Source organism: Rutidosis leptorrhynchoides, chromosome 4 (assembly GCF_046630445.1).
Source record: "Rutidosis leptorrhynchoides isolate AG116_Rl617_1_P2 chromosome 4, CSIRO_AGI_Rlap_v1, whole genome shotgun sequence".
Classification (NCBI taxonomy): domain Eukaryota; kingdom Viridiplantae; phylum Streptophyta; class Magnoliopsida; order Asterales; family Asteraceae; genus Rutidosis; species Rutidosis leptorrhynchoides.
The window spans coordinates 516,475,510-516,547,598 of NC_092336.1; the positions used below are offsets into that span (position 1 = coordinate 516,475,510).

A 72,089-nucleotide genomic window follows, 5' to 3' on the forward strand; every position below is an offset into this window, starting at 1 on the left:
TATTAAGTCTGGTAATCTAAGAATTAGGGAACAGACACCCTAATTGACGCGAATCCTAAAGATAGATCTATTGGGCCTAACAAACCCCATCCAAAGTACCGGATGCTTTAGTACTTCGAAATTTATATCATATCCGAAGGGTGTCCCGGAATGATGGGGATATTCTTATATATGCATCTTGTTATTGTCGGTTACCAGGTGTTCACCATATGAATGATTTTTATCTCTATGTATGGGATGTGTATTGAAATATGAAATCTTGTGGTCTATTGTTACGATTTGATATATATAGGTTAAACCTATAACTCACCAACATTTTTGTTGACGTTTTAAGCATGTTTATTCTCAGGTGATTATTAAGAGCTTCCGCTGTCGCATACTTAAATAAGGACAAGATTTGGAGTCCATGCTTGTATGATATTGTGTAAAAACTGCATTCAAGAAACTTATTTTGTTGTAACATATTTGTATTGTAAACCATTATGTAATGGTCGTGTGTAAACAGGATATATTAGATTATCATTATTTGATAATCTACGTAAAGCTTTTTAAACCTTTATTGATGAAATAAAGGTTATGGTTTGTTTAAAAATGAATGCAGTCTTTGAAAAACGTCTCATATAGAGGTCAAAACCTCGCAACGAAATCAATTAATATGGAACGTTTTTAATCAATAAGAACGGGACATTTCAATAGTGATAATTACCTCATTCGTTTTAATACACGCAAACCAACATGTCTTAAACTCAAATAACATACGTCCGTTAAAAGGCTAGCGCTCTAGCTCGGACGGGGATGTCAAGCCCTATGGATCCATATACGATTATTCGCGCCCACCAGTCCACATCCTATGTACCAGCAGCTACTAGTTACCAAAGCTAAGGGATTTTCGGTTTAACTCAGTGTAGAATTAAGTATGTACTTGTATCCATTGAGTTTAAAATAAATTGCATGTATTCTCAGCCCAAAAATATTTAAAGCATTTAAAAAGGGATCTATAACTCACAGTTCAATATTGTAGGCAAATTGCGTAGACGTAATGATGGTAGACGACTGTATGGTTGGTCTTGGATTCAAGAACAATACCCCGAACAATACCCAATATTTCCTTATTTTAAAACGGTTTGAAACCCGAATTAAAAATACCCTCGAATATACTTTATTATTATTAAACTTAAAATTAAAATTATAATTATAATTATAAATATAAAATTTACGTACTTAAATTATTATGAAAATTCGTCGGGCAAAACTGACCTTTTATAGTACTTTTCGATTTACTGTAGCTCATGCGATCGCATGAGTTTTCAGTGTTTTTGCCATGCGATCGCATGGCCGCCTTTTCTGTTTTTGTTTGCTAGTTCGTCGACATCAAATAGTGTTACTGTAGCAAATAGTGTTTACTGTAGCAAATAGTGTTTTGCTGTAGCAAATCACTGTAGCAAAACTCGTTTTCACTGTAGCACTGTAGCAAAATACGGTTTCACTGTAGCAAATAGTGTTTTACTGTAGCAAAGTAATTTTTACTGTAGCAAATAGGGTTTTACTGTAGGAAAGTCGTTTTTACTTGTACATATATATATATACATACATATAATTGTTCATGAATCGTCGAGAGTAGTCAAAGATAATTGTATATATGAAACAGTTCTAATATTTTGAGACTCAATCTAACAGACTTTGTTTAACGTGTTAAAATAATAAATCGTATAGAGAATTGGTTTAAATAAGTCAAAAAAATTTCGGGTCATCACACTCGGACAATAGGAATTCTACTCTGCTTGAGAGTCTTAACCTCTCGATCCATAATTTCAACAGGTTCTTCAATAAAATAGAGTTGTTTATCAACATGAAGCTCCTCAAGAGGAATAGTTGTAGTGACCCGAACTTTTCCATGTTTATATATATTAATTGAGATTGATATTTACATGATTAAATGTTTCCAACATGTTAAGCAATCAAAATTGTTAAGACTTGATTAATTGAAATATGTTTCATATAGACAATTGACCACCCAAGTTGACCGGTGATTCACGAACGTTAAAACTTGTAAAAACTATATGATGACATATATATGGATATATATATAGTTAAAATGATACTATGATAAGTAAACATATCATTAAGTATATTAACAATGAACTACATATGTAAAAACAAGACTACTAACTTAATGATTTTTAAACGAGACATATATGTAACGATTATCGTTGTAAAGACATTTAATGTATATATATCATATTAAGAGATATTCATACATGATAATATCATGATAATATAATAATTTAAAATCTCATTTGATATTATAAACATTGGGTTAACAACATTTAACAAGATCGTTAACCTAAAACTTTCAAAACAACACTTACATGTAACGACTAACGATGACTTAACGACTCAGTTAAAATGTATATACATGTAGTGTTTTAATATGTATTTATACACTTTTGAAAGACTTCAATACACTTATGAAAATACTTCTACTTAACAAAAATTCTTACAATTACATCCTCGTTCAGTTTCATCAACAATTCTACTCGTATGCACCCGTATTCGTACTCGTACAATACACAGCTTTTAGATGTATGTACTATTGGTATATACACTCCAATGATCAGCTCTTAGCAGCCCATGTGAGTCACCTAACACATGTGGGAACCATCATTTGGCAACTAGCATGAAATATCTCATAAAATTACAAAAATATGAGTAATCATTCATGACTTATTTACATGAAAACAAAATAACATATCCTTTATATCTAATCCATACACCAACGACCAAAAACACCTACAAACACTTTCATTCTTCAATTTTCTTCATCTAATTGATCTCTCTCAAGTTCTATCTTCAAGTTCTAAGTGTTCTTCATAAATTCCAAAAGTTCTAGTTTCATAAAATCAAGAATACTTTCAAGTTTGCTAGCTCACTTCCAATCTTGTAAGGTGATCATCCAACCTCAAGAAATCTTTGTTTCTTACAGTAGGTTATCATTCTAATACAAGGTAATAATCATATTCAAACTTTGGTTCAATTTCTATAACTATAACAATCTTATTTTAAGTGATGATCTTACTTGAACTTGTTTTCGTGTCATGATTCTGCTTCAAGAACTTCGAGCCATCCAAGGATCCATTGAAGCTAGATCCATTTTTCTCTTTTCCAGTAGGTTTATCCAAGGAACTTAAGGTAGTAATGATGTTCATAACATCATTCGATTCATACATATAAAGCTATCTTATTCGAAGGTTTAAACTTGTAATCACTAGAACATAGTTTAGTTAATTCTAAACTTGTTCGCAAACAAAAGTTAATCCTTCTAACTTGACTTTTAAAATAAACTAAACACATGTTCTATATCTATATGATATGCTAACTTAATGATTTAAAACCTGGAAACACGAAAAACACCGTAAAACCGGATTTACGCCGTCGTAGTAACACCGCGGGCTGTTTTGGGTTAGTTAATTAAAAACTATGATAAACTTTGATTTAAAAGTTGTTATTCTGAGAAAATGATTTTTATTATGAACATGAAACTATATCCAAAAATTATGGTTAAACTCAAAGTGGAAATATGTTTTCTAAAATGGTCATCTAGACGTCGTTCTTTCGACTGAAATGACTACCTTTACAAAAACGACTTGTAACTTATTTTTCTGACTATAAACCTATACTTTTTCTGTTTAGATTCATAAAATAGAGTTCAATATGAAACCATAGCAATTTGATTCACTCAAAACGGATTTAAAATGAAGAAGTTATGGGTAAAACAAGATTGGATAATTTTTCTCATTTTAGCTACGTGAAAATTGGTAACAAATATATTCCAACCATAACTTAATCAACTTGTATTGTATATTATGTAATTTTGAGATACCATAGACACGTATACAATGTTTCGACCTATCATGTCGACACATCTATATATATTTCGGAACAACCATAGACACTCTATATGTGAATGTTGGAGTTAGCTATACAGGGTTGAGGTTGATTCCAAAATATGTATAGTTTGAGTTGTGATCAATACTGAGATACGTATACACTGGGTCGTGGATTGATTCAAGATAATATTTATCGATTTATTTCTGTATATCTAACTGTGGACAACCAGTTATAGGTTACTAACGAGGACAGCTGACTTAATAAACTTAAAACATCAAAATATATTAAAAGTGTTGTAAATATATTTTGAACATACTTTGATATATATGTATATATTGTTATAGGTTCGTGAATCAACCAGTGGCCAAGTCTTACTTCCCGACGAAGTAAAAATCTGTGAAAGTGAGTTATAGTCCCACTTTTAAAATCTAATATTTTTGGGATGAGAATACATGCAGGTTTTATAAATGATTTACAAAATAGACACAAGTACGTGAAACTACATTCTATGGTTGAATTATCGAAATCGAATATGCCCCTTTTTATTAAGTCTGGTAATCTAAGAATTAGGGAACAGACACCCTAATTGACGCGAATCCTAAAGATAGATCTATTGGGCCTAACAAACCCCATCCAAAGTACCGGATGCTTTAGTACTTCGAAATTTATATCATATCCGAAGGGTGTCCCGGAATGATGGGGATATTCTTATATATGCATCTTGTTATTGTCGGTTACCAGGTGTTCACCATATGAATGATTTTTATCTCTATGTATGGGATGTGTATTGAAATATGAAATCTTGTGGTCTATTGTTACGATTTGATATATATAGGTTAAACCTATAACTCACCAACATTTTTGTTGACGTTTAAAGCATGTTTATTCTCAGGTGAATATTAAGAGCTTCCGCTGTTGCATACTAAAATAAGGACAAGATTTGGAGTCCATGTTTGTATGATATTGTGTAAAAACTGCATTCAAGAAACTGATTTCGATGTAACATATTTGTATTGTAAACCATTATGTAATGGTCGTGTGTAAACAGGATATTTTAGATTATCATTATTTGATAATCTACGTAAAGCTTTTTAAACCTTTATTTATGAAATAAAGGTTATGGTTTGTTTTAAAAATGAATGCAGTCTTTTAAAAATGTCTCATATAGAGGTCAAAACCTCGCAACGAAATCAATTAATATGGAACGTTTTTAATCAATAAGAACGGGACATTTCAGTTGGTATCCGAGCATTGGTCTTAGAGAACCAGAAAATTTGCATTAGTGTGTCTTATCGAGTTTGTTAGGATGCATTAGTGAGTCTGGACTTCGACCGTGTTTTCTTTAAAAATGATTGCTTAACATTTTTGTTGGAAACTATATATTTTTAACATATGAATATTATGTGATATATTAATCTCTTAACGTGTTTGATATTATGTGATAGATGTCTACCTCTAGAACAAGTCCCATTGACTCACCTAATAATAATGAAGAGTCAAATGTAAATTGGAATGATTTGTGGACTGATTCACAAGTTCCCGAAGAGGAACCGGAAGAAGAGTCGGAACCGGAAGAAGAATCGGAACCGGATGAAGAAATAGAACCGGTGGGGGAAATAATAAAACGGTTAAGTAAAAGAAAATCCTCAACCAACCGACCAAAGTTAATTATGGTCAATGGTGTTTCCGCCAAGGAAGCAAAATATTGGGAGGATTACCAATTCTCCGATGAATCGGATTCCGACGAGAATTCCGATGATGTTATAGAAATTACCCCAACTGAATTTAAAAAGGCTAAAGAAAATAATAAGGGAAAGGGCATAAAAATAGAGAAATCTAATTCCAACCCCGATGAACTTTATATGTATCGTCAACCCCCGAAGTCCTTAAGTTGTAACAATGACCCGGGAACCTCTAAACCACCAGGTTTTTCTAAACCAATGTGGACAACGACGGCTCGTATTAGGGGAACATCATATATCCCTAGAAACTTGGAAAAACGAACCAAAACCGAAGAAGAAGAAACGAGCGAGTCGGAATAAGATAGTTGTATTCGTGTGGTGTAATATATGTAATATAGTGTTCTTATGCTTTATGATATATGTAAAAATTGCTTGTATTAATAAGTATTTTTTTTTATGAAACTAACTCTTGTCTATTTTACAGTTTAAAAACACAAAATGGATAGACAACCCAATATTTTAAGAGACCTACCCGGAGACATGATTGATGAAATCTTGTCTAGAGTCGGCCAGAATTCTTCGGCACAACTATTTAAGGCGAGATCAGTTTGTAAGACATTCGAAGAACGTTCCAAGAATGTCTTGGTTTATAAGAGACTTTCGTTTGAAAGATGGGGGATATCACATTGGGAAACCCATAAGTTACGATGTGTTTACTTTGACGCATATATTGCGGGGAACCCAAATGCTATTTTACGCAACGGGTTAAGAAATTATTTTGACTCAATATATCCGAATATTGGACTTCGTGATTTAGAAAAAGCGGCTAACATGCAACATAAAGAAGCATGTTATGCTTACGGATTAGTAATGTTCGCTTCTCACCAAAGTGAGAACAAGAACATCGGGCTACAACTATTAAACAAAACGTTTCCACAAGTGACGGAGTCGGTAATTGGGGTAAGAAATGAGGTTTTTAGATTATTACGGGACTGTTGGACATTACGTAACCCTCGTCCCTTTGATGACGTTACAACACACTGTCTTATCAACGGCCATAACGGTTATGTTGCACAAGACCAAGGATGGGAAGTAGTCCTAGTAAAACCAGAATGCATGACTTGTTTCTGGACGTATGAATTACGTGTCTTTATTGCCTTTGCCGAACGACTTGTGTACTAGCTAGAATTGTCTTCACAACTATCTTGTAACAAAGTTATTGTGTGCTATATTTCATGCTTTATGTAAAATAAGCGGTATTGTAAGTTTGTAAAATATTGTATAAAAGTTTGAACGCGAAATATTATTACAATCAGTTTTTCATATAGAATTGTAGTAGTTGAATTGTATATTAGCTACTAAGTATGAACTTAACGGGTAGGTACTACCCGAATTTAAACTTATAAAACGCTAATATGAAGAAAAAGCTTTTATAAATGAGTTCATATTATGCTACGAAATACTATTAACTACTCTTAATATTCTGTATGATTAACTTGTTCCATTTAACTATTTTGAAGGAAATGGCACCGACTACTCGACACACCGTGAATATGAATGAAGAGGAATTCCGTACTTTTCTAGCTTCAAACATAGCCGCAGTACAGGCTGCGCTACATACCAACAATAACCTTGGATCTAGCAGTACAGGAAATCGTGTAGGATGCACCTACAAAGAATTCACTGCCTGCAAACCTTTGGAATTTGATGGAACCGAAGGACCGATCGGATTGAAACGGTGGACTGAGAAGGTTGAATCGGTGTTTGCCATAAGTAAGTGTACTGAAGAGGACAAAGTGAAGTACGCTACGCATACCTTCACAGGTTCTGCGTTAACATGGTGGAATACCTATCTAGAGCAAGTGGGACAAGATGATGCGTACGCACTACCGTGGTCAGCATTCAAGCACTTGATGAACGAGAAGTACCGTCCCAGAACCGAGGTCAATAAGCTCAAGACAGAACTTAGAGGGTTACGAACCCAAGGATTTGATATTACCACGTACGAAAGACGATTCACAGAATTGTGCCTATTGTGTCCGGGAGCATTCGAAGATGAGGAAGAGAAGATCGACGCGTTTGTGAAAGGATTACCGGAAAGAATCCAAGAAGATATAAGTTCACACGAGCCCGCCTCCATACAACAGGCATGTAGAATGGCTCACAAACTAGTGAACCAGATTGAAGAAAGAATTAAAGAACAGACTGCTGAAGAGGCCAATGTGAAGCAAGTTAAAAGAAAGTGGGAGGAAAACGGTGATAAGAATCACCAATACAACAACAACAGCAATTACAACAATAATCGCAACAATTATCCCAACAATCGCAACATCAATCGCAACTACAACAAACGGCCCAACAACAACAACAACAACAACAACAACAACAACAGCAACTACAACAATCATCCCAACAACAATAATAACCGCAACAACAACAACAATCAGAAGCAGCTATGCCAAAGGTGTGAAAAGAATCACTCGGGGTTCTGCACCAAATTTTGCAACAAGTGTAAAAGAAATGGTCATAGCGCGGCGAAGTGTGAGGTCTACGGACCAGGGGTTAATAGAACGAAAGGAACAAATGGTGTCGGAACGAGTAATGGCGGAGCAAGTAGTGTCGGAGCAAGTTATGCCAATGTAGTTTGTTATAAATGTGGAAAACCAGGCCACATTATTAGAAATTGCCCGAACCAGGAGAACACGAATGGACAAGGCCGTGGAAGAGTTTTCAATATTAATGCGGTAGAGGCACAGGAAGACCCGGAGCTTGTTACGGGTACGTTTCTTATTGACAATAAATCTGCTTACGTTTTATTTGATTCGGGTGCGGATAGAAGCTATATGAGTAGAGATTTTTGTGCTAAATTAAGATGTCCATTGACGCCTTTGGATAGTAAATTTTTACTCGAATTAGCAAATGGTAAATTAATTTCAGCAGATAATATATGTCGGAATCGAGAAATTAAACTGGTTAGCGAAACATTTAAGATTGATTTGATACCAGTAGAGTTAGGGAGTTTTGATGTGATAATCGGTATGGACTGGTTGAAAGAAGTGAAAGCGGAGATCGTTTGTTACAAAAATGCAATTCGCATTATACGAGAAAAAGGAAAACCCTTAATGGTGTACGGAGAAAAGGGCAACACGAAGCTACATCTTATTAGTAATTTGAAGGCACAAAAACTAATAAGAAAAGGTTGCTATGCTGTTCTAGCACACGTCGAGAAAGTACAAACTGAAGAAAAGAGCATCAATGATGTTCCCATTGCAAAAGAATTTCCCGATGTATTTCCGAAAGAATTACCGGGATTACCCCCACATCGATCCGTTGAATTTCAAATAGATCTTGTACCAGGAGCTGCACCAATAGCTCGTGCTCCTTACAGACTCGCACCCAGCGAGATGAAAGAACTGCAAAGCCAATTACAAGAACTTTTAGAGCGTGGTTTCATTCGACCAAGCACATCACCGTGGGGAGCTCCTGTTTTGTTTGTCAAGAAGAAAGATGGTACATTCAGGTTGTGTATCGACTACCGAGAGTTGAACAAACTTACCATCAAGAACCGCTACCCACTACCGAGAATCGACGACTTATTTGATCAACTACAAGGCTCGTCTGTTTATTCAAAGATTGACTTACGTTCCGGGTATCATCAAATGCGGGTGAAAGAAGATGATATTCCAAAGACTGCTTTCAGAACACGTTACGGTCATTACGAGTTTATGGTCATGCCGTTTGGTTTAACTAATGCACCAGCTGTGTTCATGGACCTTATGAACCGAGTGTGTGGACCATACCTTGACAAGTTTGTCATTGTTTTCATTGATGACATACTTATTTACTCAAAGAATGACCAAGAACACGGTGAACATTTGAGAAAGGTGTTAGAAGTATTGAGGAAGGAAGAATTGTACGCTAAGTTTTCAAAGTGTGCATTTTGGTTGGAAGAAGTTCAATTCCTCGGTCACATAGTGAACAAAGAAGGTATTAAGGTGGATCCGGCAAAGATAGAAACTGTTGAAAAGTGGGAAACCCCGAAAACTCCGAAACACATACGCCAGTTTTTAGGACTAGCTGGTTACTACAGAAGGTTCATCCAAGACTTTTCCAGAATAGCAAAACCCTTGACTGCATTAACGCATAAAGGGAAGAAATTTGAATGGAATGATGAACAAGAGAAAGCGTTTCAGTTATTGAAGAAAAAGCTAACTACGGCACCTATATTGTCATTGCCTGAAGGGAATGATGATTTTGTGATTTATTGTGATGCATCAAAGCAAGGTCTCGGTTGTGTATTAATGCAACGAACGAAGGTGATTGCTTATGCGTCTAGACAATTGAAGATTCACGAACAAAATTATACGACGCATGATTTGGAATTAGGCGCGGTTGTTTTTGCATTAAAGACTTGGAGGCACTACTTATATGGGGTCAAAAGTATTATATATACCGACCACAAAAGTCTTCAACACATATTTAATCAGAAACAACTGAATATGAGGCAGCGTAGGTGGATTGAATTATTGAATGATTACGACTTTGAGATTCGTTACCACCCGGGGAAGGCAAATGTGGTAGACGATGCCTTGAGCAGGAAGGACAGAGAACCCATTCGAGTAAAATCTATGAATATAATGATTCATAATAACATTACTACTCAAATAAAGGAGGCGCAACAAGGAGTTTTAAAAGAGGGAAATTTAAAGGATGAAATACCCAAAGGATCGGAGAAGCATCTTAATATTCGGGAAGACGGAACCCGGTATAGGGCTGAAAGGATTTGGGTACCAAAATTTGGAGATATGAGAGAAATGGTACTTAGAGAAGCTCATAAAACCAGATACTCAATACATCCTGGAACGGGGAAGATGTACAAGGATCTCAAGAAACATTTTTGGTGGCCGGGTATGAAAGCCGATGTTGCTAAATACGTAGGAGAATGTTTGACATGTTCTAAGGTCAAAGCTGAGCATCAGAAACCATCAGGTCTACTTCAACAACCCGAAATCCCGGAATGGAAATGGGAAAACATTACCATGGATTTCATCACTAAATTGCCAAGGACTGCAAGTGGTTTTGATACTATTTGGGTAATAGTTGATCGTCTCACCAAATCAGCACACTTCCTACCAATAAGAGAAGATGACAAGATGGAGAAGTTAGCACGACTGTATTTGAAGGAAGTCGTCTCCAGACATGGAATACCAATCTCTATTATCTCTGATAGGGATGGCAGATTTATTTCAAGATTCTGGCAGACATTACAGCAAGCATTAGGAACTCGTCTAGACATGAGTACTGCCTATCATCCACAAACTGATGGGCAGAGTGAAAGGACGATACAAACGCTTGAAGACATGCTACGAGCATGTGTTATTGATTTCGGAAACAGTTGGGATCGACATCTACCGTTAGCAGAATTTTCCTACAACAACAGCTACCATTCAAGCATTGAGATGGCGCCGTTTGAAGCACTTTATGGTAGAAAGTGCAGGTCTCCGATTTGTTGGAGTGAAGTGGGGGATAGACAGATTACGGGTCCGGAGATTATACAAGAAACTACCGAGAAGATCATCCAAATTCAACAACGGTTGAAAACCGCCCAAAGTCGACAAAAGAGCTACGCTGACATTAAAAGAAAAGATATAGAATTTGAAATTGGAGAGATGGTCATGCTTAAAGTTGCACCTTGGAAAGGCGTTGTTCGATTTGGTAAACGAGGGAAATTAAATCCAAGGTATATTGGACCATTCAAGATTATTGATCGTGTCGGACCAGTAGCTTACCGACTTGAGTTACCTCAACAACTCGCGGCTGTACATAACACTTTCCACGTCTCGAATTTGAAGAAATGTTTTGCTAAAGAAGATCTCACTATTCCGTTAGATGAAATCCAAATCAACGAAAAACTTCAATTCATCGAAGAACCCGTCGAAATAATGGATCGTGAGGTTAAAAGACTTAAGCAAAACAAGATACCAATTGTTAAGGTTCGATGGAATGCTCGTAGAGGACCCGAGTTCACCTGGAAGCGTGAAGATCAGATGAAGAAGAAATACCCGCATCTATTTCCAGAAGATTCATCAACACCTTCAACAGCTTAAAATTTCGGGACGAAATTTATTTAACGGGTAGGTACTGTAGTGACCCGAACTTTTCCATGTTTATATATATTAATTGAGATTGATATTTACATGATTAAATGTTTCCAACATGTTAAGCAATCAAAATTGTTAAGACTTGATTAATTGAAATATGTTTCATATAGACAATTGACCACCCAAGTTGACCGGTGATTCACGAACGTTAAAACTTGTAAAAACTATATGATGACATATATATGGATATATATATAGTTAACATGATACTATGATAAGTAAACATATCATTAAGTATATTAACAATGAACTACATATGTAAAAACAAGACTACTAACTTAATGATTTTTAAACGAGACATATATGTAACGATTATCGTTGTAAAGACATTTAATGTATATATATCATATTAAGAGATATTCATACATGATAATATCATGATAATATAATAATTTAAAATCTCATTTGATATTATAAACATTGGGTTAACAACATTTAACAAGATCGTTAACCTAAAAGTTTCAAAACAACACTTACATGTAACGACTAACGATGACTTAACGACTCAGTTAAAATGTATATACATGTAGTGTTTTAATATGTATTTATACACTTTTGAAAGACTTCAATACACTTATGAAAATACTTCTACTTAACAAAAATGCTTACAATTACATCCTCGTTCAGTTTCATCAACAATTCTACTCGTATGCACCCGTATTCGTACTCGTACAATACACAGCTTTTAGATGTATGTACTATTGGTATATACACTCCAATGATCAGCTCTTAGCAGCCCATGTGAGTCACCTAACACATGTGGGAACCATCATTTGGCAACTAGCATGAAATATCTCATAAAATTACAAAAATATGAGTAATCATTCATGACTTATTTACATGAAAACAAAATAACATATCCTTTATATCTAATCCATACACCAACGACCAAAAACACCTACAAACACTTTCATTCTTCAATTTTCTTCATCTAATTGATCTCTCTCAAGTTCTATCTTCAAGTTCTAAGTGTTCTTCATAAATTCCAAAAGTTCTAGTTTCATAAAATCAAGAATACTTTCAAGTTTGCTAGCTCACTTCCAATCTTGTAAGGTGATCATCCAACCTCAAGAAATCTTTGTTTCTTACAGTAGGTTATCATTCTAATACAAGGTAATAATCATATTCAAACTTTGGTTCAATTTCTATAACTATAACAATCTTATTTTAAGTGATGATCTTACTTGAACTTGTTTTCGTGTCATGATTCTGCTTCAAGAACTTCGAGCCATCCAAGGATCCATTGAAGCTAGATCCATTTTTCTATTTTCCAGTAGGTTTATCCAAGGAACTTAAGGTAGTAATGATGTTCATAACATCATTCGATTCATACATATAAAGCTATCTTATTCGAAGGTTTAAACTTGTAATCACTAGAACATAGTTTAGTTAATTCTAAACTTGTTCGCAAACAAAAGTTAATCCTTCTAACTTGACTTTTAAAATAAACTAAACACATGTTCTATATCTATATGATATGCTAACTTAATGATTTAAAACCTGGAAACACGAAAAACACCGTAAAACCGGATTTACGCCGTCGTAGTAACACCGCGGGCTGTTTTGGGTTAGTTAATTAAAAACTATGATAAACTTTGATTTAAAAGTTGTTATTCTGAGAAAATGATTTTTATTATGAACATGAAACTATATCCAAAAATTATGGTTAAACTCAAAGTGGAAATATGTTTTCTAAAATGGTCATCTAGACGTCGTTCTTTCGACTGAAATGACTACCTTTACAAAAACGACTTGTAACTTATTTTTCTGACTATAAACCTATACTTTTTCTGTTTAGATTCATAAAATAGAGTTCAATATGAAACCATAGCAATTTGATTCACTCAAAACGGATTTAAAATGAAGAAGTTATGGGTAAAACAAGATTGGATAATTTTTCTCATTTTAGCTACGTGAAAATTGGTAACAAATATATTCCAACCATAACTTAATCAACTTGTATTGTATATTATGTAATTTTGAGATACCATAGACACGTATACAATGTTTCGACCTATCATGTCGACACATCTATATATATTTCGGAACAACCATAGACACTCTATATGTGAATGTTGGAGTTAGCTATACAGGGTTGAGGTTGATTCCAAAATATGTATAGTTTGAGTTGTGATCAATACTGAGATACGTATACACTGGGTCGTGGATTGATTCAAGATAATATTTATCGATTTATTTCTGTATATCTAACTGTGGACAACTAGTTATAGGTTACTAACGAGGACAGCTGACTTAATAAACTTAAAACATCAAAATATATTAAAAGTGTTGTAAATATATTTTGAACATACTTTGATATATATGTATATATTGTTATAGGTTCGTGAATCAACCAGTGGCCAAGTCTTACTTCCCGACGAAGTAAAAATCTGTGAAAGTGAGTTATAGTCCCACTTTTAAAATCTAATATTTTTGGGATGAGAATACATGCAGGTTTTATAAATGATTTACAAAATAGACACAAGTACGTGAAACTACATTCTATGGTTGAATTATCGAAATCGAATATGCCCCTTTTTATTAAGTCTGGTAATCTAAGAATTAGGGAACAGACACCCTAATTGACGCGAATCCTAAAGATAGATCTATTGGGCCTAACAAACCCCATCCAAAGTACCGGATGCTTTAGTACTTCGAAATTTATATCATATCCGAAGGGTGTCCCGGAATGATGGGGATATTCTTATATATGCATCTTGTTATTGTCGGTTACCAGGTGTTCACCATATGAATGATTTTTATCTCTATGTATGGGATGTGTATTGAAATATGAAATCTTGTGGTCTATTGTTACGATTTGATATATATAGGTTAAACCTATAACTCACCAACATTTTTGTTGACGTTTAAAGCATGTTTATTCTCAGGTGAATATTAAGAGCTTCCGCTGTTGCATACTAAAATAAGGACAAGATTTGGAGTCCATGTTTGTATGATATTGTGTAAAAACTGCATTCAAGAAACTGATTTCGATGTAACATATTTGTATTGTAAACCATTATGTAATGGTCGTGTGTAAACAGGATATTTTAGATTATCATTATTTGATAATCTACGTAAAGCTTTTTAAACCTTTATTTATGAAATAAAGGTTATGGTTTGTTTTAAAAATGAATGCAGTCTTTTAAAAACGTCTCATATAGAGGTCAAAACCTCGCAACGAAATCAATTAATATGGAACGTTTTTAATCAATAAGAACGGGACATTTCAATAGTTTCATCGGCCTCGGCCAAACACTTCTTAAAATTCGACACATGAAAAACGTCATGAACAGCACTGAGTTCTTGTGGCAATTTCAAACGATATGCCACGGGTCCAACTCTCTCTGTGATCTCAAATGGTCCAACAAAACGAGGATTCAACTTTCCCCTTTTACCAAATCGTACCACACCTTTTCAAGGTGATACCTTCAACATAACACGGTCACCAACTTAAAATTCTATGTCTTTCCTTCTCTTATCGGCATAACTCTTTTACCGACTCCTGGCGGTTCTCAATCTTTCCTTAATCTGTACGATCTTCTCGGTAGTCTCATGAATAATTTCTGGACCTGTGAGTTGAGCATCCCCAACCTCATTCCAGCAGACAGGAGACCTACACTTCCTACCATACAGAGCTTCAAACGGTGCGGCTTTAATACTTGCATGATAGCTGTTCTTATAAGAAAATTCAGCTAGTAGTAAATATCTATCCCACCCATTACCAAAATTAATAACACACGCTCGCAACATGTCTTCCAACGTTTGGATGGTCCTTTCACTCTGACCATCCGTCTGAGGATGATAAGCGGTGCTCATATCCAACTTAGTTCCCAAAGCTTCCTGTAAGGATTGCCAAAACCTCGATATAAATCAACTGTATCGGTCTGAAATAATAGATACGGTGAAACAATCTCCTTCAAATACAAACGAGTGAGTTTCTCCATTGAATCCATTTCGTTAATCGGTAAAAAGTGATCGGACTTTGTGAGTCGGTCTACAATCACCCAAATGGTATCATAGCCACCCACGACTCTCGGTAACTTCGTAATAAAATCCATTGTAATACCTTCCCACTTCCACTCGGGAATCTCAGGTTGCACCAGAAGTCCGGACGATTTCCGATGTTCAGCTTTAACTTTAGCACAGGTCAAACACTTTGCCACATACGTAGCCACATCAGCTTTCAAATTAGGCCACCAATACAGCTCCTTAAGATCATGATACATTTTTCCTGAACCAGGATGAATAGAGTACCTAGACTTATGAGCCTCATCTAAAACAAGTTGTCGCAGATCACCAAATTTTGGAACCCAAAGACGTCCCGCAAAGTACCTAGTACCATCGGTTCGTACCTCAAACTTCTTAGCCATGCCTCTGACTTTCTCGTTCATAAAATTCTCCTCCTTTAAGGCTTCTTGTTGTGCCTCAAGAATCTGCCTTGCGAGGTTTGTTCGAATTGTCATATTCAAGGCTCTAAATCTGCGAGGTTCAGCCCTCTCTTTACGAATTAACGCATCGGCCACAACATTGGGCTTTCCCGGATGATATAAAAGTTCGTAATCATAATCATTCAATGTCTCAACCCATCTTCGCTGCCTCATATTCAACTATTTTTTATCAAGGATATGTTGAAGACTTTTGTGATCAGTGTACACTGTACTTTTGACCCCATAAAGATAATGTCTCCAAATCTTAAGTGCAAATATAACAGCTCCCAACTCTAAATCATGGGTTGTATAATTCTGCTCGTGAATCTTCAACTGACGTGACGTGTATGCAATAACTTTCTTTCGTTGCATCAAAACACAACCAAAGCCCTGACGCGAAGCATCACAATAAACAAAAAATTATCATTACCCTCAGGTAGTGATAATATCGGAGCGGTAGTCAACTTCTTCTTCAGAGTTTGAAAAGCAGTCTCTTGTTCATACTTCCACTCATACTTCTTCCCCTTGTGCATTAAAGCAGTCAGAGGTTTCGCTATACAAGAGAAATCTTGAATGAACCTTCTATAGTAACCTGCCAATCCTAGAAACTGACGAATCTGAGGTGGAGTCTTCGGAATTTCTCACTCCTCAATTGCCTCAATCTTGGCAGGATCAACCTGTATTACCTGTTTACTAACAATATGTCCAAGGAATTGAACTTCTCTAAACCATAAAGCACATTTAGAGAACTTAGCGTACAATTCTTCTTTCCTCAACAGATCAAGCACCAATTTCAAATGTTCTTCGTGCTCTTCATCACTCTTGGAATAAATAAGGATGTCGTCGATGAAAACGATAACGAATTTGTCCAGATAGAGTCTACACACACGGTTCATGAGGTCCATGAACACAGCAGGTGCATTTGTCAATCCGAACGGCATAACAAGGAATTCGTAGTGACAATAACGGTTGCGAAAATCGATTTTCAGAACATCAGATTCTTTAACACGCAGTTGATGATAATCGGAACGAAGATCGATCTTAGAATAAACAGACAAACCTTGAAGCTGATCGAACAGATCATCGATTCATGGAAGAGGGTAACGGTTGTTAACTGTAAGCTTGTTCAATTAACGATAATCAATGCACAAATGAAACGAACCATCTTTCTTCTTAACAAACAGAACAGGAGCTCCCCAAGGGGATGAACTGGGACGAATAAAACCCTTGTCTAACAACTCAAAGAATTGACTCGACAATTCTTGAAGTTCGAAAGGCGTAAGTCGGTAACGAGCACGTGCTACAGGAGCAGCACTGGGAACAAGATCGTTTTGAAATTCTACCGCACGTTACTGCGGAAGGCCAGGTAAGTCTTCGGGAAACACCTCGGGAAAATCTCTAACAATATGAACATCACCGATGCTCTTCTCTTCTCTATCCAAATTAACAACATGGGCTAGAATAGCATGACAGCCCTTGTGAAGATATTTCTGAACTTTCAGACAGCTAATAAGATTTAACTGTCTGCATTTCTTATCCCCAAAAACCATCAGCGGCTCTCCAACCACATTAGTAACACGAACAGCTTTCTCATAACACACAATCTCAGAACGATTAGCAGACAAAAATCCATACCAATAACAACGTCAAAACTGCCTAGCTCAATCGGTATTAAATCTATCTCAAAATCTCTACCAGCCAGATTAATGTTACATTTACGATACACAGTTTTAGCAGTAAGTATTTTACCATTAGCTATCTATACAACATAAGTTCTGTCTAGAGGAGTTAACGGTGTTTTGATTTTTGGACTCAATTTACTTGACACAAAACTCAAATCAGCCCCTGAATCAAATAGTACATAAAGTGATAAATCGTTGACCGAGAACGTACCCGTAACAAGTTTTGGGTCTTCCTCAGCATCCCTGGCATTAATGTTGAATGCCCTTCCATGTGCATTCTCAGTAGTCTTTTTGTTTGGACAGGCATCACAGAATTGCCCCGGCTTACCACAATCATAACAAACTCTCGGATTTCCACCATTTCTCGGCTTCCCATTACCATTACCACCATTATTACCAGCATTATTACCACCACTTGCAGCAGGTGTAGCAGTACCCGGCATAAGCACCGTACAATCTTTAGCAATGTGTCCCTGCTTGGAACACCTCTTACAAGTAACCGTACAATAACCGTCATGAGCCTTATAACACCGCGGACAAACACGTTGATTACGGTTATTCGAACCAGAAGTATCTTGTTTCCTCTGCTGATTTTGGTTCTGGTTGCGGTTGTTATCCCACTTCCTTTTCCCATTATCAGCCTTTTTAACAACTTCTTTACTAGCATCAGTTGCAGCTGCCTTACTTCTCCTCAAAATCTTGTCATTAAGCTTATGCACCATAGACATAGCAGCTTCAATAGTCTGGGGCTCACTAGACTCAACCCCATGCTCAATTCGCTCAGATAACCCATCAATATAAGCTTCAATTTTAAGGTTCTCATCAGCATAAGTATTGGGACACAACAATGTCAACTCAAAGAACCTTTGCTCATAGGCATCTAAATCGGTGCCCTTCATCTTTAAGTTCTTAAGCTCAGCCTCCAATTTCTTAAGTTCACCCCTATGACGATAACGGGTGATCATCCTCTCTTTAAAATTATTCCAAGTCAAACCATACGCCACATCATTGCCCAAACTATTCACCAAGTTGCTCCACCAAGTTAAAGCACTGTCTTTAAGAGTGCAGCTTGCAAAACTAACCTTATCCTCCTCTCGGACTCGGTTAACCCTAAAAATAGACTCAATCTTCTCAAACCAACGAGTAAGTCCAATGGGTCCTTCAGTGCCACTAAATTCTTGCGGACGACTTGCCATAAACGTCTTGTGGGAGCATCCCACCTGATTGTTGTTATTAACAGTAGCATTAACATTAGCTGCCATAGCAGCTGCTATCCCTTCTGAAATAAGGCGTTGCATACGAGCTTCGTTGGACTCGCGGGGAGGCATAATCTTCAAAACAGAATAACACAATCGTTAGTACTAAGAATAATACCAGTGTTATAAAGGAATAGATCGAACACGAAAGATTAACCATTAAAATAATAGTCAACGAACACTATGAGTAATAACATGATAGTTATGATAGTTATAGAAACAGCCACCACATGCATACATACTTTATGATAGAAATCATACAACATACATAGCACCTAACATACATGAACTATACTACGCATAATATAACATGCCAAGAGTCACAACATTAGAAATAAAATGATAATGATAACAGATGTTATAAAGAAATAACCATCCATACATAAATGAAAAATATCCCATAACAAATCCTTAACAAAATCCTCGGCAAAAACGTCGTACATCACCCAAAAATGAATATATAAAAGGACATTCAGTCTTATGAAATAAATAATCACTCATGATATCATTACATCTGCTTGGAGCGGGTGTGATAAGCTGGGCCGGTATGAGGCTCATCAGGAGTCTCATACTTCCTCAACTTTCCTTTCACCACCTCCAACTCCGTCTTCAAACCACGAATCACGCTCTCAAGAGTCTCGAACTTAGCGTCCACCTCACGGTTATGCTTTCGGGTCTCGAACTCAACATCATTCTTGAAACTAATAAATGAATCCATACTAGCTCTAATCTCGTCCATCACCTCCGTATGCGGTAAAACACGCATACAGTCGCTGAGAGCATCAATACGCGTCTCATTCGTATATGCCCTAGTCATATGAGTGATAGTAGCCATGTAGTAGTTAACAGGATCCCTTAGGTGAGCCTGTCGTGCACGATGATGGGCGGCAGACGGGGAAACATGAGCAGGAACGGAATTGTTGTTCGAAGCCGATATCTGCAAACAGGAAACCATATACCACATACAAAATAGAAATAACATAACTAATAACTTATAATTATTCCACATATGAAATGAAATGCATAATAATGCTATATCAAGAAAGGTCGGGCTGTAGACTAGACTCTAATGCACCCTAAAGACCACCGGTTGACCACATTATGACCGCCTAGTTCCCTACAACCAGAGCTCTGATACCAACTGTGATGGCCCCGCCAATACACTTAACGGCTCCGTCACTTGGTCCCATAGCTTGATCGAACTTTAAATGAATTTAATAAACAACATTGCATTCTTTTATTCAAAAGTTTTCCAAAAGGGAAATTTACCAAAATATGTAGTTTAAACAAACCCAACATATTAATTAACCAAAGTTGACATAAAACATTGTCAACCAAACACCCACAAGTTTAAATATCCAAAAAGAGAATGCAAGTTTAATGTTTCATAAATCGTTTAACAAAATCTGTCCATATGCATGCAGACACTTCTAACACAGCGGAAGCACCAACAAATCAAGTACCTGTAAAAACATGCGAGTAAACTGTCAACAAAAATGTTGAGTGAATTATAGGTTTAAATAAACATATAAACTTTAGACCACAAGATTTAAAATGTTAGAAAACATAAAACATTATTCCATTATCAATGAGCCACCTGGTAACCACTTAACCATTTATTTACCCTTGCCAAACACAATATATATACACCGAACAAGCGTATCTTCAAATAATTACGAAGTACTAAGACATTCTGATTATAAATTGCTAGTGCGACTAGCTCGAAATAGGGTTGTCAAACCCTATAGATCTATCCATAGGATTCACGTTCACCAGTAGAAACCAGTGATTACAGTTACCAGACTAGGAAATATTTTTGTTCAACTCGTAATGAATAATTTAAATTTAATTGCCACTTGTGTCTAAACGTAAAACAAAATGCATGTAATCACATCCCAAAAATATACTTTAAAAAGTATGAAAAACTAGACTATAACTCACCTTAAAGCAAAAGTAGAAACCACCTAAAAAGCGAACAGCAAACGAAGTAAAGTGATCAGGAATGATCACAACGCCGACCTATAAATAAAGCAGGTCGATATAAATAACTAACTTAGGTCAAGTCTTAGTATGATAGCTATAGTACTTATTGCAAGTAAACATAGAACAACACTCAACATGCTTCGGTTTGATCAGAACAGCCTAAGGACACGTACTTTCTAATTTTAGAAAGTTTCTATTTTTAGTAGGTTTCCATTTTTGGAAAGTTTCTATTTTAGGAAAGTTTATATTTTAGGAAAGTTTCTATTTTAGGAAAGTTTCTATTTTTGGAAAGTTTCCAAATTTAGAAAGTTTTTATTTTTAGAAAGTTTTTAAGTTAGGAAAGTTTCCTTAATTAGAAAGTCAACAAAAGTCAACTGAAAGTCAAAGTCAACCGAAAGTCAACTCAAAAGTCGACCTTGGTCAAACATGGTCAACATTAATTTTAAAAGTATAAGTTATAATAATAATATAAGTTATAATGTTATTTTAAGTCATATATGTATAATTATGTCATATCATAAGTTTAATTAAATTAAAATGAATTATTAAAGTTAACATAAGTTTAAATGATATAATTAATATTACATAAGTATTTAATTAATTAATTAAATGTTAGTCATAATATAAGTATTATTAATTAATAATAAATTTTAATCATCTCATAAGTATTATTAATTAATAATGAATTATTAATCATATCATAAGTTTCTAATTATAATTATTAAATCATAAGTATTTAATAATTAAATTATAATAATAATAACTAAGTCTTGTAATAATTAAATAATTAATTAATCCTTATTATAAGTCTTATTATAATAATCTCATAACATAAGTTTAATACTTACCATAAGTATTTCTCATTAATAATAAAAGTATTATTAATCATAAGTTTAATTAAATGTTTAATTAAATCATAAGTAATTAATAAATGATATTATAAATATGTATATCATAAGTCTTAAATTAAAGTAATTACTTTTTATAGCATAAGTAATTTATTAATAATGAAAATCATTATTTATATCATAAGTCTTAATTAATAACCATAAGTTTTAATTAAAAGTTCATCGGGTCATAACTTGAGCCACGGGAGTCGGTTTTCGGCGAGTCTTATATATATCTCCGCCTAAAAAACCCACCCAATACATTAGTGCACTCAAGAACACCTCAAGAACAGCCACTAAGTCATGACCACCAGCCATATGTCAACTTGGAGCTTTAATCCGTTCAAAATCATGTTTTAGTCATAACGGGTGATCCGTGGCTCGGATTTCGATGACCCGAACATGAATATTCATCCGATCATCAATCCTAACACACTAGTACAACCTAAAGACTCCAAAAGTGGTCACAAAGTCGGACCAAACCTGAGACAATTCGTTTTTACATTTTGATTTCAATAAAACACCATTTTAATCATAACTAGAGCTCCGGGAATCGAAATAACATGAATCCGGAGTCTAAATTCAATGTCTCGATGAGAGGAACACATCTAGAAACTTTAATTTAACATTTAAATCAGCTGTTGTCCCAAAACAATCAAACCGAAATCATGCTATAACAAGTGTTACTATGCATACAACCAACAATACAACAACATAAAATCATCATACTATGATAATAACATATAAAAATAGAAAAATTAAATAAAAATCAAAAAGTTAGGGTTAGGGTTTATACCCTAATCAAGAATTGAATGATATGAGTGTGTAGAGATCGAAGAGGTGAACGCGATGATGATTAAAGCTTCTTGATCCAAGTAATATTTTGTGAAATGATGATGATTAGTGGTGGTTGTAGCGTCGATATTCAAGAGAGAAAGAGGGAGGAGGTTTGAGAGAAAACTAGAATTTAGGTTACTAGTAATTTGATGAAATGAAATAATGAATTAGCAAAAAGGAAAAACACAAGGGGTATACCCCCTTGTTCGGCCGAACATGGCATGGGGGTGGGCCCCACTTAGCCCAATTTTGTAATTTGATAAAATTCTTGTGGCCTGAACGCTCGATCGAAGCCCGAAACGCGAAAACGCTACTACTTGATTAAATATTCGGAGAGATAACAAATACACGACGAAAAATATATATAAACACTATATATAAACATATGACATTAAAATATCATATTTAAAATAATATGGACTTAAAAATCCCAAAAGCTTGACCGTTGGTTTGAAAACCAAAAGGATTCGCTGGATAGAAATCCACGACACGTAGAAACGTATAACTTAAAATATGAATACAAATATTCACATAGCACATAATAATTAATATATTATTACTAAAATAATAATATAGGTCATAGAAATGACATGGCATGAATAACAATTAACGGTCGTTAAATAATATACGGTAAAAGATAACGGAAAAAGTAGGGTCGTGACACTATGTGCGATATGGGCGGTTCTTGCTCGATTGTGTTGGCATTGTGTACGCATACGTATGATGCGCGTATGAGTATGATGGATTTACTTGGGTGGGTTAGTCGCGGTGTTAAGACACCACCTGGTGGTTAGTGTTACGCGGTGTTAAGTACACTAATGGATATTGGTTTGGGGTGGATGGTTAGTGTAATCGATTAGGATTCACTATGGTGCAGCAGTGCACGATGTTACACTACTCATTGTGATCGATGCCAAAAGAGCGTGTGTTGATGGTTAGTGTATTCCGTTAAGATTCACTATGGTGTAGCAGTGCGCGATGTTACACTACTCGTTGTATGAGGCCAAAAGAGCGTGTGCGATTGGTGGGTTATAGCTGTTGACGTGGTTCGCTAACTTCACCTTGGGAGTAGTGTTATATCGGTATGGTATAACGTTATCGGGAAATGCGAGTACCGACGGGGAATGGGAGTACCATTCCTGTGTTGAGATTTGGGAAGTGAATCACGTGTGGATGCGGATTCATAATGACACGTGTAGTTCGGTCATCTTATTATGGAAGTGAGTCTCGTGTAGTTCGGATTCACAATGACACGTGTGGATGCGATCATTATATTGAGGAAGTGATTCTCGTGTAGTTCGGATTCACAATAACACGTGTGGATGCGGTCATTCTGTTGGGATAGTGACTCTCGTCTAGTTCGGATTCACTAGGGCGCGTGTAGTTCGGCCAATCCCGATTGTTGTTGCGGTGGAGGTAGTGAGTCGCGTGTGGTGCGGATTCACTAAGGTGCGTGTAGTTTCGGCCAGCCTTCATGTGGTTTGTGTTGAGAACTATTGGTTGTTTTATACACCAATGGTGGGGTTGTGAGGACCATGTTGTGTGATTAGTGATGCGATAGCCGTGTTTCGCTCGCATGTTGTTACGGGTGTGACAATAGTCGATTTTGTACACCTTGGGATTTGCGTTGCCATAGTCGTTTTGGGCGCTATTGGTTTTAGCCGTTGCTTATGATGTTACGATAGCTGCGTATTGGTCGTATTGCGCACTACAAGGGATGTTTAGTGGTAAGCGTATCCGTAAGGATCCATTTTTGTTCGGTCTTCATTGTTTCGGGTTGTTGACCTTAGGTTGAACTTGGTGGCTATTAGCATTGTACTTGGGAAGGGTACGCTAAAGGGCTGATATCTCGGTAAAAGATTGGTTGAGTTTTTCCCGATGTGAGGGATTGAGCAAGTTTTAGTGCTCGGATTTGCGGATTTGATAAATCGCGGATGACGATTTAGTGTTAAAGGCGATTCATTGGGAAGGATTGCCTAGAGAAGTTAGAAGGAAACATGATGTTTCCGCGTGTATTAAGCGATCGTGGTAGATTTTGAATGATGTGTGCATTGCATGTCTCGGAATGCGTGCAAGTGTGACTTGGGTATGTAGGAATAATCTTCGATTTTATGGTAATATGGTGGAAGTCTGTTTGGAACGTATGTTTGAGGACCATTGATTGTGGGTCCGATTGGTTACGTGACGAGGATCACGAGGACGTGATCGATTCTAAGTGGGGGAGAGTTGTAAGACCCTAATATTGATTGTATTTAGAGTATTTATGGTGTACTTAAGTGGGTGAAGCGTGGAATGGATTATTAAACTGGCAGGCTGTTCTGACCTCTGTGCGCGCCGCGCAAGGTCAAGGGTGCACGCCGCGCACCCCATCTGGGACAGTTTTCTTGTTTCGTTTTAATTAGAGTTTAATGAGGGGCTTTTTGGTCTTTTCACTTGAGGACATATCTGAGAGCTTATCGGTTGGTTTGGATCCAATTTTAGATCACTTTCACATACATTCAACACTCTTATCCATTCTTAGAGAGAGAGAGAGAGAGAGAGAGAGTTCTAGAGAGAGAATTGGGGTTTTGGAGAAGAAAAAGCTCGAATTGATCAAAAGCTCGAGCGTTAAAGTTGTTCACCTCATTCCTAGCTACGTTTTAGTTGTTGTGGTAAGTTCTAACTCCGAATTTCAATGTTTAATTTGATATTCAAAGTTAGGGTTTGAACTTGAATTGTAGAGAAACCCATTTAAACTCTTGAAGTGAGTTCATTGATGCTAGTAATCGGGTTTATTGTTGTTGTTGGTGGGTTTTGGGTTGGAAACCGACTTGGCCATGATTTAGGACTTGGAATTGGGTTTAATCACTAAGTTTGGTGATTATGGAAGTGTTGGAACCCATTTTAGTGTATTTAAAAGACTAATTTTTAAATGAGTCAAAATTAGGGTTCATGGGTGATTTTGAGAATGATAAGTGTTTAACACTTGTGTTTGGGTTTAATTAGCGTATTAGGACCATTTTCACTTGTGTTAGTGATTATTGGTTAGTTTGGGCGTGTTTTGTGCTTGAAAGTGCAATTGGTCGAAATTGCACTAAGTGTAATTTTGAATTGGTTTGTAAATCCACTCTAAGTGTGTTACTTGTATTGTGATATTGGAATAGGTACATTCCATCGGCGAGTTGCAGATTATTCGGTTGCATTCATCAAGACGACAAGGTGAGTGTTAATATCCTATATGCATATGTATGTGTAGGATGGGTGCGGGTCGGGTGAAGTGGTTCTCAATTATAGAGCTCACTTCACATATAGGTGAATTTGATGGACTTGCGTATGGGTCCAATTGGCACGGTTGTGCGTTTTGGTTGACCACCTTTGGCGAGGTGCACACTTTGTGTGTACGTTATCACATATGCTTGTGATGTGGATTATACAACCCCAATGCGAAGGGTTGGTATTGAGTTGTGATTGGAGAAGTGGATCACATGTGGATGCGGATTCACGATGACTCGTGTGGCTCGGTCATCTTATAGAGGTAGTGATCTCGTGTGGTTTCGGATTTACTAAGGCTCGTGTAGTTCGGCCAACATCGATGTTGTTGTGGTAATGAAGATAGTAGTCTCGTGTGGATGCGAATTTACTATGGCTCGTGTAGTTCGGCCAAATCTTCATTGTGGTAATTGACTTTTGGGTTAAGGGGTTAACCTTGGGCGTTGAACGCTTTATTGTTATATATATTGTTGTATCGTTGTGATGTAGCTAACCCTCCAGGTGTAGCTTGTTGGAGTTGCTCACATCGTCATTGGTGAACTTACTTTGTTGACTTCTTAGCTTTTGTATAGCGCTCGTACGGTATGCTTAGTTAGTTGCCTTATACTTGGATGCTCCGGTATGTGTTAATTGATTATTTGTGTGGTGTGTCCATTTTATGCATATATATGTATGTAGTATATTCTCACTCACTAAGCGTTAGCTTACCCTCTCGTTGTTTACATTCTTATAGATTCGCATGGAGGCGGTGGCTCGGGTAAGCGTGAGGACTAGTGGACTCGCGTAGGTTGCTTTAGAAGACATGTTTTTGGATTGATTAGGATTAGGTAGTGTATCCCCAATCGCCATGCTCGGTCTTTATTTTGTGTAAAAAAATCATGTGGTCGAAAACTTGTATTTTGTATGAAAGTCGTAAAACGGCCGATGTGGGCCCGGTGTCGTAAAACTCATTTTATTATTGGAACGTGTTAGTTTTAACTAATATTAAATGTTGTGAAAACCGTTTCGTCTAAAAGTGTCGGAAAGTGGGAGATCTTTAATCAAAATTTGGAAAATCCGGACAGAACTGTTGGGCTCTGTACGCGCCGCGCACAGCAAGGGTTGCGCGCCGCGCACTCTTCTATTATATATAATAAAAAAAATGCGTATTCGGTTGGATAACGGGTTGGGTCGTTACAGTAAATTACAAAAAACCTTTCCTCGAAAAATTGTATCATTTTGTACATTTCTTTAATTTTGTACTTCTATGAAAATTTTCTATACATTTCGTAAAAAATTGATTAATTAATTAATTTTTCCTCAACAATTTAGACTACCTAAAATTTTCAGGAAACAATGTTTTTCTGCATGCTTGGCTGTTAAATGTTGTACTTGTGTGGAGTCGATTTTCTTAGATACCCAAATGCAAACAGCTGGAACACACTTTTACAAAAGTTATACAAACACTCGTAAGATGTTTGTTGGTCCATATGTAAATACTCATCAAAAGCATCAGGGAAAGTACTGTATGCTAATTATCGTATCGTCGATGTGCGTTTTGAGAAACATTGAAACCTAACAACCCGGTAGCATTCCGCCGTTGGCGAAAATATAAAAAATAAACCGAAATTGGTTCTTAAGAGTTAGATGTTATAACTTGGCATACACGTATAAACAATGGCGGACACATCCTATAACGTCTTCGAAAATAATCTCCTGGAAAAGTCGGCTCATCAGAAAAATTATTTACAAGCGCATAGATGTTCCCTCTCAGTCTCTTGGTATAAATCTTCTAGGCGCACTTGAAATCGGTTCGAAAATTTCTTCATCTTCATAATCACTTAAGATATCAAGTAGATCGAGTGCAACAATATTAAAATCGAAAGTCGCAATATCTATTGCATCTTGAGTAAGACTATCAATAATTTTCTAGACATTTTTTTTAATATAGTTGATGTAAACAAAATGATGTGAGAGTATATATAGTTGAGATATATATTTGATGTAAATAAAATGAAATGATGTGGAAGTATATAGTGGAAAAAGATAAAATAACATAAATAAAAAAAGTCAATAGCCGTTTAAAATGTGTAATGCTCGTGCTCACATATGCGTAGGAAAGAAACAAGTGAGGGCGAGCTAGTAGAGTATGATCAAGGGCGAGGCAGTACGGGCCAAATGACGTCGGGGCCCTCGAGGGCACAATCAAGGGAGGGACGAGTACGCAACTAATGAGAATGATCTTATACGTTACGACATATATAACATATCACTTATCATGTTATCTCACTAGTGACACCTTACTCACTACCTTACAAAAACGTTTTTAAAATCTAAACAATTGGAATGATGCTTGATAAGGCGTCATTCGATCTGAAGTCTTCGTAATCAGTGGCGGAATCATAATTTTTTTTTACCGGAGGCGAATTTTTTTTTAAAAAACCTTCACATTCACTGCAACTTTTTATGGGAAAAATATGAAGCTTTTGGGCAAAATATGAAGGCTTTTAGGTAAAATATGAAAGCTTTGGTGGCAAAATATGAAGACTTTTAGAGCAAAATATGGAGGCTTTGGAGGCAAAATAAAAAAATCAAAAATTTTTGAGCTAAAATTTTTAAATCCACTTGGGGCAGGTGCCTCCCGACCCCCTTATGTTTCCGTCACTGTTTGTAATGATCTAGGTATATGTGATTTACTTAATTTGAAACGATATTATAATCTAAAATTATATGTTAGAAAGTACTATGTAATAGATTTAAGATATTGTAGTATTTTCTTTTATATTTCTCATATTCGATTATTAAACCAAACAACTAAATTAGAGATGATACAAGCATAATTACGCGGACAGCCTGTGTGGTTTGCACCGGTTGCGCGCTCACTCCTAAGCTATTTTTCTTGCGTGCTTAGTCATCATAGTTTACAATTATTATATACGCGTAGTTTCTGAAGCTGACAGACATTAAAAAATTGTTAAGTCACATCGCTCAATATGGTAAAATTGTCTTTTTAGACTTAACTAACTTATCCTTTGCATCTTCACTAACTTATCCTTTGCATCTTCACCTTAACCTACATCTTCATCAATTTATAAACCCCAAATCTTTCTACCCAAAAACAATAAACTTAAACAACTAAATATCATTCCAATCAAATCAAAAAATCATTCCTTAAAACAACCCTTAAATCAAAATCAATAAAAAAACTCATTTGTTGATCACAAATCCTTGAATCAAAAATAACAAACATAATATTAAAAGGGAAAAAAATACATAAAATTAATAACAATAGGATTTAACTAGAAAAAATTTGACCGCGCGTTGCTGCGGTTGTATTCGGCGCGCGGTCGAATTTGAATATACCTTGTTTGGTACTTAATATATCTAATAGGTTGGATTGTTTGTTGGACGTGTATGTATATGTATGTAATTTAGCCCGAAATATTTAATTTTTTTAACGATATCCGTTTCGCGTATAGTTAGTCACGTTGTGTTCGTAAAATTAATTCGAGTTGAAAGGTGGTCTCGGAAAAATTTAACTCGCACTGAGCGTGAATATATGGCCCGTTATTTAGTGTTTTTTTAACGATGTCCGTTTCGCATATAGTTAGTCCCGTTGGGTTCGTGAGATATTTTCGAGTTGAACGGTGGCCTTGGAAAAATTTAACTCGCACCGAGTAAGAAGATGGGGACCGTTATAAATTTGGGTGGAATAAGTTTTTTTAATTTTAATAAAATTATGTATTTACATTTTTTACCCCTGAAAAAGTGTAAAGTTGATGGGGCGATGTGTAAATTGTGCGAAAGTTGGGGGGCTTTTTGTAGTGTGAACGCGAACTCAAAACGACATCGCGTTATAACTAGAACGTCCAAAAACCCCATGACATTTAGTATGTAGGGGTAAAACCCCATGACATTTAGTATATAGGGGTAATAATTACTCTCTAATTATTACAACTCCTAGAGTCCTTGTACTACTACATGTCTATGAGTTTGGAACAAAAACTAAAAACCAACAATTCAACAATCGAAATAAAACTCATCTACTAATTTCCATGGCACCAGTAAATCATAAAACCCAGCAACCCTCACTACTCACTTGCGACAAGAACCAAAATTCACCATCTGTTCCACACATCTACATCTTCGACCAATATCCACCGTTGCTCGTTGCCTTCTTAACACCGTTGCTCACTTCCTTCTACCACTACTGCTCGTCGGTGTTTATTGGAGGTGGGAGATTGTGGAAAATTACAAGAGCATGTCTAAACCAAAGAGCCAATGGCTTGGCGGTATCGAGGTCACCTTTACAACTTTGAGGTTGGGGGTTCGAGTTCTGCTTGGGACATTTCGTGATGTATATATTCGTGTTAGCATTAGGTGAGTGTGTGAGTTTTCCTTTCAAAAAAGAGAATATTTAAAACCTACTTATTTTCTGCTCACCTTCAGTAATATTGAAGAAAACATATCTAAAACATGTTCACCTTCAGTAATTTTGACGTCGCTAACAGTAACCGAAATATTCTTATGCGTGTGTTCTTCATTGTTTAGTTGCGGTTGGTGTACTGGAGATGACGCAACTACGGATCATATGATGAAATGGTAACATCGAGTGGGAGTTTGCTTTTCTTTTATTTTAGTTTCTAAAATGTGCGAAACATTCGATCTTGTTCTTTAATAAAAACTACATGTACCTATTGTAAAACAATGAATTCCCCGTACGATATTATGTTTTATTGATACGCTATTTATAAAGATTACAAACCCTAAACACATAACTAAACCCTAGTGGATCCAAACCCACAAACGGACTTGGAACTAACATAATCCGTCTAACACTCCCCCGCAGTCCGAGCGGCGAAATTGCGAAAGCTCGGACTGGAAGAAAACGCTAATAATAAAAAAACACAAACAAATAAAAACAAGGGTTAAAGCCTCAAATTGGCTATATACTTTCTCAAATGTCTCAATGTCGCCCATATACCATTTCGCGTCCCACTGTCGTCTACAAACTTTCAAAAAATGTACCAATGTCAACATTTCGTTACTGGTTATGCTGAACCGGTAAAGTTAATTATTTAACTTTTTTTTTTCATTTTATATGTCCCGATGTCGCCCATATACTTTCAGTTGTGTTCCGATGTCGCCCATATACTTTCAGTTTCTGTTCCGATGTATCACCAACGTGTCATGACTACTTAGAAGTCATGTCATCAATTGTTTTCGTTACAGATAAAAAAAGTATAGTGGGTAACATCGGTACATTTTTTGAAAGTTTGTAGACGACAGTGGGACGCAAATGGGTATATGCGCGACATCGGGACATTTGAGAAAGTATATAACCAATTGTGGCTTTATCCCTAAAAACAAAAGTAACTCTTTTTTTTTCTTCTCTTATTTGCTACAATAAATAAATAGATATTCGTTGATGCAGTTGCAGATTTCTTGACGGCTTCTCCTTTTCCGTAGCGTTTTTTTTTTCTTTTATGTCGTGGCTTCCTGTGCCTAAGGATCAAGTACCGCTTTGATATGCTACTTTTGTCGATAATAACAATATTCTTCAATGCTGCAGATAAGAATTTTTTTTTATATTCCTCTTTTTTTCCACTTTGATATCCAAACCCACAAACGAACTTGGGCCTAACATAATCCGCCTAACACATATTTATAAAGAAAAACAAAAGAATAGTTACGAAAGTAATTAGTAACATGGCTTTCATAATTAGAATATGCATATAATATAATATGCATATAATGGCGGGGGAATTATCAAAATTACACTATTTTTCAAAGTTTTCTAACAAAATACATTTTTAAAATTTTTTTTTTTTTTGGCAAATTACACCATTAAGTCGACCTACAATTTGGTCGTATACCCTATAGTGTGGTCGACTACCTCATTTTACAAACTAGTCGACCAAAAAATGAAAGGGGCGACCACTTTCTTGATCGACCATCACAAAAAATTAATGGGTACGTTCCACATACATGATTATCTGATATAACCATACATGACCGACTAATGTAGAGTGGGTTCCACATACATGACTATCTGGTAAAACACTTTCACACACATCCAATTAAATTAAATACTGCATCAAACATTAAATAATAAAATTACTAAGTAATAAAGTAATAAAATATTACTCGTTCACACAACTTTTTCTGTGAACATTTCTTTGGGTTTCGGGGAAGAAGAAGAATGCAGGTACGTATATTATTATTTAGGTCGACTAACCAAGAGAATGCAGGTACGTATATTATTATTTATTATCTATTATTTATTATGATGTGAAGATGCAGGTCGACTAACCAAGAAGCATGTTTATTGGGGTATGTATATTATTATTTATTATTTTCATTTTCATATATACCAATTTTTGGTAGTCAACCATGGATTGGGTCGCCCGCCTTGTTTCTTGTGAGGTTAGTCGACCATAAAAAAAAGAGAGGTAGTCGACCATGTTTACATGGTAGTCGACCGGGGACTCATGAAGCTTGGTCGATCACCTTGAAAAATGAGGTGGTCGACCAAGATATATGGTGGTCGACCAACACTTTGGTCTACCCAATGGTGTATGTTGACATTTTTTTTTTAAAGTGTATTCTCATTGAAAACTTTTTAAAAAAGTGTATTTTGGCGAATATCCCTATAATGGCATATCAAAAGCCATAAAGATCTGTGTTAGTTTATCAGCAACAAAAACAAGACGAACATTTGATACCATCAGTTCAAGTTTTTTAAATAAATGATTTTTGATTACTAAATTGATTTTAGAGTTTTGATTTAGTTAGATTTGGTTGGCTTTATATTGCAACTAAAATATGATTTTGAGGTACTGTTTTTATTTATCATATTGGGTCTTTGTAACAAAATGAATGGAAAGAGGAAAAGAAAAGCGAAGAGAATAAAATGACGATTCTATACTCATGTGCAACTCACGTAAGATGATTTAACGGAGGTTTTTAACGTTCGTCAGTTTTAAAGTTTGTATACGCAAAATGTGCAAATCACGAGGACCGTCCATGAAAAAAAGAAAGTTTAAAAACTGAAAGGTGTAATATGTACGGACCACATAGACTACCCGCATATATTTGTTCTTAATACTCATTTTTAAGAACCGATTAATCTCCAATTACTCATTTTTAAGAACAGTTCGCTCCGATTTTTCAAAATTCGTTTAATTAATCGGTCAACGTCGATTGATGAGTCAAAATCAAATTGGATTATCAAAGTCGTTCAAAGTCAAAATTAGTCAACATTTTAACATGAATTTAAACTAGAAATTTTGAATTTTTGAACAAAATAAACAATTTTAGACAATTATGTTAAAATTTATGTTTATGGTTATGACTTTCTTCTTTATTTACACATAATACTTTTGAAATTTAATATTTAAATATATAAAGTAAAATCCGATTAATCCTCGATTAATCACTGATTTATCCCTGAATCTTCGACTAATTATTTCAAAATTCCGACCGATTAATCCCGATCCAAATAGCGAATTTAACTACCTTGCTCATTCCATTCCCATTCCCTCATTCCATTCTCATTCCCATTCCCATTCCCATACTCAAAAGTCATTCCCAAAAAACAACAAAACCTGCCCCTAAAAACAATTTAATAATTAATACTACTCAATCAATCAAATTCAAATAATAATATGATCTAAACTTGAATCTGTTTTACTTAATTGTTGAGGAAGAAGATGGATAAATCAACAGCGGATTCGCGTAGTAACAGAGCAGCTGTTCAGGCAACCAATGACGATGCTTCCGCCAGTAAATTGTATGTATTCACCCAAATACGATATATATATATATATATATATATATATATATATATATATATATATATATATATATATATATATATATATATATTAGGGTTTCTGAATCAAAACCTACGTTATTACGATATTCAGTTCCCATTCCTATTAGCTTATAATACATCCTGTTCGTAGCAGTTAATGGTTAGGTTCATAAATTTTATTAATATGTTGCAAATTGAACCCTAAATAGCCAATAGCCAATAGCCAAATTCTGTTGAAAAGATTAATTAACTTCTGTCACGTATAATTTTCATTTTAATTGAACATTCTTTGTATGAATTTATGGACTAAACTATTGATTTTATTGTATATATGGATATGGATGTAAGGTCTTGTGTGAAGAAAGGATATATTAAAGATGACTATGTACATTTATTTGTTAGAAGACCTGTCAGGAGAGCGCCGATTATAAACCGTGGTACGTATTGTTTGATGCTTGAAATGATAAGTTATATGACTGAGTAATGACATGGTTCTTGATATTTTTTCTTCTATTTTAATTTTTCTTACATAATACATATTACCCTTGCATGACTTGTTAAGGTTATTTCGCTCGTTGGGCTACTTTCCGGAAGTTTCTCAATATGTTTTTGAATTCTGAAACGGGATCGAGCAATGGTGGTCATGTCAAAAAGCAGATTTTGTCACTAGGAGCTGGTTTTGATACAACCTACTTTCAGTTGCAGGTTTGTGGTTGCTAGTGATTTGAGATATACTAACCATCCGGGCATAGCCTGGGTGGCCATTCCATGTGTGCTGGCCTGTATTCACTCCAGGTGGTGCAGGTTCGAATCCATGGGAGGGGAGGTTTTCCCACAAATGCTGAGTCACCATTCCACCTTCTGGGTGGGTGGGACCTCAGATAAAATCAACTCCCCTTCGGGGATTCGAGAGTGGGTTTCCTCCTCCGCGGGTGCGTGCGTTTAACCAACTAACCGGCCGTTAAAAAAAGTGATTTGAGATATACTGTATTGTTGTTTAGCACCCTTATTTGTGTTTTTCGTTTTATTCTTTTACGTGTGATTGTGGTTTTATTCTATGAACATCATTGTTTACAAAAATTATAAATAAACATTGGCAGGATGAAGGGAAAGCACCACATTTGTACGTTGAACTAGATTTTAAGGAGGTGAGAATTCGAGAAACTATGAAAATGTCATTGATTGTGTTATCTCTATGATGTTTGATCTAACGTTATAACTTGCACTTCGTATAGGTGACTACTAAAAAGGCAACCATTATTGAAACTTCTGGCAAGTTAAGGGAAAAAATCAGTGAGACGGCATCAATTTGTCGAGGTATTTTCCCCTTCATGACATAGTATATGCAACTGCCTTTTGATTAGGTTTCACTTTGCTAGATTCTTTCTTTATTGATTAAATTATAAATATACTAAAAAGATACGGAATACATATTTTTTGTTCTGGTGCAGAGAAAGGAGAAGTAATAAGTGATAATTACAAACTTCTCCCTATTGATTTGAGGGATATAGAAAGCTTAAATGACATCATAGTAGCTCATATGGATCCAAGGTGTGTGCATATGTTAATTTCTCATGAAACTGAAATTATTAGTGTATTTTTTTTTTGTTTTTTGTTTTTTTTAGAAGGTAATATTATATTAACAAATTAAGAATCATAGTTTAGGGTTTAGGGTATTAGGGTTTAGGGTTTAGGGTCCATGGCATACCATGAACACCTGAACAAACCAAACAACAATTTTATTTCAAACTAAACCCGATCTCTAAGCTTTCTGAAGCTGTCCCATCTTTCATGACACACTAGGAATACAAAAACTAGGCAAGAATACCTTCATTCATCCATGTCGTAGTTCATGATTTACCCATAAGGCTCCTTATAATATGAATTTCCTCAACCGAAGAGCGCCCTGGCATGAAACCAAATTGGTTCTCCGAAACATTTGTTTCGCGTCGGAGTCTAGTCTCAATCACTCTCTCCCATAGCTTCATAGTATGACTAAGTAATTTTATGCCCCTATAATTACCGCAAATTTGAGCGTCCCCCTTACTTTTGTAGATGGGAATAGTCTCGCTGAGTCTCCATTCCGATGGCATTTTATAGCTTCTAGACATAATGTTAAAAAGACACGTCAACCACTTAACAACAATCCTCACCAAGACATCGCCAAGCCTCTATGGGAATCTGATTTGGTCCAACAGCTTTATTTCTCCCCATCTTCCGTAGTGCCAATCTTACTTCTTCTTGGCTGATCCTCCTACAGAAATTGTTATTCCGAAATTGTCTTACAACCAAGTCTTGAAAATCCTCTTGGCGCCCGGCTCCTCCACCGACGAAAATAGATGAGAAATACATTTCCCACCTCTTCCTAATTTCATCTTCCTTCACTATGGTATGGCCGGCTTCATCCTTGATAAACTTGATGTTGTCTATATCTCTCCTCCTACGCTCCCTAGCTTTAGCAATCCTGTAGATATCATTTGCTCCTTCTTTAGAGTCTAGTTTCTTATACAAATCTTCATATGCTTTTTCTTTGGCACGTGCCACAACCTTTTTTGCTTCTCTCTTGGCTTCTTTATATCTTTCTTCTGCCCTAATTCCATCCTCAGGTGTCCCCTCCCGACATGCAATGAGCTCTCTAAACCTCAGTTGCTTAAGCGCGACTTTGGTTTGAACCTCGGTGCTAAACCACCAAGATTCTCTACTAGACCTATGTCCCCTCGATGTCCCAACTGCCACACCTAGGGATTCCTTGGCTACATCTCTAATAGTGGACGCTAGTTTATTCCACATCTGATCCGCATCCACGTAGGCAAGAATATCCATTCCTGCCTCCAGTCTTTCTAGAACCGAAGCTTTAAAAGTTTCGGCCTTCTCTTCATTCAAATCCTTCCATAGAATTCTAGATCGTGCTGGTCTCACACTCCTAGTAGCTCGTCTCTGTAGGAATAAGTCCATGACTAATAATCTGCTTTGGGTGGGGCAGGTCCAGTTAGTCAGGACTCTACAGTCACCGCATGACCTAAGGTCCGCTTTGCGAAGCAGCAAATAATCAATCTGGGTACTATGACCCCCACTATGGAAAGTTGCTAGCTGAGCTTCCATCTTCCTAAAGAAAGAGTTTGCAACAACCAAATCTTGGGCAACAGCAAATTCGAGAATAGAGCGCCCTTCTTCATTTCTTACTCCATACCCAAAGCCCCCATGGACACCCGCGTATCCCTCCGAACCCGTTCCTATATGTCCATTAAGATCTCCCCCAATAATCAATCGATGTTGACCATCTCATATTCTGTGAAGAATATGGGATTTGACTTTATTTCTTAAAGCTAACAATTGCCTCCATCCCCAGCTATTTGCATATTCATGTCTACTTCCCCAAAACTTCCTCCTTTTAATTTGACAGTATGAACCCATTAAAGCCACAGAGATTCTTTTTGAGCAACAATCTTCCATAACTGCTTTATGAGGAGCAGTTCATTCCACAAATTCACAAGCTTTATACCAAGTCACCCTGGTCGTTTGCCCTGCATATAAATTTCTGTGCCGCTATAGCTTTTCCTTTAGCACTATGTTTTTGAGCCCACAAAAAGCATTTTAGTAATTTTTCAATCTTTTTATGACAGTTTGGGGTATCATATAAACAGAAGCTTAGTCAATCTGCATTGATGTCAGAACAGATTTGATCATGTGAAGTCTCCCAGCATGTGATAACTTTTTATCTCTATCAATTGACTTTTCCTTTGACTTTATCTTTGCTCCTATTTTCAAGCAACTAAAAGGAATTGCTTCTATTAACTTTAAAGAGTGTCTCCTGTCCGACTCGATATGAACAAGGTAGGCTGGTAGGTGGGTAGGCTGTTATTTGATTTCGTGCCTGCCCTAAGGCTAAGGGGAGAACTGCATGTCCTACTAGTCGGGTTAAACATTCTATTAGGGAGCCTGGTCTTGACTTTTCTGTGTGGTATTCATTCTCGTTCGGCTCTTGGAATCGCATCCTAAGATCTTACACTCACCAACCCCAAGTCGTTTAGCAAGCAATGGAGCTCCCAAGTACTTAATAGGAAATGTTCCAACACTGAATGGCAGAATATTCAGAATATCATTCCTTATATTAGTAGGAACACTCCCAAAAAATGGTACTTTTCTGCAAATTAGGGAACAATCTAGAAACCAAACTAAATTCTTCAAGACTTTCTTTGATCACCTTCACTGATCTAAGATCCCCTTTACATAACACCAAGAAGTCATCAGCAAAACAGAGGTGGGATAGCTTTATCAGTTTACGCGCAAAATGATATTTGAAATCACTAGAATCCTTTATATACTTGACCGTTATAGGGTTAAAACCTTCATAACTAAAGTGAACAAATAAGGAGATATTGGATCTCCTTGTCTCAGCCCTCTACACCATTAATACATATTGAGAATGATGAATTAGTAATACATGTCATGATCCATCTAATCATTTTATCATGAAATCCAAACTTTCTTAGTGTCCGTTCTAGAAACTCCCAACTCACAGTATCATAGGCCTTTTGAATATATATTTTCATAGCACACCTCGTAGGTCCATTTACTCTGTTATATCCTTTCAGAAGCTGTTAAGTCAAAAGGATGTTGTCTTGAATAGATCTACCAGGTATAAATGCACTCTGATTCAAGTACACAGCTTGCTAAGCCCGATTTTTCATCCTGTTAGTGAGTATTTGCTAATGCATTTATACAATACGTTGCAACAAGCTATAGGTCTGAACTCAGATACTTTATTTGGTGTATCAGTTATAGGTATCAAGGCTAATAAAGTTGCATTCACCTCTCCTAACAATTTCTCCGTATTAAAAAATTCTTTTATAGCCAAACATACCTCATTACCTACCACAGCCCATGCTTTTTTGAAGAAACAGGATGTGTAAGCATTAGGTCCAAATGCGTTGGTGCTCCTTATATCAAATATAGCTTCCTTGATTTCATTATCTGTGACCTCATCAATCATACTTTGCGCTTCTTCTGCACTAAGAGTTTCTCTAAATATATCCCCAATTGAATCCAAAGGCTGTACATTACTAGAAACCCCTAAGATTTTCTTAAAGTGTGAGACAAATAGCTCTGCAACCTCAGCTCCAAAATATCTATTTCCTTGTTCATCACGGATACTTTCCATTCTATTCTTACGTTTTTCTAGCTTTCAAGATCCCATGAAAATACTTAGGCCTCGTTTATTGGATTCCGTGAGCCAAACGGAGCCTTAGGGTTCTTATCACCATCACATACCCATTTAAGCTATTTCACACTATATTATCAGTGTTGATTACTATGTAAAATTGATGTATTTGTTTGAGAATTTGCAAAAGGAAGTGAAGGCTGCATGTAATTTCAGATGTCCCAGAAAATGAATTTGTTCCGATTATTAGGAAATGAAGTATTGTTGTTTTGCCAATTCTTTCATTTATATTAAAGAATGATGTCTGTTTGAAACACTTGAGCCGTTTTTACTGATGTTACCATCAGCTTGCCAACATTTATAATTGCAGAATGCGTTTTAATATACTTGGATCCTGACTCGAGCCGAGCTATTGTTGAATGGGCCTCAAGAACGTTTTCTACATCAGTATTCTTTTTATATGAGCAGGTACTGTTTTCTAATGAATAACTCTATGTTTCATTGAAATACATAGTGATGATTCTGGCAAAATAAGTGGATTCAACTTAAAATCTACTAAATAGTGAAAATGCACTTTATATGACACACCCAAAATACATGCTTATCATGCTTGAAGACTTATCTGTTTTATGTAAATTTGTTATACCTTTAAATAAGGCATCATATTCTATTTTCCTGCGATAACAGATACTTCCTCATGATGCTTTTGGGCAACAAATGATCAGAAACTTGGAGGTAATATATGTTTCATGTTTTGTACCTTATAATAATGGATCTAAAAGATTTCATCTATGCCTTATGTCAAAAGTAATTGTAAATTTAACTCTATAGTAATTACCACCTCTATGCAGCGCATATAACATATTACTTGTGAAGGACAATATTGATGTGAATGTGTGTCTTTTTTTAGAGCCGGGGTTGTGGGTTATTAGGCATTTATGATACGCCTACATTGCTTGCAAAGGAAAAACTTTTCCTTGATCAGGGTTGGCAGGTATGTTTTGGATGTGCATTCTCACTGTTAGATTTATATAAAGCAAATTTACAAGGCATTAAGTGGCCAACTATTAGATAAATATTTCTTCTTTATACTTTTATTTATATCCAGTGTCTTGACTAATAATTGTGATGAGTTTCAGAGAGCTGTTGCCTGGGATATGCTTAAGATCTATACTAGCTTTATTGAACCTCGAGAACGACAAAGGTATTTTGTGCATCTTTATACGTGGAAACATGGCAATCACTAGAAGTAGACATTTTAACCCATTTACCTTATGAGTGAGTACATTCAGATCAAACTAAGAAAATCTAGCCATAAATGAAGCTAGTTTAAAGTCGTACAACATTGCAACCCATTGGAGCCACTTTTCAAAAAGATAGATTATTGTTGTATTTTTTTTTTATATACAAACAAATAAAATGTTTTACACGCACATTACTTATTCGTTTAATTTATAAAGTGTTCCCAAATACGCTGAAAAGGTGTTTTGGGTGAACCCAACCAAGCCCGTTTCTACGTGTACCATAAATTAGCTGTTTTGAGCCCTTATTCTACCAACCCAACACTTCCATTTTGCTACCTCCAACAAACACATTGTAGCTACCAGTGTGTTTCACTCTATGCTGTCGCCAGTGGCGGAACTTAAACCCGGATACAGATGTGGCGGGTGTATAAATTCAATACATTTTTCATCGTCAGCAGGGGTAAACACTAAAAAAACCTTAATTTTTGGTATAAAAAAAAAACTTTTAGTGTACAATTTTTTTTCCCTTTAAATTCAGGTGGGGCGGACCCCCTTTGGGTAACACTATGTTCCGCCCCAGTCTGTCGCTCATTAAAATAAGAATTGGTACCTGGGGAGTTGTGGAACAACTAATTCATTGTAGATTTATATCAGGCTATTTTAGGTTGTGTTTGAATAGTTCTAACTTGGAGTAATTTTTCTTCACTTGATCTTAAACGATATCCTTAAAAATCAGAAAACTTAAAACAATGTTGTTAAGTTCACAGTTTCCCTATTTGGCTCCTTTCTTAGTATTGTGTCGTTAATTTTCTAATGGGAAATTTTATGAAAAAAAATAATAATTAATGTTTGTTGTTCAGGATTGAAAGATTGGAATTGTTTGATGAGTTTGAAGAATGGTACATGTTGCAGGCAAGTTTTGATATTTTTGCTATAGATCATTTCCCTTATCCGAAAATTTTGCTTATAGTATTCTCCGTATTTTGTCCAATAAAATTTATTAAAACTTATCTGGGGTAAATGTCGGGTAACGCTTGGGATATAGTACTGACTCATGTCCCCAATGTTGGCTTTCAGGAGCACTACTGTGTGACTATTGCAATCAACGATGCTATGGTACGAATTCCATTCACTTACACATACCACTCTTTCCTCATGTATACTTATTTCTTAATTTTAGGGGATGTTTTTATTTGCATTTTGAATGTGATTGTACTAACTGACATCCAAGAATCCGATGATTAGTTAATGGAAAGTGAGTAAGATTAGGTATTAGGTAATCTAAGATTACTCTAAAATATAAGATTTGCTGTCATAACGTCTAAACTTTGTTAAAAATTTCAATAAAATCTAATGTTTTCAGTCCTAAATATTAAACACTCATTATTTTTTGAGAAATTTGTTTCAGGGCATGTTTGAAGATTATGGATTCCCTAAAGACCAGCCTGTGACTACTACTTCCACAGCACTATCTCCATGAAAAAAGCCACAGGGCTTTGCTAATATGATATTCAAAGGTTAGGAAATTAATCACATTCATTACATGTATCACGTGACTGTCACATGGTTGGTAACAAGAACTACCAAAGTTCAGAAAGAGGAAAGCTGCTATATACAGTATGTGTGGTTGATTGAATCTTGTGGGTAATGCTAGGTGTTATGATTTGAATCTTTCAAGAAAACAGTTCTGCTTTACTTTTAGGTTTGCCAGTGATCCACTGTGGGTCCTTGTTATTAAAGTGTTTTAATTATTACTGTAGTATTTAACTGTGTAATTTTGTTTTGTGGTAGACCCCGGTTATTTCTTATTTAGGGGTGAAAACGACATTACAATGGTAGTTTCATCAATCTTTTGGTCCTATAAATTCCCTAAAAGTTTTGTACAGTAATTTTTAAGAAGGTTAAGTCATCTATTAGTTCCCTGCTTATACAATCATCATAATAACTGGTTGGTTAGGAGCGGTCAGTTTCCAGTTTCATCAAAGTTACATGTGCTCTCTTTCAATTTGCTATGTGGTGCTTTCGGCCCATGGCACAAGACGTCTTAGGTGGTTAGGTGCTTTCGGGTCACGGCACAAGACGTCGTGGGTGGTTAGGTGTCATTAACTTTTGATGTAGTTTGTTTTAGTTTTGGTTCAATGCGGATAGGGTTTGGTAATTTTGTTTTAAAATTAGACCGGGGTTCAACTTGGTTGATAGACGTTTAAGTTATATGGGTACAAATAGTAAGTTAAATACATATGATAAACGTTTTTAGATTATCAAAACATACCGTAATAATTTTAAAGTTAGGTTTATAAAAGGTAAGTTTAATACACTCCAAAACAATATGTTCGCTTTAGAAATTGCATCATTTTTAATGATCCGTCGTTTAAAAAATTTAATCTTTTTTCTTTGTGATGTGATATGTTAAATTGCGCTTTTTTAATTGGTTGGAAAATAGAAGTCATATAGTTTTTAATTGAAACGCATGACTTCAAAAGCCTTTGTAATCTCTCTTAGCGCTTTGTCACGGAGTTTTTGTTTAATTAAATTTTGCCGTTAGAAAAAAACATCCGATTATATGCATTTTTAAATTGTTCGTGTTGATATTTGTATGTAATGTTTATGTCTTCGTTGATTCTTTACTCCTACACAATACAACTAGCTTATAAAAGCTATAACCAAGCCAGGAACTTGGAATTAATAAAAAAGAATAAAATCATACAACATAATACGGAGTAATTCATAAACAATTTTATGGACCCTTCCAATATTATTTTGTCAATAAAAGGTAAGACATCATCAAAACATGGTGATTAAAAATCCAATGATGCAACCATAAACTTGGAATTATAAAACAAAACGATGCAGCCTTCAAAATCTCACTAACTAATATTGATGGTCATCCTCCATCAAAAAGCAAATTATTCATGAGTTGCCACTATCAAAAGACCCCACAAAAAGCATTTGATCTATGCTTTTACACATCATGTCTTACGTTCACCTTTCATAAGTAACAAATAATAAATATAGGTGCCGCCAAAAGAATTAAGCCCATGTAGTCATGTCTATACATAAACAGAATGCAAGTCCAAGACCCTATGAACATGACCACTTGGTTAACCTGGTTTGCACTTTGAATGGACTACAACTAATTGATCTATCTTTTTGCTTAAAATAGGAAAACAGTTATCCAATGTTATAATCCATATTGAACTGTATCGTTTGTAAAAATTTTATAGAAAAACTAACAATTACTGTAGTAAATTTTATAAAAAGACAACTAATGGATAAATTAGCATGTCAACTCGACCCAAACCGGTTTTAACCCAATACGTTTGACCCGGGTCACCAAAATGAAGCGTTCGACCCGGACCGGGGCAGCACATGACCAGCTCATCCCGGGTCGGCAAAATGACCTGCTCGACCAGATTTGGAAAAATGACCCGTAGGCCCAAAAGACAAAACCCATGATAAATATACCAAACATGTAGTACAAATGAGTGAAAATTTTAGCAGAAATAATTCCTGGAATGATAACACAATAATGCAGCACTGGATTGATTGCACATATAAATTGAATAGAGTCGGTGAGCGATTACAACACAGCAACAACAATTTTATGACAAACCTAATATGAAACGATCAAGTGGCTAAAAGAACTCGAAATCAAGATATTTACCTCCGGGCTTAACACCAGGCCCAACCATTCTTTTACTGTTACTGCCTACACCAATCGGGTCAACTGCCCCAAACTTCCCGGGCGGGTCAGTTTCTTTAGGTCGTGGTGGCACTTCAGGAGGCGTACTGCATCGAATCAGAGCCCAATTCACCCCTTCGAAAAACGGATGCTGTTTGATTTCAGTAGCTCCTCTTTTTACACCGAGTCGATGTTGTGGCTCCTTCACAAGCAAACCCCTGATCAAATCCCGGCTGGCGTAACTAGTAGCTGGCGAGTCAGGAAACCGTAGCTGTTGGCCAACCACGTTAAACAAAGTGGCTCGGTTACCTGCACCCTTAAAAGGTGTTCGTCCGTATAACAACTCGTGTAAAAATATCCCGAACGTCCACCAATCAACCGCACTTCCATGACCTTCTCCTTTGATGATTTCAGGAGCCAAGTATTCGTGGGTCCCAACAAACGACATGGACCGAGCTGCAGTTGGTTCAGCTATGAGTTCGGGAAGATGGCCGAAAAGAGGGGTGGGGTCCGTTCGCGGTTTTGGCGTTCTTTTTTTCTTGCTTCTTTGAGGGAAAAAACGTGGGAGAAAACAAGCGGGTTGAATGCAGACTGATGTGGGCTCGATGCAAGCGGGCTGCACGCAGAAAGCGCTGTTTGGGCCTCGTTTGGAAGGATCGGAATCTAAAGACGATGACTTTACGAGAGTAGGTGACACTGCACATCTTAATGACAGGTCAAAATCTGACAGCATTATGTGACCATCATCGCGTACTAGAACATTTTCGGGTTTTAGATCTCTGTATACAACCCCGAGCATATGTAGATACTCGAGGGCTAATAGAACTTCAGCTGCATAAAACCTGCGCGTAACAGAAAGAAATAAAGAAATTACAACAATGTAGTCTATAACATAACTTTTCAACAAAATTGACTCATAAGAGTAAATGGGTCGAAATTGCCACTTAAGATAGTTTTAATGTTTGAATGAATTAATATATATAGCGGATTTGTAACGCAACTTTTAACCAACTTGACAAAATGACTACTTCCCCTTTTAGTTTAATGTATTAATACGACCCGTTTGAGATAAAACACAACCCAAATCGACTCATTTTAGAGTAAATGGGTCGAAATTGCCACATAATATTATATGAACTGCTACAAGAACTAATAGAGGAAAACGATACCTTGCAGCATATTCTGAGAAATGTTTACCAGGTTGGCGTTGCCTCAACGTATGCAAATCACCTCCGGGACAATATTCCATGACCAAACACGTAAACCTATCCGTTTCAAAATGAGTGTATAAAGTCGGCAAGAACGGGTGATCAAGCAACTGTAATATATCTCTTTCGGTTTGAGCTCTAGACAATTTCTTTCGACTAGCAAGTGACGCCTTATCCATCACCTTCATTGCAAAATAACAACGGGTCCCACTCAACTCTGACTGATACACACTACCAATGTCACCACAACCAAGGAGTCTAAGCAACCTAAAATGACTCATACCCAAAAGCCCATCTCGTGACCTAATCGCAATAATAGCCTTCCATCGGGGGTCATTACCTTTATGTGGCTTGTTAGTAGTCCCCGTAAAGTTACTCCAATTACTATCGTCGCTAAGACCACTACTATCACTAGCTCGACTAATACTCGTTTTCCCACTTTCTAACGACTCCCCTCGAAAGGGCATTTTGGTAATTCCAAAATTACGATCTACGCTAAGCATTCCATCACTCATAGGGTACGTGCTCGTGCTCATAGACGTAACGACACCTGTACTATCGATACTGCTATGCGGGCTTACATTACCACTTGGAGGCAAAGAAGCATCCCAAACGCACTCCTTTTCGTCAGAATCTTGGCGAATGGGTGAGCTTTCGATATTTTGTGACGGGCGGGGAACTAGAAATGGACTTTCGGGCGGGCTTTGTTTGATTCCAGAAACACGAATAGAAAGATCTTCTAAAAACGGTCCCTTAATGGAATTCTTTTGACCAATCGGTACGCAAACGGGCCTCATTAGGTCCATGTCAACGGGCTCAGGAGGATGACTCGCTCCTGAGAACGATGTCGAACCGATGTCATCATACGGGTCATCGGTTTCCTTCAAAATGGACATATCAACCATAACTTCCTCATTGTCCTGCAAACAGTTTTTCCCTTTCCATTTTCTAACCGATTCGGGTATATTAAAATCTTGAAAATTTTCGGGGTTTAAACGATTCATGTCTTGTGTAACCAAACCAAAATGTGAATTAGATACCTTAATGATATCATGCACCTGCCCTGAAAGTGAAAGCTTTTGTGAATCATGAACCCTTTTCATTTCTGGTTATTGTACATAATAATATCATTGAATGATACTTTTCAAAGTTCTGCAAGAGAGTAAAGCAATTTAATGAGCATTTAGTCACTCTGTCACAAGAAAGATAAAAACTTTTGACTTGCCATTACAATTACAATCTAGTAAATAAAAGTTACAGTATTTAATTTTCAAAATTGTATCAAAATTAAGGTTGAATGAAATCAGAGTAAAAAAAACAGCTTCCAAAAATAAATAAAGTCCCATTACTATTACTATTACTATTATTACACTACTAATTCAGTCCTAAAATTATTATGGTCTTTCTAAAGATCAGATTTTTAGTAACTGCAACATTGATTATTACATAGTTGCTACTTTAATTTTCACAATGAATATGTGCTTTTTTTTTTTACCTTGGATAGTAACATCAATGGAGATTTTGTGTAGGAAAAAGTAAAAAATTTAAACTTTAAAAATCAAACCATGAAACATTAAAGATTAAAGATTAAAATTAGTGGAGTAATAAACATACCAACAGATCTGAGGGAGAGGGAATTGTGGGTTGAATGGTGAGAGTGAGAATAGAGATGAGAAAGCTGAAGAGGGTAAAGGGGACAACAACTGGTGCTATGACCATGACAAAATATACATAGTACTGCTGCTGCTGCTATTTTTCCCTTTGCTTCTCTTTTTATAATAAAATAAAATAAATAATAATAAATAAATAAATAAATAAATAAATAAATAAATAATAAAATAATATATTGTTACTTTTGTTTGTTTCTCTCACTTTGATTTCTTTCTGTTATTTCATGGTGGAAGGTACACTTTAGTCATGTGTTCACAAGGGATGGAAGGTATATATACTCGTCTATAAAGAGAGAGAAAGACTCTCTTACATTTTCTTTCTTTATGGTTTTTACAATCAACCCATAATCACTCACTTCTCATATCTATTTTTTTTTTTTTTTTAAAGTTACTTTGAGTAAACTGGATTTAAAATGTGGATTATATTTTTAAAAGTTAGAGTTTACATATTAGTGGTATCGTGGTGCTCCATTAATCACGAAGTAATGAAGTCAAGTAAAAAAACAAATTTTTTTTACTTAAGGGTATTTTTTTTTTTTTTTTTTTGAAAAGCAAACTCAACACACACAATTAACACGAATATTTACAACCACAAATATGTCTCAAGTGAGACTTGAACCCTCAACCTCTTGGTTAGAGAGCCACCACGATACCGCTGAGCTAAATGCCCTTTGGTATATTTTTATAGTGTTTTTAGACAAAGAGTACGTGGATTTCATGTATTTACAAAACGAGTATAACCGGTCTTAAGACCATCTTTATCCCTGAAGAGCGTTTTGGCGTGTTGCTGGGTGGGGGTGGGGTGCTTGATGAGCGTGCTGCCAGATTGCTGTGTAATGGGGTGGAGTGTTAAGTGGCGTGTTATGTGATGTGTTAAAATCTGATTAGAAGTTGGGTGAAATAATGGATAAAAGATAATTAATAAATAAAAACTGACCAATCAAAAACAAGGAAAATTGGAGCACGCTGGTTTCCTTCCCGTGCACTTGGCACGCACGCCGCTAGCACACGACCCAACACGCCCCATTAGCCATGTGTTGGAGGCGTGTTGGGAGCACATACACCCCAACACGGGGCCGTTAAAGAAGGTCTAAGAAGACTGGTTTATACCAATTCAACATAAACCGATTATTACAACACTGGTTTAGATTAGAGCACCGAGTGTTGATGCTTGTCACCACCGTTTTCAAATATCGACGTCGGAGACAGGATGACAAATGACATCGCGCCGGCGTGCTTTGTTGGCGTCGTCGAGCCACCATCGGCTAATCGACGCTGCTTTCCTCCTTTTTATACGTTTGTATTTTGAATTTCTGTCCGTTAAACATGGAAATGAATTGAATCTTTAATATTTTGTGAATTTATGTCTTAACCTTATTTATATTTTTATTTTTTTGCAGGCAAAGAAGGATTGTGGCGTGAGTTTTGTAGAAGAAGAATTGACCTAGGGTTAAATTGGGTTGCTTTTTATTTGAACAGAAAATTTGGACTAAAATATTCTTATTTGCTATTCACACACGCGTTAAAAAGAAATTTCTCGCATTCATCGTGCAAAGTGGACTCACAATGCTTTAAGTTAACTGTTTGGCCCGCACAGAGTGAAAAACACCAGAGCCACAACCTTTGAGACCCCCCCCCCCTACCAAAGTAAATTCAAACTCGTACCTATTCTTTCAAGGATACGGACCCAAAATCAACTGAGACTTTTTACCACTCAACCAAAGATTTCGGTGTTAAAATTGGGCTTTTGAATGGGTTACGTGATTTTGGAACAAAAATAAGACAAATGGATAAAAAAAAAAATTGATCAAATTATTATAATTTTAAAACATAATGGTATTTTATTTTGTTAATTTTAAATGTTATTTTAATTAGAATAAATTAAATAAATATAAATGTATTAAATAAATAAAATAATTAAAATAGACACTGAAGGACTTTTCTAGTTTCTCTCACCTTAGTCAATTCGAGTGTCATTAATGAACATTGAACGACACTTTGTGCTCTTACGTGGTTACAAGTTCTTAAACGCGTGACATGCAGTCCCTGACCATCTACTAAACCCGATTTTGGGAAGATCAGGTTCAGTGCTTTTTCTGAACGAATTCTGAAACCGATTTTGGAAAGACCGCTTTCCAGACCCTTATCCATATTTTCCCCATCTCTATAAATAAACTGTATCGAGATTTCAGATTTCTTCACACCTACACATATTTGTTAACTTTATAATTAGAAATGTCTTGTCGTGATATTAATTTGAGGGCAATCGAAACTGGAAGTTGTCAAATTTCAATTTCAAACCGAACAACAAATTGTCGAGAGTACTCGATATTTGAGTTTATCGGCTTAGCTTGTCTTATAAATGACAACATCCCCGTTTTTCAGCCGTGTTCGAGAATTCTATAACCGTGGAAGCCATAAAACGGTATATTTCATGCTCGATGGCCAAGGTTAATTATGTATGGGATCCGAAAAACATGAAAAATGCATTCGGTCACTCAACCAATGGCAGTGGCGACTTTAGGGGTAGACCTGCGGGGTCCCGTGACACCACTAGTTTTCCGAAATTTATCACAAAATTTTTATTTTTTATGTACAGGACACCACTAAATATAATAATGGGACCCCATAAATTTAAAGAGATTATAGTTTAATAATTTGGACTACTAAAGTGTTTGAAATTAACCCACTTATGATATGATTTTTATAGTATGAGCCATTGAATATATTAGATATAAAAATAAACAAACGCTTGTCCAATTTCAATTCTAATTCTTTTTAACTCCCTTCTACATCACAATTTCTTACGGTTCTATTTTCAATCCTTCATCCTAGGGATGTCAATGGATCGGATATGGATCAGGTGTGGGCATGAAGCAATATCCATATCCATTTAGTTCTTGTTCATCCATATCCATATCTATATCCATTTAAATTTAGTTCATCAATCTATTTCAGTGGATTAAGTGGATTAATAGATATCCATTGGATATTTAAGAAATCTTACAATATTTTCAAATATATAAATGAAAATAAAAGCGTAATATAACATGACATAATTTACAATTTTTTCACCAGAATGTGTAATGTTTGTCTAAGAATGGATATAATTTGTTAAATTTGCTATCAAACATATATTATGACAAATTACGTGTAATTTTTATGTTGAGATATACATGTTTTATTGTGAATACTCATGGTGAATGCATTATATGGTTGCAAGTAAGATGCATGTATAATGGTAAATATTTTTATAATAAGGTTATTGTATATGAATCCTTAATCTTATCACTCATAACTACCTAACTTATTCTTTTTAAAAAGTCAGGAAAACTGCAATTTTACGGCTAATGTTAATGTTATGCGATTCATATTGATAATAGGTTATAAATTTGCATTTTAAAGTTTCTACTACTAAAATTGCTACTGTAGAGGTCATTGCTAATTTAAAATTGCTACTGTATGTGCCATTAATTGCTACTGCATATGAACAACCTTATATTTTGCGAGTATTATTCAATTTTATGTTTGTGTTTTGGGCGCGACCCGATCCGACCTGATTTGACCCGACATATTCGACCCGACATATTCAGTATTTTGTGTAAGAAAGTTATCAAATAAATTTTTGGGACCCCATTGGATTTTGATCCTATAATCGCCACTGATCAATGGTATCAAATTTTACTCAAATACTTATGATTTTAGTCATTCTCTCGTTTCTCAACACTATACATGAATTTGGAAGAGTTCCACACATGACGAGTATTGGCTCTTTTCAGTTTCAAGAAAAATAGGTATAAGTTCTTAATATTAGTAAGTGTGAGAACAGGATGCTAATTTCTTTCGGCCATTGTTCAGATAGTCGTAGAAAAAGGAAGCAGAAAAATTGCAGTACACATAAAGAGAGGAGAGGTAGGCTACGAAAATTTTTCGTAGGGTTTAAAAAAAACGTATACAACTTGATACTATGAGTGTTTAGGGTTCAATGCCCTTCCTCTCATTCATTGTTTAGAGGACAAGATATAAAGCAAACTAGTTTTTTTCGTCTACGCTTCGCCGCGGGGTGCAAGAAAAAAAAAAAGTTAATGCAGTAGCTACAGTGCCGGGTCAAAATTCTGGGCGGGGGCGGGTTGATCAGTTTCGAATTCGGTTTCTAAATGAAATTGGGTGACGGTGGCGGGTTGCTATTGGTCCCAAGAATTCAACAATTAGAATCTATATACTTCCTCCGTCTCATATTAATAGTCCAGTATTTCATTTTTGGATGTCCTAAATTAATTGTCCACATTCATAAATAGAAAAGAATAAGAAGCTTAAGTTATATTATGCCCTTAATGTATGTGGATAGGATTAAAGGAGAAAACAAAATGTAAGGGTAAAACTGAAATGTAAACAGAAAGTACAGTACTTTTATAACATTTCTTTAAACTGTGTATTTTTTGTCTGTAGACTATTAATATGGGACGATTCCTAATCTAGCTCATATCTTCGCTAATGTATTATTTGTTTATTTATTGAAAAAGTAATTAATCTATTTTGGATGCTTGAAAATACCTAGATGGGAGGATCACGAGGATGTAGGATCGATTTACGTCAACCCCATCTTGACTCATCCCGAAACCCCGACCTCTTCCCTGGTCACGTCTACAAGCATCTCGGTTTGAACCTCCGCTGCCACAAAACCGTGCCACCCCGCTTGATATCATTTGTAGGATCGATTTAGGTCCACCAACACATCCTGCATATAAGTTCAAGAGCTCGCTAGTACTCTAAAACCAATTGGTGATAAATGAAAATTCCCTTAAGCTTATATACACACACATTATCTTCTTTCAGTTTCCTATGTAAACACACAGACCGATTAGCTCGAACAGAGGATAATAATGGAATTTAACGTCATTTAACTACTTGAATACGACACCGTTTATTCATAGATGTAATCATATTAAATGAGGTTAACATACCGACATCAATGATCAATCTATTACATCATGTCTATATTATCACAACTATATCTATCTATATTTTATGGGAGTTGATCCGTACACCACTTCAAATTTGCCATACACCACCAAATAAATTATTTAGACATTTATACCCTTCATTTGGTGGTGTATGACAAATTTGATGTGTAAAAATTAGGGTAAAACTGTCTAAATAATATATTTGGTGGTGTATGGCAAATTTGAAGTGGTGTACGGATCAACTCCCATATTTTATATTTATATCTTCTGTAAACACAAACGTCCACCACCTTGTTCTGCAATCAAAATGGTACAAAATTTTTTGCCGAAGAAAGTAATATAGGGCGTAAACAATAGAAAGTCGATCGGTGTACCGTTACGTAATTGCATAGCATGCATGTTAAATGCTTGTTAATCGTAATGTTAATTTTAGTTTTACCCGTACCTTCTATAGTTCTATTATGAGTTACTGTAGTTTGTAAATTTTAAATCAGGAAATAAGTCGAATCTATATAGTCATATAAAACTCTAAAATGATGATGTCATCATCAAGCTAATTAACTTTCATTTTCATAATAATGATGTCATAATTTAATATTAATTTAATTGAATATTTTTTTTTTTATTTTTTTTTTTTTGAAAAGCTAAACTTTATTGATTATAAAAATAGTGCAAAGTTGCTCACAAGTAACAACATCCAAACATAAAAGAAATTACAAGATTAGAGGGTTGCTAGTTCATATCCATATCTATGAGCAAAATGAGCACTCCTTATGTGACAAAATCAACTGCACACAATCGCATTTATTGGGCTATTTTTCCACACTTCAAAGTCAACATTAATCTTAGAGCTTCTATTAGAAATCCATAAATGCGAGAGTACTCGTAGACTTGCCATTACATCCTCGTTTAAAATCGCACTCCTTTTATCTTGAGAAGCATGAACCAATCTATTCCTCCACTTCCATATAAGCCATAATAAAACGTAACGAGCTGCCATACATACCCGATTAGCTGTTTTTGAACTCAAACACATGAAAGTCGAGCTAATGGCATTTAATATACCATTAGGGATGTTGTCCGAATTATCCCACCAGTTGAGAAACCTTCTCCATAGAGGTATTGTATATCTACATTTAGTGAAAAGATGGTCTGCATTCTCTACATTAGATTGACAAAATGGGCAATTGACTATGTCTAACTTATTTCCTCTTGTAGATAAATTCGAGCGTGTTGCTAACCTGTCCGAATTCAGCCTCCATATAAACAAATTTATCTTCTTTGGAATCCATTAAATCCACTTAATTTAATTGAAAAAATTATACGAAATCTTTTATAAAAGAAAATACTAATCTCTCCTAAATTGTAAAATCTTCTATAGAACACCCAAATTTTAAAGCATATTATACAACTTTTATATAATAATTGTATATTAATTTTCTAAAAAAATTTGAAAGACATTTATTATTACTAATAGTAATAATTATTATTAAAAATAAAAATACTCAACTTTGAGCGAACTTTATTATTATTATTTACTTTTAATATAATAATTATAATTAATTAATTATAATTATTATATTATTAATATTCAAATATGGATTCTTTTTACGAAATTAATTACGTTAAATATGTATGCGAAAATACATATCTCTATATATATTTAAAAACAACGACAATGTAACGACCCGGCTTTTTCGACTTGCTTTTGTGCTTTGTGCTTTCACGAAACTGCGTATATGTGCGTACTGAGCTAGTTTATGCTCTGGGATCTTATTTAATGATTAATTACTTTCATTAATATCTTACAACGTGCTATTAAGTGTGTAATCACTTAACTTGATCCCCGAATGCTTTTACGACCGTTGGTGTCACTTGACGTTTGAAACGAGCTATGTACTTGGTACACGTTTAACTTTGGTCATCGTCGGAATATTATGACTACGTAATACTAATTGTTATTTCCTAATAACAATTACTTGGGTTTTTGGATGCTTAATTACGCTTAGTAATTTACTAGAGCACACTAGTTAGTCTTGTTGGACTTTCTACCTTGTTGGACTTTAGCCCACCCTACTCTAGCTAGTGGACTATTAATTAGCCCAATTATAATAAGTTAGTGACCCATAATAATGAAAGACAAATGCCCATTTATTAAAGGGAACATACTAGCATTTTTGTTAAGCATTATCCTTAATGTTGCATGGGATCCTAACATAAGCACCAACTTTAGACAACCATTAATCAAAAAGTAAAAGTTTGTCCCCCTTGTCCCCCCTCTAATCCCACGGCCTCACTACCCTCCCCACACCCTCATCTCCATAAATACTAAGCTTATCCCATTCATTTCACACTTGATTTCATTTGCAAATTACACACACTTACTCTCTAATTTTTCTCTCCAGTCTTTCTCACTTTAAAAAGTGTAAGTTTTAAATTTTCTTCTTCTTCTTTTCTTCTTCATAAATTCGAGATCATCATCATCATTTAAAGGATCAATCTTTTAGCTTTTGATCTTGTTATATCTTGTAGATTCAAACTTGGGTTTGAATCCTTCAAGAACATGAAAGATTCAAGCTTTCTAGCTTTGAATCTTCATTTACTTGTTAGATCTAGCTTGTAATTTCTTTGTTTTGTTATAAAGATCAAAACTTGTGTTTATGATCTTCATGTATCTTAAAGATCCAAGCTTTATGCTTCAAGATCTTCAAGAACACTAAAGATCCAAGCTTTCTAGCTTAGGGTTTCGTTATTATGTTAAAGATCTTAGCTTTTTAGCTTATGGTCTCATTACTTTCATTATTTTTTTAAAGATCTTAGCTTTCTAGCTTATGGTCTCATTAATCTTGTAAAGATCCAAGATTTCTAGCTTAGGGTTTTCTTAATACATGAGATCTAAGTTATTATTGTAGATCTCACTTACTTGAAACCTTTTTGTGATTGTTGTGATGATAAAGATCAAGTCTTTATCATCTCACATGATGTAGATGCATAAACTTGTGTAAATTGGTGATAATGCTAAAAACGAACACATATTTCATAACATTAACCTTCAAGAAAGACAAGCTTTTAGTTGCAATTGTTCTATTTACAAGTGATATTCGTTTAAATAATAAAAGGTGAAGACAAAAGACAGATTCGACAGACGTAAATGACCAAAAAGCTAAAAAGTACAAAGTACAATCCAATTGGTTCAAATTATTGCTGAGAAACGTCTAAAAGTTACAAGAGTACGAGCCGCGAAACGCAAAGTACAAAATATTAAATCGTACGAAATGACGTTCGAAAATCCGGAACCGGGACCTGAACCAACTATCAACGCGCAACGCAACGGGCCTAAAATTACAAGTCAACTATGCACATGAATATAATATAATATATATATAATTATATAAAATTATATATATTATATTATATTATTTAAATGTGTCAGCAAACAAAAAAACAAAGCAATGTGAGCTGTCCCAGATAGCCATGCGATCGCATGGCCAGAAGGCACATATCCCATGCGATCGCATGGCCTCAAAAACTTGGTCAGGTCCTATAAATTGCAAGTTTGGGCGACGAGTTTAACACACCTTCATCATACACTTCTCTGCACACTCTCAAATATATTTATATTTATTTTATAATTATAATTTTAATATTAAGTTAATAATAATAAGGTTATAGTGACGAATGTTTTAAGTTTGTAAGTCAAAATTCTGTCCGTGTAACACTACGCGATTAATACTCATTGTAAGTTATGTTCAACCTTTTTAAATTAATGTCTCGTAGCTAAGTTATTATTATGTTTATTTAAGCCGAAGTAATCGTGATGTTGGACTAAATATTAAGATTGGGTTATTGGGCTTTGGACCATAATTGGGGTTTGGACAAAAGACCGACACTTGTGGAAATTGGACTATGGGCTATTATGGGCTTTATATTTGTTTAACTGAATGATAGTTCGTTAATTTAATACAGAGATTTACAATTTGACGTATCTATAAAATAACCACATACACTCGATCGGATACGATGGGCGGGATATTTATAAATACTAATAATCGTTCATTTGACCGGACACGGGGATGGATTAATAGCCAATGGACTCATTAAAATAGGGGTGGATTACATACATGGACACTTGGTGTAATTGTTAACAACGTATTAAAACCTTGGGTTACACACATTCGATAACCTGGTGTAATCATTAACAAAGTATTAAGACCTTGTTACAGTTTAAATCCCCAATTAGTTAGAATATTTGACTTCGGGCATAAGGGTAATTTGACGAGGACACTCGCACTTTATATTTATGACCGATGGACTGTTATGGACAAAAACCAGATGGACATATCAAATAATCCAGGACAAAGGACAATTAACCCATGGTAATAAATTAAAATCAACACGTCGAACATCATAATTACGGAAGTTTAAATAAGCATAATTCCTTTATTTTATATCTCATCGCACTTTTATTTATCGTCATTTTATTTATAGTACTTTAAATTATTGCACTTTTAATTATCGCACTTTTATTTTATCACATTTTTATTTATCATCATTTACTTTACGCTTTAAATTAAATTGTATTTATATTTAATATTTTACATTAGGTTTTAATTGTGACTTAAGTTTTAAAATCGACAAACCGGTCACAAAACGGTAAAACCCCCCTTTTATAATAATAATAATAATAATAATAATAATAATAATAATAATACTACTACTACTACTACTACTACATATATATATATATATATATATATATATATATATATATATATATATATATATATATATATATATATATATATATATATATATATATTGATACAAATATAGTTTAAAATAAATATAGCGTTAAACTTAGCCAGCTCCCTGTGGAACGAACCGAACTTACTAAAAACTACACTACTCTACGATTAGGTACACTGCCTATAAGTGTTGTAGCAAGGTTTAGGTATATCCATTCAATAAATAAATAAATAACTTGTGTAAAATTGTATCGTATTTAATAGTATTTTGTAGTAAAATATAATCTATTTCGTACTACACCTCGCATAACATCAAGTATATTTTGCGCCGCTGCCGGGGACGCCATAGAACGCTATAATATTTTTTTTTAGTTTTTAAGCTATTTTTGTAAAAATATATTTACATAAGTTTTAAATATTAAAAACAAAAATATAAAAACAAGAAAAAGAAAATATATATATATATATATATATATATATATATATATATATATATATATATATATATATATATATATATATATATATATATATATATATATATATATATATATATATATTTAAAGTTTAATTAAAAATAAAAAAAATAAGTAAAACTAAATTTGGGCCACCAACTGTAGCAGCCCAACATCTGATCTGGAATTATGGGCCATGCGACCGCATGGTAGAACAACCTACACTCCATGCGATCGCATGGAGTGAGGTGACAGGTCTGAAACCTCAGACGTACGATTAGGGTTTGTGTTAATAATTATTATTATTAATTAATTAGATTTAGGGTTTTAGTTTAATAATAATTAGTATTAGTTTTATTTAATTTGTAATTTTAAGTTTTAATTAGTTTTATTAATATATAAATTATTACTTTTATAAAATAATAATATAAAAATAATATTTTTATAAAAATAAGTAGTTTTATCATTTTTTATATCTTTTTATAAATTGTATATTTTAAACATATAATTCGTAATTTGTATTTTTATCGTTCGTAACTAGTTTTAAACTTAGTATTTTTCCGTAGTAATTTTTTATTTCTAGATTCTTAAGCTTTGCCGTAAAATCCCTTAAGTGCTTTTTCTTTAGATTAAGATTTAGGCGCTTTAGAATTTTACGACGTCACTTATCGTTTTAATATTTAATAGATTTTAGTGCCTATTAAGTTATTGCCGTTTTGGATATAGAATTCCTTTTAAGCTTTAATTCCTTTAGACGCAACTTTTAATATTTAGTTTTTAGACTTTTATATTTCGACGTTTTACTTTCTTATTATTATTTTTCGACCTTTTATTTTTTGACGTTTTTCGACGCACTCTTTTTCTTCCTCTTATTTCTCGACGCTCTAGTTTTTAGGACATAGATTTTATCTTCAAAATTTCAAAAAAAAAATTTATTTTAAGTTGTTAAATTGATAGACATCCAAAATTATCTGGTTCGTAGTAATAGTTGGATATGTTAGTGGCGAGTTTTCGGCTTCCGATTTAAAGGGTCCTGGCTACCTGCTGCATCTATTGGCTATTAGAAACGTGGGCAAAATCAGAAAAGTCTATTAATTTGATAACTTATAAATTTTTTTATTTTTTTATAACTAATAGGATATTTAGTGAAAGCACTGAGTAAAACGTTCACCACCTTTCATACGTTCACCTCCTGTAACTCGATCAAGGCATCTAACCAATATCGTCGCCGTTGATTTTTCTTTAGAATCATCATCTAGTAGACCAAGTACTCCAATTCAAATTTTCGATAATCCATTTTTTGAACCCGACCTCACAATTGAGAGTCCGGAGGATATTCAAAGATAATTCAGAGATCCTGAACCACTAATTATTCCTCCTGAACCACAAATCATACAACCAGAGATTGTCGTGGAAGAAACCATTAAATCAGAATCCCCTAGTGATTCAGATTCAACAAATTCAATCATGGAAAATTAGCAACCTCTAAGTATGGAAGATCGAATGAGAGCTACACGCACGGGCCAAGGTCATGCAATTACTCAACCAGACATTAATGCGCCAGATTATAAAATCAAAGGACAAATCCTACACATGATAACTAATCAGTGCCAATTTAGTGGTACGCCAAAAGAAGATACAAACGAACATCTTCGTACCTTTAATAGGATCTGTACTCTATTCAAAATTAGAGAAGTTGAGGATGAACAGATCTATCTCATGTTATTTCCCTGGACTTTAAAGGGAGAAGCCAAAGATTGGTTAGAATCGTTACCTGAAGAGGCGATTGATACATGGGATGTTTTAGTTGAGAAATTTCTTAAAAGATTCTTTCCGGCATCTAAAGCCGTGAGACTTCCAGGAGAAATTGTTACGTTCACACAAAAGCCAAATGAAACTCTATATGAGGCGTGGACAAGATTCGGAAAGTTGTTGAGAGGATGTCCTCAACATGGTTTAGACACTTATCAAATAGTACAAATATTCTACCAAGGATGCGACATTACTACACGAAAAGACATCGACATAGTAGTTGGTGGTTCCGTTACGAAGAAAACCGCAACTGAAGCTTACAAAATTATTGATAACACAGCCTCCCACTCACATGATTGGCATCAAGAAAAAGACATCGTTAGATCATCTAAAACGGCTAGAGTCGATTCTAGCCATGACTTTGATTCCATTTCCGCAAAGTTAGATGCTTGTGAGAGATGAATGGAAAAGATGACTAAAGATATTCACGCAATACGAATTAGTTGTGAGCAGTGTGGAGGATCACATTTGACAAAAGATTGTCTCAGTATTGAATAAACAATGGAACAAAGAGATAATGTTTCATACATGAACCAAAGGCCTGGAAATAATTATCAAAATAATTATCAACCGCTAAGACCAAACTACAATCAAAATCAGAATTATAACCGAAATGTTCCATACAACAACCAACAAGGTCCTAGCAATCAACAAGTATCTAATAATACATACAACCAACAAAGACCTATTTTTTCAAATAAACCACCACAAACCGATGATAAAAAGCCAAATTTAGAAGATATGATGTCGAAGCTAGTTGAATCTCAAACGCAGTTTTTCACATCTCAGAAACAAACTAATGAACAAAATGTTCAAGCATTTAGAAATCAACAAGCTTCAATCCAAAATCTGGAACAAGAAGTAAGTAACCTAGCAAGGTTGATAGGTGAAAGAAAATCAGGGAGTCTACCTAGCGATACAAATGCTAACCCCCGGAATGAAACAGATAAAGTCATTACCACAAGAAGTGGTATTACACTTAAACCACCTAAAATACCTGTAATTTCTGATGACTCTATTCCTACTCCACAAGCACTACAGCCTAAGCAAGAGAAGGAAATAGAACCGGTAGTTGAAAAAGTTAATGAAGATAACACAGTTAAGGCAAAGCCTTATGTTAAACCATACCAACCATCGCTTCCTTACCCGAGTAAAATGAGAAAAGAAAGACTTGAAGCCGAGCAATCTAAATTTTTGGATATGTTTAAACAAATAAATGTCAACCTTCCTTTCATTGATGTGATTTCAGGAATGCCAAGATATGCTAAATTCCTGAAAGATCTAATCACAAATAGAAAGAAAATGGAAGAACTCTCGGCTATTACAATGAATGCTAATTGTTCTGCAGTGCTATTGAATAAGCTACCAGAAAAACTCTCTGATCCAGGAAGTTTCACAATTCCATATTTTCTGGGTAGTCTTAGTTCAATAGAAGCACTGGCAGACTTAGGTGCTAGTATAAATTTAATGCCGTATTCACTATACGCTAAACTAGACCTCGGAGAATTGAAACCAACAAGAATAAGCATACAACTAGCCGATCGATCAGTAAAATATCCTAGAGGGATATTGGAAAACATGCTAGTTAAAGTTGGTACTTTAGTATTTCCAGTAGATTTTGTTATTCTGGACATGGAAGAAGATTCTCGAGTTCCTCTTATATTAGGAAGACCATTCTTAAACACGGCTAAAGCAATAATAGACGTGTTCGGTAAGAAACTGACCCTAAGTATAGAGGACGAGGGTGTTACCTTTTCTGTTGATAGAGCCATGCAACAACCGCAATCTACAGATGATACATTTTATTATATTCAAACTATAGATTCACATGCAGAATTGTTAGAAGAATTTCCAGAATTACAAGGAACAGGAGAATGTTCTTTAGGGGAAGGAACTGAACCAATTGATGAAGCTGAAATGTTAGCTACACTCATAGCTAATGATTACGAACCAACAATAGAAGAACTTCAAATGCTAAAAGAGGAAGACAGATATCGATATAAATCATCGATAGAAGAACCACCGATATTAGAGTTACAGCCACTTCCAAACCATTTGGAATACGCTTATTTACATGGTGAATCTGAATTACCTGTAATAATATCGTCTTCTCTTACGGAAAATGAAAAATCTCAACTTATTTCTGTGCTAAAAGCTCATAAACCAGCTATTGCATGAAAGATTCATGACATTAAAGGCATAAGTCCTTCGTATTGCACACATAAAATCCTTATGGAAGAAGGTCATAAAACATATGTGCAACACCAATGAAGAATAAATCCTAATATGCAAGATGTTGTTAAGAAAGAAATTATTAAACTTCTCGATGCAGGTTTAATTTATCCAATCTCTGATAGTCTATGGGTAAGCCCAGTTCAATGTGTACCTAAGAAGGGTGGCATGACTGTCATCACAAATGAAAAAGATGAGCTTATTCCTACTAGGACTGTAACGGGATGGCGTGTTTGTATTGATTATAGAAAATTAAATGACGCCACCAGAAAAGATCACTTTCCCTTACCTTTCATTGATCAAATGTTGGAAAGGTTAGCTGGGAACAGTTACTATTGTTTTCTTGACGGTTTCTCCGGATACTTTCAAATTCCAATCGCACCCGAGGACCAAGAGAAAACCACATTCACGTGACCTTATGGTACTTTTGCTTACAAACGCATGCCATTTGGACTTTGCAACGCCCCTGCAACCTTTCAAAGGTGCATGATGACCATTTTTTACGACATGATAGAAGAATGCATGGAAGTTTTCATGGATGACTTTTCAGTCTTCGGTGATACTTTTGAAACATGTCTAGTTAATCTTGAACGAATGCTTATTAGATGCGAACAATCAAATCTAGTACTTAATTGGAAGAAATGCCATTTCATGGTTAAAGAAGGCATCGTTTTTGGTCATAAAATTTCAAAGGAAGGAATTGAAGTGGATAGAGCTAAAGTAGATGTAATTGCTAAACTTCCACATCCCACTAATGTTAGAGGAGTTAGGAGTTTTCTAGGGCATGCCGGTTTTTACCGACGTTTCATAAAAGATTTTTCTAAAATTGCCACTCCTATGAATAAACTCCTTGAAAAAGATGCTCCATTCATATTTTTAGATGAATGCATCAAATCTTTTAATATTCTTAAAGAAAAACTCACTAATGCGCCGATCATGATAACTCCAAATTGGAATCTACCATTTGAACTCATGCGATGCAAGTGATTTTGCAATGGGAGCCGTTTTAGGACAAATGATTGAAAAACGATTTCAACCTATTTATTACGCTAGTAAGACGTTACAAGGAGCACAAACGAATTACACAACTACTGAAAAATAACTCCTTGCTATTGTCTTTGCTTTTGACAAATTTCGTTCATATCTCGTTCTAGCTAAAACGGTGGTCTATACCGACCATTCTGCTCTTAGATACCTATTTTCGAAACAAGATGCCAAACCACGATTAATCCGTTGGATCTTACTCTTACAAGAATTCGATATTGAGATCCGAGACAAAAAGGGAGCAGAAAATCTCGCAGCTGATCATCTTTCTCGTCTTGAAAATCCTGAATTAAAAGTTCTAAATGAATCGGCTATACAAGATAACTTTCTTGATGAATATCTTTTGAAGATTGATTATATTGAAATTTCATGGTTTGCAGGCTATACAAACTACTTAGTATGTGGATTCCTTGAAAAAGGGGTGTCGTACCAAAAACGAAAGAAATTCTTTAGTGATATAAAACACTATTTTTGGAAAGATCCACATTTATTTAAAAGTTGTCCCTATGTAATAATACGCCTATGCGTATTCGGAGATGAAGCTAGTTAAATCTTAAACCATTGTCACACAGGACCAACAGGAGGGCATTATGGGCCTCAGCTTACAGCAAGAAAAGTCTACGATGCTGAATTCTATTGGCCTACAATTTTCAAAGACGCACACCTTCTTTGTAAATCCTGTAATGCAGGTCAAAGGGCCAGAAAAATAAGTCAACGTGATGAAATGTCACAAAATGTCATTCAAGTATGTGAAGTATTTGACGTTTGGGGTTGATAATTCTAAAAACGAACATATATTTCATAGCATTATTCCTCAAGGAAGACAAGCTTTTAGTTGCAATTGTTCTATTTACAAGTGATATTCGTTTAAATAATAAAAGGTGAAGACAAAAGACAGATTCGACGAATTGAAGATGCAAACGATCAAAAAGCTCAAAAGTACAAAATACAATCAAAGTGGTTCTAATTATTGATAAGAAACGTCTCAAAATTACAAGAGTACAAGATGCAAAACGCAAAGTACAAGATATAAAATTGTACGCAAGGACGTTCGAAAATCCAGAACCGGGACCAAAGCCAACTCTCAACGCTCAACGCAACGGACTAAAAATTACAAGTCAACTATGCACATAAATATAATATAATATTTAAATAATTCTTATAATTATTTATATATTATATTTATATATTAAAACGTCGATGTGATGACCCGAAATTTTTTGACTTATTTAAACCAATTCTCTATACGATTTATTATTTTAACACATTAAACAAAGTCTGTTAGATTGAGTCTCAAAATTTTAGAACTGTTTCATATATACAATTACCTTTGATTACTCTCGACGATTCATGAACAATTATATGTATGTATATATATATATATATATATATATATATATATATATATATATATATATATATATATATATATATATATATATACAAGTAAAAACGACTTTCCTACAGTAAAACACTATTTGCTACAGTGAAACCGTATTTTGCTACATTGCTACAGTGAAACGACTTGCTACAGTGATTTGCTGCAGTAAACACTATTTGCTACAGTAAATACTATTTGATGTCGACGAACTAGCAAACAAAAACGGAAAAGGCGGTCATGCGATCGCATGGTAAAAACACTGAAAACTCATGCGATCGCATGAGCTACAGTAAATCGAAAAGTACTATAAAAGGCCAGTTTGTTCGACGATATACTTCATATTTTATTTTCATATGTAATTTAAATTTTAATTTATAATTATAATTATAATTTTAATTTAAGTTTAATAATAATAAAGTATATTCGAGGGTGTTTTAATTCGGGTTTCAAACCGCTTTAATCCAAGGAAATATTGGGTATTGTTCGGGGTATTGTTCTTGAATCCAAGGCCAATCATACAGTCGTCTACCATCATTACGTCTACGCAATTTGCCTACAATATTGAGTCTCAATATTGAACTGTGAGTTATAGATCCCTTTTTAAATACTTTAAATATTTTTGGGCTGAGAATACATGCAATTTATTTTAAACGCAATAAGACACAAGTACATACTAAATTCTACACTGAGTTAAACCGAAAATCCCTTAGCTTTGGTAACTAGTAGCTGCCAGTACATAGGATATGGACTGGTGGGCGCGAATAATTGTATATGGATCCATAGGGCTTGACATCCCCGTCCGAGCTAGAGCGCTAGCCTTTTAACGGACGTATGTTATTTGAGTTTAAGACACGTTGGTTTGCGTGTATTTAAACGAATGGGGTAATTATCACTATAGCGTTAAGTTTAGTTACCAGGGTGCTTTATTACATAGAATCTATTGATAAAGTTTTGATGAAATCTTGTGGTCTATCTTTATATACTTATGACTCGAGCAATTAAACCTATAACTCACCAACATTCGTGTAGACTTTTTAGCATGTTTTATTCTCAGGTGTTTAGACTGCTTCCACTGTGAGGTGCTTGTTGACTGCATGGAGTCTCTCATGCTTTGTATAAAGTTTATTGCATTCAAAATAAAACTGCGTTGTGTAATAAATAATTGAACTGTGATGTCAACCTGTAAATTAAAGACTTATGTATTTTGGAGTTTTGCTTATATCTAAGCACTCGTCCACATGTTTATAACTTTCTATGTTTAGAAAGTCGCTTATTTTAATGAATGCAATATTTTATCAAAACGTATCATATAGAGGTCAAAACCTCACTGTGGAATCAATGATTAACGTGCAGCGTCAATACCGATTTTGACGGGTCGTTACAGTTGGTATCAGAGCATGAGGTTATAGGGAACCAGAATTTGCATTAATGTGTTTAACTGGTTATTGTTAGGATGCATTAGTGAGTCTGGACTATGACCATATCTGTTTTTAGCGATTCTTGCTTATCATTTTGTCAAAAATATTATATGTGATATATTTATATGCTAACGTAATTGTTGTTTTAATTATGTGATAGATGACTTCTTCTAATCCTATCATTTTGTATGACTCGGAATCGGACACTGAATCTATTCTATCCACAACTGAAAAGGGCGTTCCAATACCTATTAAAGAAGAAATTGTGTTAGCCGGGGAATCTCAACTCCCGGTAAACCCAGAGGAGGTTCCAGCACCACCCAACTTTAGTTTTTCGGAGCCACAGTATCGTTGGCATGGACCCATGATCCCTGGAGTAAACGAGGATCGTCCATTTCTAAACGAATATGTACATTGGTCCAGATATACCGCCGACAGGCGGGTTGTGCCGATTACGCCTGGCAGATTTCGGTTCATGACCACCGGTACATATTCTCGCGGTTCGTCATCATATTCTCCTACACATGACTCAGACAGTTCGTCATCAGACGAGATCAGTAAGGAGGAGGATTTCGCTAATGAAATAAAAGAGGTCACTAAGGAGAAATTCCAACTTGCTATAGATAATAAAAACAACCACAATAATAAAAAGTCCTTAATTATTAAAAAGGAACAGGACCATTCGATCCGTAACCACCCTTATTGTATTAAACCCACTGAGGCAACGGGTACCTCAAAACCCCAACCAAAAATTAAATACACTGCCAGAATGTCTGTCGGACCATGTGCACACAAACAATTGGCAGAGAGAACCAAATGGGAAGAAGTTTCTGATAGTTCTGAATAAACGACCTCGCAACCATAAATCTTCCATGCGATATTCTATTGCTTATGTGTGCTACTCTATCTTGTTATGTAGAATAATCATATGTAAAATATCGGTATTGTATGGTATTGTATTATTTTGGTTTATTAATAATAAATGCATGGAATGATTATTTGTATTATTACTACTTCTTATTATTATTATTACATAATAACGTAGTAACTCACTATAATTTTTCATAGTGGAATATTATTAGGATTTTAGTAGTTAATTCCTTGTACTAGCTATTATGTATGAACTTAACGGGTAGGTAATACCCTAGAAATAATTATAAAATGCTAATAAGAAGAAAAGGCTTTTATAATAATCGGTTCATATTATTAATATGCTACGATTAACTATTGACAACTCATTTTACCTATAATATTCTATATGATTAAATTATATCTGTTGTGTTTATTGAAGAAACATGTCTCAAATGTCGGATGCTGAGTTTGAGCAACTAGTCGAGAAACGTGTGAATGAAAGAATTACTGCAGCCGAGGCAGCAAAAGCAACAGCCGAAGCAGCATCCAAAGCAGCAACCGTAAACACAAACTCATGAAACAGATGCTCATACAAAACTTTTCAAGGATGCAAACCACAGACGTTTAGTGGAACCGAGGGACCAGTCGGTCTAACCCGATGGTTTGAAAAGATGGAGTCCGTTTTCAAAATCAGTAATTGTGCGAACGGAGACAAGTCAAAGTATGCTTCGTGCACGTTGCAAGACGGTGCACTTACTTGGTGGAACAATTATGCTAAAGCAGAAGGAATAGATACGGCATATGATATCTCTTGGGAAGAACTGAAAAGATGCTAATCGAGGAGTACTGTCCTCGAAACGAGATCAGAAAAATGGAATCTGAGTTACGTAATCTGAAGGTTTTCGGCGCGAATCTCAATAACTATGAAAAGCGTTTTATGGAACTAGCCTTGTTGTGTCCCGAATTGGTGCCAAACGAGAAACGAAAGATAGAAATGTATATTGACGGTTTATCGATCAATATCAAGGGAAATGTTACATCGTCCAAACCGAATACGATGCAGGAAGCCATGACAATGGCACACCAACTCATGGACCAGATCACAGAGAGTTTGATTAAGGCACCAATTACCGAAGTCAAGACAACTGAAGGAAAGATAAAATGGGAAGACTATAAGGGCAAAAGTACTCAACTGAAGAAACAAGAAACTTTTAAAGGTAAACAAGATGGGGCAACTGCTAGTCCAAACTATAAGGGACCCCATCCATTCTGCAAAAGATGTTACACACATCATGCAGGTTATTGCCAAGTGGTTTGTGATAAGTGCAACAAGAAAGGACATGTGGCGAAAGATTGTTATGCCACCGTTTCTGAAGTAAAGACAAAACCGACCGATGTCAAGAAATGTTTTAGATGTGGGAAGTCTGGTCACTTTATAAATCAATGCCCTGATAAGGAGAAGAACAAAGAACCCGCACGTGGGAGGGCATTTAATGTTAGTACCAGTGAAGCACGTGAGGATCCTAATCTTGTCACGGGTACGTTTACTGTTAATAATCAACTAGCTTCTATTATGTTTGATACGGGTGCTGATAGAAGTTATATGTGTAAAGACTTCAGTTCTAAACTAAAATGTGCATAATTGCCTCAAGACGATAAATATACTATTGAATTAGCTAATGGTAAACTGATAAAAGCCGATAAAATTTTCCATGGTTGCGAAATAAATCTCGCTGGTGAAACCTTCAAAATTGATTTGATACCCGTAGAATTAGGAAGTTTTGACGTAATCGTTGGCATGGACTGGATGTCCAAAACAAGAGCGGAAGTTGTTTGCGCTGAGAAAGCAATCTGCATCCCTCGTAAGGATGAAACGTCATTAATAATTTATGGGGAGAAGAGCAACTCAAAGCTGAACTTTATCAGCTGTATGAAGGCCCAGAAACTTATAAGAAAAGGTTGTTATGCTATTCTGGCACACGTAAAGAAGATCGATACTGAAGAAAGAAGCATTGATGACATGCTGGCTGTAAGAGAATATCCCGGAGTATTTCCAGAAGAATTACCGGGGCTACCTCCACACAGATGTGTAGAATTCCAGATTGATCTCATACCAGGAGCCGCACCTGTAGCCCGATCCCCATATAGACTTGTACCTTCAGAAATGCAAGAATTACAAGACCAGTTGCAAGAATTATCGGACCGTGGATTTATTCGTCCCAGTTTTTCACCTTGGGGTGCTCCTATTCTGTTCGTCAAGAAGAAGGATGGATCTATGAGAATGTGCATAGATTACCGAGAATTAAACAAATTAACGATCAAGAATCGGTACCCATTACCGAGGATTGATGATTTGTTTGATCAATTGCAAGGATCAAGTGTTTATTCTAAGATTTATCTACGCTCCGGATATCATCAGCTAAGAGTGAAGGAAGAAGATATTTCTAAAACCGCGTTCAAAACCCGTTACGGCCACTATGAGTTTCTAGTCATGCCTTTTGGATTAACTAATGCTCCAGCAGTATGCATGGATCTAATGAATCGCATCTGTAGACCGTATTTAGACAAATTTGTCATTGTTTTTATCGACGACATATTGATTTACTCGAAGAACAAGGAAGAACATGAGCAACACTTAAGACTGGTACTAGAGATACTCAAGAAAGAAGAATTGTAAGCAAAATTTTCGAAGTGTGATTTCTGGTTACAAGAAGTACAATTTTTGGGTCATGTTGTCAGTAAACATGGAATTAAAGTTGACCCTGCCAAGATCGAAGCCATTAGTAAATGGGAAACACCGAAGACTCCAACACAAATCCACCAATTCTTAGGTCTTGCTGGTTACTACCGAAGATTCATTCAAGATTTCTCTAAAATCGCCAAACCCTTAACTGCATTGACTCAAAAGGGAAAGAAGTATGATTGGTCCACGGAACAAGAATCCTCATTCCAGTTATTAAAGAAGAAGTTAACGTCTGCACCCATTTTGTCATTACCAGAAGGAAATGATGATTTCGTGATCTATTGTGACGCTTCGAGCCAAGGTTTAGGATGTGTATTAATGCAACGCACAAAAGTTATCGCATATGCCTCACGGCAACTAAAAATTCATGAAAAGAACTATACGACGCACGATTTGGAACTTGGAGCAGTAGTTTTTGCACTCAAAATATGGAGACACTATCTATATGGCACCAAGTGTACAGTGGACACCGACCATAAGAGTCTTCAGCATATTTTTGATCAAAAACAACTCAATATGAGGCAACGTCGCTGGGTAGAGTTGTTAAACGATTACGATTGTGAAATCCGTTACCACCCCGGAAAGGCTAATGTTGTAGCTGATGCCCTAAGTCGGAAAGAAAGAGTAAAACCTCTTAGGGTCCGAGCTTTGAATATTACAATTCGTACTGATCTCACAAAGCAAATTCAAGCAGCACAGTTAGAGGCTTTAAAAGCAGAAACCGAAAAAGGCGAAATGAGCAAAGGGTTAGAAAAACAACTTGAAGTAAAAACCGATGGAACCCTGTATTTTGCTGGTAGGATATGGGTACCAAGACATGGTAACCTAAGGCAACTAGTACTGGATGAAGCACACAAAACGAGGTACTCAATTCATCCAGGAAACGGGAAAATGTACCACGATCTCAAGAAGTTCTATTGGTGGCCTAATATGAAGACAAAAATTGCTACTTATGTAAGCAAATGTTTGACGTGTGCAAAGGTCAAAGCTGAGCACCAAAAGCCGTCAGGATTACTGCAACAACCGGAAATTCAGCAGTGGAAATGGTAAAGAATAACCATGGATTTCATTACGAAATTGCCAAGGACTGCAAGTAGTCATGATACTATTTGGGTGATAGTTGATCGTCTAACTAAATCAGCTCACTTCCTACCAATAAAGGAGACAGACAGTATGGAAAGATTAGCACGCCTATATTTGAAGGAAGTAGTTTCCAGGCATGGTGTACCTATCTCCATCATATCTGATCGCGACACCCGATTCACATCACGTTTTTGGCAGTCATTACAAAAAGCATTGGGAACTCGATTAGATATGAGCACTGCTTATCACCCACAGACTGATGGTCAAAGTGAAAGAACAATACAAACATTGGAAGACATGTTACGGGCATGCGTGATTGACTTTGGAACCAGTTGGGATCGACACTACCGTTGGCAGAATTTTCATACAATAACAGCTATCATACGAGCATCAACGCAGCACCATTTGAAGCACTTTACGGTAGAAAGTGCAGATCTCCTATCTGTTGGAGTGAAGTAGGAGAAAGACAACTTACTGGACCAGAAATTATTCATGAAACCACCGAAAAGATCATTCAAATACAACAGCGATTGAAAACGACCATGAGTCGCCAAAAGAGTTATGCTGATGTAAGAAGAAAACCGTTAGAATTTCAAGTGGGCGACAAAGTCATGTTGAAAGTGTCACCCTGGAAAGGCGTAGTACAATTCGGTAAACGAGGAAAGTTAAGTCCTAGGTACGTAGGACCCTTTGAAATCACAGAAAGAGTTGGAACAGTTGCTTATCGATTAAAGCTACCGCAAGAACTTAGTAGTGTTCACAACACATTTCACGTGTCAAATTTGAAGAAATGTTTAGCGGAAGAGGATGTCATAATTCCTCTTGACGAAATACGAATCAATGATAAACTCCATTTTATCGAAGAACTTGTTGAAATCATGGACCGTGAGGTCAAACAATTAAAACAAAGCAAAATACCGATAGTTAGGGTTCGTTGGAACGCAAGACGAGGACCCGAGTTTACTTGGGAACGTGAAGATCAAATGAAGCAAAAGTATCCACATTTGTTCACTGATATCGCTCATGAAAAAGGTACTACTCAAAATTTAGGGACGAAATTTTCTTTAACGGGGAGGTACTGTGATGACCCGAAATTTTTTGACTTATTTAAACCAATTCTCTATACGATTTATTATTTTAACACGTTAAACAAAGTCTGTTAGATTGAGTCTCAAAATTTTAGAACTGTTTCATATATACAATTACCTTTTATTACTCTCGACGATTCATGAACAATTATATGTATGTATATATATATATATATATGTACAAGTAAAAACGACTTTCCTACAGTAAAACACTATTTGCTACAGTGAAACCGTATTTTGCTACAGTGCTACAGTGAAAACGACTTGATACAGTGATTTGCTACAGTAAACACTATTTGCTACAGTAAAACACTATTTGATGTCGACGAACTAGCAAACAAAAACGGAAAAGGCGGCCATGCGATCGCATGGTAAAAACACTGAAAACTCATGCGATCGCATGAGCTACAGTAAATCGAAAAGTACTATAAAAGGCCAGTTTGTTCGACGATATACTTCATATTTTATTTTCATATGTAATTTAAATTTTAATTTATAATTGTAATTTTAATTTTAATTTAAGTTTAATAATAATAAAGTACATTTGAGGGTGTTTTAATTCGGGTTTCAAACCGCTTTAAGCTAAGGAAATATTGGGTATTGTTCGGGGTATTGTTCTTGAATCCAAGGCCAACCATACAGTCGTCTACCATCATTACGTCTACGCAATTTTCCTACAATATTGAGTCTCAATATTGAACTGTGAGTTATAGATCCCTTTTTAAATACTTTAAATATTTTTGGGCTGAGAATACATGCAATTTATTTTAAACGCAATAAGACACAAGTACATACTAAATTCTACACTGGGTTAAACCGAAAATCCCTTAGCTTTGGTAACTTGTAGCTGCCAGTACATAGGATATGGACTGGTAGGCACGAATAATTGTATATGGATCCATAGGGCTTGACATCCCCGTCCGAGCTAGAGCGCTAGCCTTTTAACGGACGTATGTTATTTGAGTTTAAGACACGCTGGTTTGCGTGTATTTAAACGAATGGGGTAATTATCACTATAGCGTTAAGTTTAGTTACTAGGGTGCTCTATTACATAGAATCTATTGATAAAGTTTTGATGAAATCTTGTGGTCTATCTTTATATACTTATGACTCGAGCAATTAAACCTATAACTCACCAACATTCGTGTAGACTTTTTAGCATGTTTTATTCTCAGGTCCTTAGACTGCTTCCGCTGTGATGTGCTTGTTGCCTGCATGGAGTCTCTCATGCTTTGTATAAAGTTTATTGCATTCAAAATAAAACTGCGTTGTGTAATAAATAATTGAACTGTGATGTCAACCTGTAAATTAAAGACTTATGTATTTTGGAGTTTTGCTTATATCTAAGCACTCGTTCACATGTTTATAACTTTCTATGTTTAGAAAGTCACTTATTTTAATGAATGCAATATTTTATCAAAACGTATCATATAGAGGTCAAAACCTCACTGTGGAAT

General features: G+C 35.4%; 2 protein-coding genes across 2 annotated transcripts; one reads left to right on the plus strand and one right to left on the minus strand.

The window, feature by feature from the left end:
* The first annotated feature begins 33,644 nt into the window (after positions 1-33,644).
* On the plus strand, positions 33,645-42,120 carry LOC139844863 (leucine carboxyl methyltransferase 1 homolog). The gene is made up of 13 exons (XM_071835086.1): positions 33,645-33,826; positions 34,199-34,287; positions 34,413-34,555; positions 34,951-34,998; positions 35,086-35,167; positions 35,302-35,401; positions 39,359-39,479; positions 39,699-39,746; positions 39,922-40,005; positions 40,151-40,215; positions 41,116-41,167; positions 41,333-41,371; positions 41,664-42,120. Exons 1-13 carry the CDS (start codon positions 33,747-33,749, stop codon positions 41,733-41,735), a joined length of 1,023 nt encoding a protein of 340 aa, XP_071691187.1. The 5' UTR covers positions 33,645-33,746; the 3' UTR covers positions 41,736-42,120.
* A 1,673-nt stretch (positions 42,121-43,793) lies between these two features.
* Positions 43,794-46,883, minus strand: LOC139844864 (serine/threonine-protein kinase D6PKL1). The gene is made up of 3 exons (XM_071835087.1): positions 46,760-46,883; positions 45,107-46,297; positions 43,794-44,779 (listed from the first exon to the last, which is right to left on the minus strand). The coding sequence occupies exons 2-3, from the start codon at positions 46,246-46,248 to the stop codon at positions 43,891-43,893; spliced, it is 2,031 nt and encodes a 676-aa protein (XP_071691188.1). The 5' UTR covers positions 46,249-46,297; positions 46,760-46,883; the 3' UTR covers positions 43,794-43,890.
* Between the last annotated feature and the right edge of the window lie 25,206 nt (positions 46,884-72,089).

Coding starts and splice junctions, on each gene's coding strand:
- LOC139844863 (XM_071835086.1), top strand. CDS start 33,747: ATGGATAAATCAACAGCGGATTCGCGTAGTAACAGAGCAGCTGTTCAG. Junction 39,747..39,921: donor AAATGATCAGAAACTTGGAG/GTAATATATGTT, acceptor GTCTTTTTTTAG/AGCCGGGGTTGTGGGTTATT. Junction 41,372..41,663: donor TTGCAATCAACGATGCTATG/GTACGAATTCCA, acceptor AATTTGTTTCAG/GGCATGTTTGAAGATTATGG.
- LOC139844864 (XM_071835087.1), bottom strand. CDS start 46,248: ATGAAAAGGGTTCATGATTCACAAAAGCTTTCACTTTCAGGGCAGGTG. Junction 44,780..45,106: donor TTCTCAGAATATGCTGCAAG/GTATCGTTTTCC, acceptor TGTTACGCGCAG/GTTTTATGCAGCTGAAGTTC.